The 72,089-nt window shown below is 42.1% G+C and overlaps 1 protein-coding gene across 2 annotated transcripts; it reads left to right on the forward strand.

Annotated features, from left to right (window-relative positions):
* The first annotated feature begins 31,876 nt into the window (after nt 1-31,876).
* On the forward strand, nt 31,877-40,348 carry pcdh18a (protocadherin 18a). Of its 2 annotated transcripts, none has more exons than XM_040187130.2 (4): nt 31,877-35,133; nt 35,735-35,790; nt 36,458-36,630; nt 38,698-40,348. In XM_040187130.2, exons 1-4 carry the CDS (start codon nt 32,659-32,661, stop codon nt 39,516-39,518), a joined length of 3,525 nt encoding a protein of 1,174 aa, XP_040043064.2. In that variant the 5' UTR covers nt 31,877-32,658; the 3' UTR covers nt 39,519-40,348. The 2 variants fall into 2 exon arrangements, with proteins under 2 accessions (XP_040043064.2, XP_040043063.2); XM_040187129.2 differs by having other exon boundaries at nt 32,116-35,133; nt 35,702-35,790.
* The last annotated feature ends 31,741 nt before the right edge of the window (nt 40,349-72,089 follow it).

Genomic DNA, 72,089 nt, shown 5'->3' on the forward strand with positions numbered 1-72,089 from the left:
CGTTTTCTTTTCACACAGAAGCAAGAAAGAGAAAACATTCAAAATCAAAACGTGCAATGGAGAGAGAAAATGTTTTATGCATTAACCTAGCTCTTTAACTTCAAACTGCAGTGCCCTCTGTCTAATTCACTTTCATGGCTTGAGAAGCAGACAAAAAACAGTGGACATACGCCACATTTGTGTTGATTTGAATGATATATTTGTCTGAGATATGAATGAGTTGAAACAGAAGTTGGGGTTTGAAGACAAATGGCTTCAATTTACAGTAGCAAATTAAAAGTCTTATCTTAAGCAGTCAGAGCGTATTTCCATTTCCCTTCACATTAAAGAATTCCCTGAGAAGTCTTCCTGGAAATCGGAGAAGGGAAACTTTGAAAAGTGCATGAATATCTAATGGATATTTGAATGATGCTGAGTTCTGTTGTGACTCTTTAATACAGCTGCACAGACGGGGTAGAGGGTTTTATCTAGAGGACGACTGTGTTTCTGTTAGAAAAAAGTACCATACCTCGTATCACTTCTCACTAAGAGAAGCTATAGTACAATTAAATCCCCACATGCACCTACACACCTGCGAACACAATTACACATCCTGACCCCTCTTTACTTGGCTAAATAATTGATGTCTCCAGTTAAGTGGGAGAACTGGAGCTGTAGCCAGCACTTATTTATATTCTTCCACATCATTAACAATGTCTCTCTTACCTCCTCTGTCTGTCTGAGCAAACAAGTGGATTTGCTTTCATAATAAAACATATAGATGTTTAACTTGAGCACACTGACACGGCTCTTCAGGGATCCGACAGTGACCTATCCTTTCACATGCCGTTCCGGAAAATTTACATTTATACAATGCAGGGAGCGAGAAGTCCTACCGAAAGAAATGTGCTTGTTTATTTATGATGATTTCTCTGGTTTTGTGTTTAGAGAAGGAAGCAGTTTATTAGTGTTTGATTAAAGCATATAGCTGACCATTCTGCAGAGAATACGTAGCGAGCATTTGAGGTATACGTCTGTAAAGAGACGCTGCAAAATACAATTCAATCAGCAGAGAATGTCTTAAGGGTAAAGAAAATTATTGATTGAATTTTAGTGCTGAATCTGGTTTCAGCAAAATAACCACCTCTTCTCCAACCCCTGTAAATTTAGGTTTAAGGCTTAATTTTTCTTCTGTAGATTTGGAAGTAGCATGCTAATGGTTCAGATAATTAGATTGATAAATCCCATGTGGGTGAGGTAGTGGAGTGAAACAGGAAGTTGACCTAAAATTGGAGTGTAAGCTATTATCATAATACAGCTGTTATAAATATATATATAAACTTTTTTGAAAAGTAATTGTATATGTGTGTTTATATATATGTATACACACGCATGTTGGAAGCATTCCAAAATTAGCACTTCTAAATGTCCCCAAAACTGTGAATGGGAACTTCAGACATAACTTAACTTTAACATTAACTTCCTTTAATTCGTTTAAGAGAAATGTGTGTCATTCCTTCAGTGAAGCTATCCATGAGAATGTTTACACGTACTTGTGCCGATTTCTCTAGAACCCCTAAAACCATTTTGACTCTCCGGTAAATGGTTTATCTCCTAAAGAGCTCCACTTTGACCTGCACATGGAAGCCTGGACTAAATGCCCTCAGTGTGTGTGTGTGTGTGTAGATGTGTGCATAATGTTTTTTATTGAACTACGGGGATAGATGGAGGGGGAGTTCAACAAAAAAAAAAGCAGAGCGCCACATTTTTTGAGCTTATTGAAAAAGTCGTTGATTATGGCCGGAGCCAGCGGCTTGAGAGTGTGTGTGTGTGTGTGTGTGTTTTCTGCCTGTAAGTTCAGCTGTCAGGTCTTTCTGCACAGAGCTTTGTGCCTGGGTAAAATCCAGCTGAACTGCGTGTTTAGCCAAGACATGCTTACATCGTGAAAGTGAATGAGAACAAGGCGTCTGTGTTTCCTATGCCTGCGCATTCACGAGAGTTAAAGTGCAAGATCCTCAGTCACATGCCAAACACAAACACACTTATGCCCCAGCCGTCAAGACTCCCTAGCTGCTAGGGTTTGTTTTTTTTGTTGAATGAATTGCTTGCAAGTTAGAACAGCAGTGAACAACTGGGCAGCAGCTGTGTGGAAAGAGAACCCTCTGTGAAAGAGTGTGAGAAATGCTGGAACAATAACGGTAGCAGAGGAAAAAAAAGCATAGAAAACACACAAGCTTTGTTTTAAGGTCAAGCATAATGCGATGCATAGCTAATCCGAGGCTTGTGCGCTTTCATCGACTTCTGCTGCTGTACTGACCTGCAAAACAAGAAAGGATCCTCTCCCTTGTATTAGGTCAGCAATTTGTGAGACTGCAGACACATTTCCGATATCCTTCATTCCAATCAGCCATCTTGATTGTCCTAGTTATTTCTTTTGACTCGGTGAGAGAAAGACGAGCGAGGGAATGAGAAGCAGAAGTCCTTCATTATGGGGGTAATCTTGGCCCCTGTTAGCTTCCCAATCAGCGTTTCTTCTAATAGTGCCCAGCCGAGCAGGAAGGAAGGGTCAGAGGTTTTGGGGGCGATTGTGGGGTCACATGTGTGTGTGCATGTGCCAGCAAAGTATAAAAAAAATGGTGTAGCTGTTGCAGGCAGAGAGTGATAACACCCAACAGAAACATGGAGGCAGGAGAAAAAGCTGCAAACATGCATATGGAGGACGTGTTGGTGTAAGGGGTGGTGTTGCAATTAAGCTGACAGAGGAGAAAAGACACGAGCGAATGAAAGCAGAACAAAACTATAAAGGAGCCGCAAAAGGCCTTCAACTCTGTGAGCGGTGTAGCGTGGATGTTCAGGGAAAGAGATTTGTAAGAGGGTGAAGGGAAGGAGGTGGCGGCAGTAGGATTCCGGGATGAGGATGAGAAAACCGAAGGAAGACGGATGTGGTGGTTTCAGAGGTGGAGGTTGCTGAGAACGATGAATAGGCCAAGAAGAGCGGCGGATGTTAGGAGATGCACGCAAGTCGGAAAACTGCTTCTGGTTCCCATGAACTCTAAATCCCGTGAGACCTCAAGCAAGTGGGTGAACTTGAGGCTGCGCTACTTCCTGTAGATCTTTAAATAGACGCCAACAGAAAAAAATCGCTCAGAGATCAACCAACCAAAGTTTTTGAGAAAGCCTCGACTGTGGTAATTCAAATAGCCACAAGCACAGCGGTCAAAAGAATCTTTCCGACCTTTTTGAGCATCACAATGAGCTGTATCTAGCTTCCTGACTTCACATGAGTTTCTCCCTTTTTTATCATAGGTCTAATTGAGTAAATTTGTTCCACTGAGGGAAGTGTTTCCTATCCAAAAAAAAGAGCACTGTTGGAAAATGTTGACTAATGCAATGAGCTGCTCTGCATTTCTCAAAATAAATACCAGAGGCTGCCAAAGTGTTGCTAATTAGTGCTAACTAACCCTGTGAGCATCTTCCTTTTAAATATTTCAGATTAATTGGCTACATGACACATATAGTAAATCTACAGTCTTTACTTTTAAATATATTCATGCCACATGAAACATTAAGTCTTAATGGCAGGAACTTTGGGAATAAGCTTGCTGTAATAACATTTGGTGATCTAAAATGCTTCCATAACACCATGCTTGATTCCCCCCCTCCTCGCAGTTTCTCATTTATTTCTTGAGGGCAAGAAATGATTCAGTAATACAAAAAGAGTGCACAGTTTTTCTTCCCACATCTGAGTAGGAAGTGATCGTCTTCCACAGTTATTATTCTTTCTTTACCTCGTTATGCTTGAAAATTAAAGTAAAAAAAAAAATAGGAGCCATGTATCCTTTTGGGCAGATTTGGTGTGTGTGTGTGTGAGTGAGAGAGGAGTTTGCACTACTGTGTGTTGTAGTAAAAGGGTCATGGGAATTGACACGGACACACACACACACACCGAATTGCTGTAGAAGTTTTAGACATTGTCATTGTTTCCCAATAACATTGCGTTCCCCGTGAGAGGTTGGATATTGGAACCAGCTGGAGGATGATATGAGGTAAGTTTGTTTCGATATATCTTGAACTCTATCAGATGTTGACGAGAAAGATGGGAGAGAAAGAAACCTAATATAAAAATGGTATTTGTTGGTTACAACATGAATTGCAAGCTTAAAAAACGATGCTTTCACAGGCTTGTGTTGAAATAATGAATTAAGTCAATTTGCTAAAAAAGGACTTTGTTTGCAAAGAGTTGATGAAGGACTTTTGACGGCCTTTCCCTTGACAGGAACAATTGTATCTCTAAAGCAGGGTTTTAAGAAGTAATCATCCAAATAAGAATTGGTTCAATCCTAGCAACTGAGAATACTCAATCTAGTCAATAATAAGTAGTAAATCACCGTCACAGCTCACGCCCCCCGAGCTCAATGAATCTCTAACAATAATAGTAAACCATGCAGTAAAACTCAATACCCTCCATTGATTGTAATAGGTTCATACACCTCTGAATAATTTCCTCTCATTTAACCCAAAATACATCAAAATAAAATCCTCCTCCTTCTATATCTGTCAATAAAACGCTCCAGTGCACTTCAATGTCCTCACAGCATCGGCCCATACGGCGACCAGATTTTGCGCCTCTAGGGCCTCTGGAAGACAAAAACGCGCCTGAATTCATTTGCATGCAATTGCTTCGGATGCAGACCTTCTCCCTCTGATTATATCTTCTCACAGAGAGGCCAAACGGAGTCGGCCCACAGCCATTGTGCCCCGTTTTTATCACCTCCGCTGCAGTGAAAGTTTATAAAGTAAAAGATGAGACATCAAGCTGCTCATCTAGCGATAAAGTGCCCCACCAACTTTTAAACCCTCGCTATCATCTGTTTGTAGTTCTTAAAGTGAATGAGTAGATCAGCAGTTAATCCTATGGGCTTGCGCTGTTAAGTAGCTCATCGCTGTCTGGATGCTAAAGAGGGCTTGAATGCTGATGTTGTCAGATGTGGACAAGGCAGGGGGAGTAGATAAGCTATTGTTTTCCCAGGGAACGCACAGAGGGTTCAATGTTGCGGCGCAACGCTGATGCAACCTTGCGAAAGAGTGGCTGCATTTGGAGTTCCGCTGGAATGGGAATTTCACCACACACACATTCACACACTGTACATTTACATGCACAAAAACAACCAGGGCATGCTGTAAAGCTCATGAATGCAAATGCAACTACAGGCAGTGCAACAGATTACACACACACTTCAACTGCTTGCCTCAGCTGAAGACGGTAACTAAGAGCGCTGTGTGTCAGAAGCGGGTGTCATAATCACAAAACATCAATAAACGGCGGGGTACAACAACCTCCGTCCTCCATAGTGGTTTTGATTTGCTTCAAACCAATTCTGCAATTATTTCTGATAAGTCATCTCCAAATGGGTTTGGCTTTCCCTTTTCTGAAGGGCTCCCTTTTTGCTCTTTCTTTCAGTCCTTGTTTTGGAGGATAACATAAATGCTTTTTGTCGGACTTTATTTTCAACGGCGTAACAGGCAAAAACATGTTTTTATCATATTCATGACTTATTTATTGTGTTCTGAATAAGATTAGCTACTCCAAAAGCAGTTCCCTTACTAAATAAAATAGTCTTTATTTTATGTGTGCTATTGGTTCAGTGGTTGTGCCGACAACGTCTTGAAAACACAAGCGTTGAAGTTCCCCAAAAATCCTCCGAAATGCTCCATTTCCTTTGAAGGATTAGCCATATCCTTGATGGATAAAGAAGCAACACTCATTTTCTGAGTAAGTAAATTGAGCTCATTATATCTGTATTTTTAATTAGTTAGTTCCAACTGCATTATAGGCAACCTTTCATGTCTGAAAATTCCTGGGATAGAAGTCTTATTGAAAGGAAGTCCATGAAAAAAAATATCCCTCCTTCTTACTTAGTTCATTGCCAGGGTAAACATTCTCAATTACACCATTCTTTTATCACTTGAGGTTGCGAGAAAACAAGGTGGCAAGGGCCAAAGCGACAAACTCAAGTCTGAAAACTGTAGTGGGCGTCTTTATTGTGAGTACTTCCACTTATTATAAAGAGTATAGGATTGTAGGTTGCAAAGATGGGATCAAGGCAAATTCAATTTACAAAGAACATTTCTGAAGATAGGACTCTATACGTATGAGTTCTAACAGCTCTTTTAAGATGGGACATAAAAACTATTCAATGGCAAATAACACATAGCATTTGTTGTTGTCTTTCTATAATAAGTATTCAGGCTGCTTCAAGAGCAAACAAAATCATCATGGAAGGCCACTCTGACATTAAAAAAAAAACGACTTTGAATTAACCCTCAATACATCAAGATGACCGGCTTGTGTGAGGCCATTCAGTGTTTTGTGGACAGGCAAACAAAAGCAAAAAATCAATTGTGTCATGCAGGCAGAGGCAGTGATCTGAGGACAGAAGGGATGTGCTTTTATTCCTTTTAGTTCCAAAACTAAGTTTTCTCACAGAAAAGCAATGGTATTTTCCAATTCCCCGGTTTAAATTGCCAAACAGACATGTACACACAGAAAGCAAAGAGCACGGACGCTTAGTAGTTTGGTTTATATACATGCACGGTGGATTGATACGCTACCACCCGTAGTGGGGTGGTTCCAATAAAAAGTGTGATAAGGTCCATGATGACACACATATTGCAGGGGACACAGGCTTCCTCCGCACAAAGCCAACACAAGCCATTTGATCATCACAGGCATGCAGAGTTGAACTTTACTTTGAAGCAGGGGCGCATCTATCCAGGTCTGCCTGATTTTGTAATTGATATTCTGTTTGGACAAAATTAATTCAGGGCTTTTCCTCTTGAAAAAACGATCCAGGTGTTTTGCCTGAACAACCTTCTGCACGATCACACTCGGCTCCCTCTGAGCGTCAGATCTATTTCTGCTTTCTACTGTCATTATTAATGGTAGCAGCCCAGATATACCTTCATTGATTTGAGCCAACTCCGTTCTATTACTTTCATAAACAACTGTTTTGCCAAAAGGATTGATGCTAATCCCATTTTTTTATTTTCGATATAAAGTTAGGATCGGGAGTTGGTTAGTTTTGAACGAAAGCCAACTTTTCAAATTAGCGCACTTGTGCACTTCCATGAATCTGTTATTGCTGATTGCCCACTTGTTGTCTGTTCAGGCATGGTGCCTCTCCTTTTCCCTTTTAACCCTACGCCCCCACCTGTTTCTTTTAATACTAAAGACTTTTTTCGAGAATAGCAAAACAGACACCAGCATACAAATCTATGTTGATGTTGAATTGAAAATTGAAAACCATCCTACAGATAATGTAAATGATCAGGGCTCCCTGCGAGCCTGTTGACCTGTGTGGTAGTTCGGCTAAAAGGTTTTGCTGCGGATAAAAAGATCATTCTATGCATGCATGAATAAAATTCTGCTTCTGTTGTTGTTATGCAAGGCCAAGGCTTTTGGAACCCGCACCCTGTTGCACTCCCGGCTTCTTTGCCCTTATGTTCATTGTGATACAACAAAGTGGGTCTGATTAAATGGTGATGGTTTCTACATGGATTAGCTGCTTCTTTATCAGCAGAGAATTGTTTTGGGGGAGGGAGGTTTTTATTATGGAACATTCCCGAATGGAAGCTGGCGGAGGCTTTCTAAAATACAAAAGCTATCATTTTTTAACCGCTCTGCTCCACAGACTATACCAGCATTACTGGTATAGTAAGGACTGCTCACATATTTTATGCCATTCAGTGTTGAGTGGATTTACTGCACTGTGTTGCCTCAGCTAAACAAAACTGTGACCATTTCTACATTCTTGTGATCATCTGCATGGCCCTTTTGGATTTAGGTCACCGCCCAGGGTGGCAGGGGGGCTTTAAAGACACTCTCTGCTGAGGCAAAGCCAGTCTGTCAGCCTCTGTGTCACCCCTCTCTGTCATCATCACCCATCAACTGCAAAATAAATTGTTTGTTTAAATGCCTGCATTATGAAGATCTCTTTGAATATCAATTAGTTCTCTCTTTTTTCTTTTTTGGTATGTTGCACCGCTGTTGCAAACCAAGCACCCTACACCGACCACCTCCCAATCTCTCTCGCTTTCTCTCTCCTTCCTCCCCCCTGAGTTGCGCTCACCAAGCAGAAAGAAAGCTTCAGTCTTACACAGGCAGCCCCCAAAACCTGGCTGCAGGCAGTGGAAGCATTTCTCCTGTTGCTGTGAAGAGACACATCTAGCCCTCCATTTGACACAATAACCGACTCGGAGGGGAAGGAGGAAGCGCAGATGCAATATTCAAATGAAAATTACAAGGCTGGCAGCAATGTAACATGGCACTGTGGCACTTAGGAATATGTTAGCATTTTGCATATTTAAGCACTCTGGTATTTTGTCTTAGGCATGCTTGTGAGTGCACTCACACAGTTTAAATGGGATATTCATACAGTCTACGTTGTTGGATTCAGTAAAAAGTCCAACATTTTCAAAAACAATGAGGTAACAATTTTTGCTATCTTGACTGAGGTGAAAAGGTTCACCTCTAAGCTGAGGCTGCGGACTCTATATTTTGCTGAGGAATGCAAGAATGTGAAAGTATTCGGCCCTATCTGCACAGGAGCATTATCAAGGGAACACTAGTAATTTGTGACATTTGCAGAGGTCGTCTTTTAATTTCTATCGCGTGCAGATTCATGCTGATAGTTTGTCAAGTAAAACTTCCATTGCAAATTAGAAAACAGAGGTATTGTGATAATATTAGTCCAGTGTTGAATGTTTTGGTGTTCTGCTACTCTACCAGTTATAGAGGCTGCGTTGATAATTGTGAAATAATTATGTGGCATATTTTGTGGGGGCAAAGTGAGGAGGCTCAACTTACTTGACGGCAACAGGTCTTTGTGAATATTATATAGGCTATTCCTAATATTGAATATGAATACCATATAGTAGAATATATTTAATATAAGCAGATGTTACACAGAGCCAAGACAATTTATCCAGGAAATAATATCCATGAACTCAAGTCAAATAACACGTTTGCTAATCCTGTGTGAATGTGCGAAAGAAAACAGTCACGGACGGTAATTTCTAAATCACATTAGGTATCCTGGAAATTGCAGTCCCTTTTGACCAGGGCTTTAGAATGATAGCCGTAGATCATCAATGATAGTATAAAATCCATAGAGGAAAAACCCCTTAACACTTGTTGTGTGTTAACAATACTTAGAGGTGAACTTATGGTGGTGGTTTTATTTTTCTTCAATTTGAAAGATACTGTGCTTTTTGTGACGTTTTGTTTAATTCTAGCACAGTGTGTATATATATATATGTGTATATATATATATATATGTGTGTGTATATTTATGTGTATATATGTATATGTGTGTATATATATATATATGTGTGTGTATATTTATGTGTATACATATATATATATGTGTGTGTGTGTATATGTGTGTGTATATTTATGTGTATATATATATATATATATATATATATATATATGTGTGTGTGTGTGTATATGTGTGTATATATATATGTGTATATATACATATACATTATATATATATATGATTGTATGGATACGTAAAAATGTATAAATCAATTATGTTTGAAATTCAGTTACTTCCTGCTGAGCACCTCAGAAGTCACATGCTGATCTGCACAATTCTGATCATTCATATAAAGGAGATGATTGAATTGCCTTGATTTTTGAAGATCAAAGGGGACAAGAGGCAATTAGAGAACCCCAGTAGGCATGCATGTAGTCGGTATTTGATTTACAAGTCTAAATGGGTGAAAAATGAAATGAAGAACTTGGTGAGATTAGTTCAAGAAGATAGTGGAGTGATAAATGGGAAAAGCCTAGAAAAACTGGTGCCTTTGAAGATGGAAGCTTTGAGTCCTCGAATTTGTTCAAAAGTGTAGACTTTGGAAAGTAAATACTAAAGCCACGTGGTTTTGCATCAAAAACAAGTTATTTCCACATAAATGTAAAAAATGTATATTGTATGTATGTACATTTTCATAATGCTTTGTCGTATGTACTTTCAATTCAACAATGTTTTGCCAATACCACACAAAAGGCCAGTTTTGTGACTTTGAGTCACATGAAAACTGCCCAGTGACTTCTCATTTGCTGTATGGACGCATTGGAATTGATTTTGTTCCTCCACTCATTTGTTCAGTTTGTTTCTATTACAAATGAAGTACGCATCTTTATCAAGGGAATACAATTTCTCCAGATCTGAAAGTAGAAGGCGATATATGTACGGTTATCACAAGAATGATAAAACATCTTTTATTGGGGGTGACAACAGTTCAACGGGATCAACAGTGGCAGGTCAGGGCGCGTCCAGTCAACTTACAGGGAAAACTCCCAAAGGCATCAGCCACCCTGATAGCCCAAAGTCCTGGCCACCACCTCTGCGCATCACAGGTCTTCATCTCTACTCACAGCTCCATGGTGACCTCGGGATTCACTTTCTTACCTGTTAAATGGGAAAGTAGGTCTCGGTGTCTCCAAGTCGAATCACTGGGGCTGAGATCTACGTTGAGTCCCACATTCATCATCTCTGAGGCGGTGCTCAGAGAATGTTCACGTGTGTGTCTCCCCATAGTGAATTTAGCCTTTCATGCAGCAGGACAACTTTGTAAAGAATAATCTAGACCTGTCAGCCCTCCCTGCATGCACATGCACATGCACGCGCACACACACTGGGGGTAAAGCTGGAGAGTCACCTCACTCCATCCATTACACCAGTTCAGTCTAGGATAAGAAGACACAAACTCAAGCTCAAACTTCACACAATACAGGCGTACGCACACACACTGAAAGGATGGATTCATAGGTCATGAGATTATTGATCGTCTTCAGCTAACAAAACGATCTAGTACAGTGTTTGGATCCGATACTGATCTAGAAATAGTCTTATGCAAAACCTATGAGGTTTATCCCTCATAGGTTCTGACAGTGCTGCCTTGGTAAAAGAAAGAGATTCATTAGAATGTATATTTACTGCATAGTTTGTTTTATTCAGGCTATATATGATAAATTATGAATGTTATTTAATATTCTGATTTCAAAACTACAATAGTAGCCCTCTCTTGCAGCCAGAACACTGTATGTAAGCATTAGCACTTCGTTCATTGTTATTTGTAGAAGGATACTGAAAGCCCAGCATTCATCCTCCCTCAATTTATGTGGCAGATATATAATCCAGTGCTTGACAAGGAAAGAGTCAGAATCTCAGCCTAAGCATTCAACAATTAGTTTTTACTCTTGCAAATTTGTGAGCAACCTTTATGGAATCCCAATACTATATGTAGACTTTAGAACATTATTTTGTTACCATTATGTTTTGGGACCGTATGGAAGGGATAAAAGGTCAAAAACCCTGGCATGGGAACAAGATGATCTACATGATTTATTGATTTAACTTTGACGTGTCAAAACTCCGGCCAAATCCCCAAAAGAGGCTGAATTCACCTTGTATTTAAAACAGCTAAATGCAACAGTCAGATAAAAAAAAAAAGCTACACACATTCAAATGTTTTTTGTGTGCTTTCAGTACCAAGTAAATCTACATCCTTTTGGGTAGCATTATTTTAAACCATTACCAAGTCTTTGAGTAGATTTCCTATGGTAAACTGACCTAATTCTGACAGTCTAAGGCCAGACCCACTGTCACAAAAAATGTGAAACAAATATTTTGTTACCTGCATACTTTCTCAAATTGTCTAGATCAGAGTGGGTATTTTTTTCAGCAGAGGAAAGAAACAGAGCACAAATAACATGGTCTTAGTGACGGAATCACTCCAAACATGGCTTTCTTTTCCTTTGCCTTTGCTACACAGAACATTGTGTAATGTTTTGGGTATTAATATCATCATTGCTTCCTAGTTGACGTATTACTGTACACTGCCAGACATAAAGCTACACACTCAATTAGTTGCCGAATGGGTTTCACACCCTTATGTACATCCTACTGAGTTTTTGTATGAAAGGGAGACGGAAAAGGGCTGCTGCCAGATCAGTGTGAGGTACGTTTTTATGTTCAGCTCGGCTCTGCTGAGAATTATATTGGAAAAACTCTTCTCTTCACCGCCCATTAATGCTGGGGAGTTTAGTATGACCCAAGGCTGAACTCGTATATTAATACATGATCTTTTACACACAAGGAACTAATTAAAAAATGAGAATGAGAAAAGCAGTGAGAGAGTGTGTGCGGTCCAACTGGAGAGAATACATATATTTCTTCATCCAGCTTGAATGTAAAAGCATAGGGTGGTATTTGCTGCCAAAAATGGAAGGGAGTTTTGGAGTCGTGCGCAAAAAAGTACTGGTTTGACAAGAAAAAAATAAGGGACACAATTGAAAAACCGCAGAGACAGTGATTTTGCCTTTCAGTGTTTTTAAAGATGAGCGTTACTGTTCTGTCGGCATGATCAAAGTTGGCCATTTTCACTGAAGGTCCTTTTCGTCAGCTTGTCATTTTTCTTCAGGAATCCTGACAAGAAAAGGTGTCACTTCTTTTAAATTGTAGGAATATAATCTTTTTAACAAAACTGTTACAAAAAAAACAAAATTAGATTGGCAGTGGAACAAAAAAAATGAGAAATTCAAATGGAGGGGAAAAGTAGGGATGAGGCAGAGATCGTTCAAATCTCCCTATCCTAAGTGCATTTGTTCTTTTTTTTTTTTTATACGTTGCCTTGACAACCAGAACAATGCTGAAAGGCTCTTTCGCTCTGATGCTGCCTTAAAATGATTTTCTCCATCATGGATTTAGCAAGCAATTAGTGGGACACACAAGGAATTTAACTTTAACCCAGTGTACCATTCCTGCTTTTGGAAAATGGAGGTTGTAGTTGTGGGTGGAAGGGGGCTGGACTCGAGAGTGGAATTTGAATACGCTAAATAAAGCAGAGAGCGAAGACAAAAGGAAAATAGGAAGAATGAGTTCAAGGACAGAGAAAGAGATGTGCAAAAAATAAAATAGCGTTTTGGGCAATGCTTGTCTCTACCGCAGATATGTGAGTGAGTAAGCACCACGTGAGAATATTTAATCACACAGAGACGGGTATGTTTTTCCATCGCAGGGTCCAGAGTGGCTCTATGTCTTTGTTAAACTAGCGTGGAGGCATTACCACATCATATTTCTTTCATTACGCATCAGAAAACAACATTTTCTGTCAGACAATTAGGAGAGAAAAGAAAAGCATGACACGTTAAAAAAGATTCAGAAAATACATTCCTGTATTTAGAAGACAGATGTATGCTGGGATATCTGTCGTTTGGAATCATTTGTGATGTTTGGAGGATGGTTACGTCATGAAAACATTGTAATGTAAGACTGGCTCTCTCTGAGGAAATCAAAGCAGGGTCATTCTTCTGTGAACTCACAGGAAGGAAAGAAGAAAAGTTTGGCAAAAGTTTTTAGTAGCTTTTTTTGCATTCATGATCTAAAATTTGTTAACACTTTTCAGGTGCATATATTTCATTTTAAAAAATCATTTTTACATATGCAATTGTCTTATAATTGTCAATAATTTAACATATGACGTTTTCTGTGTCTCTTGTTTCCAGTACAATTGATCATTTCATGCCAACACCTTGCACGTCTCCTGCTTGTTCTCTCTCTCTCCTGCGAGAATTCTGTTGGGAAGTTTGCAGATGACATAAATATCATCGTTCGGATTATAAACGCCATGGCAGCAAAATATTGAGAGAAACTCAATCTCTGAGATTAACATTGTGCTAAAGTTTTACAGAGGAACAATAGAAAGCATCTTGACTGCAGACATTACAAAATGAAATCGGATGTGTATGGCCCACTAAGAGTTGCAAGGATATTAAAAGACAATAGTTACCTGTTCACCCTGCTGCCATCTGGAAAAATATACAGAAGTATCAACTGACTATTGGACTCCAAAACAGATTCTTTCCTCTGTCTGTAAGACACCTTAATTTCACCCTCAAACTTCAATATTGTTTTTTTTTTGTAGCGGTTTGTTTACTTTCATTGACTTATTCATAAAAAGAACACTGAAAAACTTTCATCCTTGTAAATGTTTTACTCTGACAAAAGAATGTAACAACTTTTTACTGAAAATCACTAATTTATTTTTAGATTTAACAGTTCATATGGTGTATTTGGGAAATCAACTAGTGTACCTTATATAAATTCACTGCAATTGCAGACAACCCTATATGAAATAGCTTCTGCACCCAAATTGGGGTTAGGTCAAGGGTTACAATTAGACCTGTAGCTTCAAAGTTTTGGTTAGGTTACCTAGGTTGCATCCTGACTGTGTATACAGCAGACAGACACACATATGGCCATATACAAATACCTTATACCTAAACAGTCAAGGACGATAAACCAGCTGTCTATTTAGCAATGTTGGGTTTTGTCCAATGTTAAAGAATGGATGGCTTTGGCCAGTGTGCAGGGAGGTGGGCAGTCGGAGTATTGTGTTCTGTTAATAATGGAGAGGAGGTTGCTGGCATTGAACCTTGTGGACCAGGGCCACAGAAACAGATGTGGCAGGAGGCAGCCATTGGTGGTGATATTTGTGGGCAGAAAGCTGGCACTAATAGTAATTTGGTAGCAAAGAATCACACAGAAGATAAGATAATTGAAAGTAATACGCTGAAAAATGGAAAGGTAATGTAGGGCAAGGAAGGGGAAATAACTCTCACCCCGGACACGAACTCTTTGAGACCTCCCGCCACAGAAACAGTTTCTTCCCGTCAGCAGTTGATCTCATGAACCAGAAGTCAGTTGCCCATTCATTCAAATACTCCATCCCCAGAACATTTACACAGTGGTTCCTCACTAGGGCAACATACTTGTTTTAACCTAGTCATCTTATATTGCACCAATCATCAAGACAAATGGCTTCTGAATCTGATGATAGTCACGTCTGCTAAACAAACAAAACAAAAAAAAGTAGGATAACCAGCTAAGTTTGGAATACAAATAAACAGCCAGTATGTTACGTGTTTTAGAATAACACTGGCATCAATTCAGACGAAGCGAGAGGAAACCAGGCTCAAAAAGGGAAAGAGGAATCAAAGAGGGGCCGAGGCTGTGAACGTCAAAGGCCTCTTTGTTTCCCTCAGGGCTCTGTTATGACGCCAGAGCCCAATCTATTCATTTTAAATGGCAACGGCGACGAGCCACCAAACACACGCAACGTAGATGACAGAGCACAATCACACCTCGCTCCTATTCTCGCTGCTCTCGTCTTGCCCCCTTCCCCCCCTTGCCCTTTCCTCCTCACGTACACACACATAATCAGCACATAGTTCTCTATGCCTCCTCGTGGCCTCATCTATCTTATGCAATGCTGTGTAATAGTGTGACCGTTATGGAGCAACCGCGTTGATGGCTACACTGGGTTAGTGGGAGCAAAGCTGGCAGCAATCCCTTATGTCTCCATCACTTTGGCTTGGCCTATTTTCTCTAATTTTTACTCACAGTCCTCTAGCAACTTGCTGTCATTTAAGTCCGAGGCACTTACATGTTATGTGCTGTTATGAAGTCCAGAGGCTCTTTATCGGGTGGGGAGTTTTAGTTCGTTGCTCTCATTTACATAAGAGGCACTTTATAAGCAGCACTTTTATCGACACTTGCTTATCTGCATTATCAGCATAGCACTGGTGTGAGGCAAATTGTTGGATCAGAACTGTGCGGATTGTTGCTATGATTAATAATAGTACACTTGTATAATTTCATGCAAAGCTGGCGAGGATTTAAAACATTTAACACACACACGTTCAGAAGCAATAAAATAATAGTTGGTATTACTCTGACCTGCTACCTCACTGTGTGCTCCCTGCTTTGGCTGTCAGCTGTTGTTAATGAGAATCTGTCTACTCCCCCCCACCCACCCTGTCCTATGGAGAACAGCCTGCTGGGACACACAGACACACACACACACACACACACACTTGCATAGGAGCCAGAGAGCCCTTTCATCACACACAGAGAGACCTGCTGGCCTATTGTACATCCCTGTGTCACCTCATATCCCCTGCAAACATACAGCACGCAGCGGGCTACTCCAAAAACATGCATGCATGCAAAGCACACGTTTTGACTTATTTTATATGTGCTTTCTTCTCAGCTTTTCTTTCAATCACTGATCACACACCCCTAGACCCACAAATCTCTTCATTCTCTGAAACTCTCATAATCCCACCCCCAAACATTTAATATTGCTAATGCCCCCATCGTCCAAACACCAGCACCCCTCTTATTTCTGCCACTGAGCCCCCCCGACTCCCCTCTCTCCACGGCTTCTGCTCTCCATTCAGCCTTAGCTTGTCCCCATGTATTCATAGAGATCACTGATGGAGTGGGGAGTCTCTTTGTGAGCCTCCTATAACCCCCCCCCCCCCCACACACACACCTTCCACTCAAACATGCACACATTTGAGAACACACACACACACACTGAATCCTTCTCACTAGCCATATGGCATGGGCAATGAATGACTAACAAAAGAGCGCTAAAGAGGTGTCAAAGAGATTTGTGTGTGGGTGCGCCCTGCATCAAAAGGTGGCTGAGCAGACTGGGGAAGGGTCCAATAGATGAAATGGATTCCGGTTTAGTTTTTTTGGATGCCAAAAGGGAAAGGGAGGAGACTTTCCACCTTTTAGTCCTGCCGTCAAACTCATTGGCTCAATGAAGAGTAATGAGAGGAGGACCTAATTGGAGCACAATGAGTGCACACTTGATTGACTGTTTAGCAATGCAGATCTATCTTCATCCCACAAAAGTGGATTTGTTGTTGTCAGCATCGTCTTTGTCATCAATGTGATTTTTGCAATGTTGTGATTGACCCCATTTTCATCAGTAATATTCATTCTTATGATTTGGTAGAATGGCACATGTCTTCATAAGGCAATTGCCATCTGTCTCCAAAAAGAGTTTTATTTATCTTATCTTTGTATATTTAATTAATTTCCTGAGACCTGGGAATGTGTTTACAATGCATCAAAGTAAAACCCTAAACTGTAAATTATCAACAGAACTGATACTTCTTACTTCTGACTTTAGTTTTACCTCTAAAGAAAGTGGTCTAGGTAGTACCCAATAGGCCCAATAGTACAATAGCAATTGCTTGGTATGTCGCCTGCTTTAGAGGAAAGAAAATCACATCGGGTCACCGCACAAGCGCGGTCGATCGAAAAACTTGGTAGTGGTAATTAGCAATTTTTAATTTCATTCAAAAGCAACCCTGGCTGACTCCCAATAGGTCATCCGAGTACGGTAATGTTAAGGGAAAATGTTTCTTATTGTCCAACAGATATTCATGTTATAATCGGTTGTAGAGAAATTGGGTAAGTAGGAATATAAAAATATTAATATATCCCTGTAGATGAGTTCAAATTCAACAGAGGGAAGGGAGAAGCTAACAAACAGATATGGTGAGACGCCAACTAGGCAAGGTTGCCAAGATATGGAAAGACAGGAGTCATCGTGACACTGGGGATGGCAAAAGGGTTAGGACAAGATAGTGTAGGGACACCAGCTGTGGGACAACGGTCTCATGTTTTGTGTGTAGACGCGAGGAGACAGAACGGGAGGGCCAGGAAGATAGGGTCAGCCGACCAGACTGAGACAGTTAGTTTAGCATCAACAACCAGATAGAGGGGCAAGTGAAGGACAAGGAGAAGAACAGTGGGATGACAACAACAGGAGGAGAGATAAGTAGTTATGATTGAAGGGGAGGGCTTCACTCAATTCAATGGTCAAAGAAATGTATAAACTAATGTGTTGTATCATCACCTCGTTGGTGTCTTTCCGGAAAGAGCTTGGTTTATTTGAGTGTTGGTGCTCCAAGTTCATCCAGATCGCCGGTGTGTATTACTGAAAGTCCCTGGTCTGTGAGGATGTGTGGGTCCTCATCTCAAGTCAGATAGATGAAGTCAGTGAGTTAGAGAATACTCGGAAAATAGTTGAAACTATGAATAAATTAATTAATTAACAGTAATGACCAAGAATGTATGAAATGGTTGTGAAGGTTGGCTGGCTTCAGACAGATGAGAGGCTCGTTGTTTTTTATATTGGTTTGTGATTGGTTTGGTTTGGTTTTGGGAAATGCCAGCTTTCGCAACCGGACAATTAAGGTGGACGTCATGAGCTATGTGAATGAATGAGATGGTGCGGGATTTTGCAAGGAGACCCAATGCTGTTTACATCCACGTACAGGGACTATTTTTCTCTAGACTACTGAAAAGCGATACAAAACGTTCGTTGTTTCAGCAACTGTTACATTATTGGACGATAGAGTACGCCCTTTCGTACCTTATTGCTTAAATATGGTTACTTCTAAAATGCATGAAATGTGCCATCACCTTTTGAAAGTGTCTTCTAACCATTTTGAAAATGTGTTAGCACTTAAAGCGCTGCAAATATGTAGCCTGTATCAAGTATGAATGTGAAAACAGTTCAAGGATTTTGGTCCAAGCAGAATTTCGTTTCATGAACCTTCTTTTTGATTTCAATTTTGACTAATTGAAAAAAGACAAGCAAACATATCTAGTTTTTAAAATTATCATTTCGAGCATATTAAAAGGAGGAGGAATATCCACCTAAATCACTCCATCAAATTCTAATGTCTTACACAAAACTCATTGTTTCAGTGACAGTTTTAAAAACAATATAATGATAATAAACCAAGCTCATCTTACATCTGAAAAGACTACAAACTAGACATCCATAAATTTTAAATCTTTTTTTTTAATTTTTGTATTTTACTGCTTAAGTCAAGTAAACATCCCTGCATCCCACCTATTAGGAAAGGAAAGTGGGTGTCCACAGCGGGACAAGCCTCATGCCCTATTTCAGTCAGGCCCGATATGATCAGACGTCAGATCGTGAGCTCCTCGTCTCTCTCTAGCCCTTGGCATTTGTGCTCGGAGGTGAGAAAATGTCTAAACGCTGACATAGTGCAGCATTGCCTTTGATACCCAGAGAGCCAAAAAGATAAAGATCCACTGGAAACAAGCTTCAACAAATGTAGCATTTGAAACACAGACAACGGGTTATATTACAGTAAAAAGGGGAGGAATTCTGCTGCACAATGAAGAGAGGAACATCATGTGGGCTTTAATGGACTTGTTGTATGAAAATGCTCCAAAAGAGGTACATAAATACATCAAGAGGATGCTTTTGGGGATCACTTTGAGAGGAGTTCAGACAGGTTGTGACGCAAGTGAGAAACAGGATTATATTTAGAAAATTTCTTTTAAAAAGTTCAAATCATGAAAACGAATAAGGGTCTCTAAGGAATAAAATCACATTTACAAATGTTCTTTAAGCTGTAAATGAAATAATATGACCTTTGATTAAATGCATCAAAGCTGGTGTCAATATACAAATGTCTAACCCAATTCATATAAAAGCATTTCATGGATGAAAATTGATAGACCAGCTACTGTTTTTAATAAATTCTAATTTTGCATAGCCAATTCTGAGATATGAGTCAACTGTTGTACATGTTGAAAAACAATACAATTCCCTCTAATCAGACCCACCTCATGGGCTCTCATTTAGTAAGCTTACTTTACTTCCATGTTTTTATGCTAATGTTACTCACAAAAAAAAGAGCAAATCACTATACTGGTAATTAATGGCAGGACCAAACCTGGAAGTAAATAAAAACTTAAATGTATCATTTTAATCTCATGAAACTCATAAATGACTCAAGCCATTTAAAACTTTTTACGCCAAAAACTTACGCCAAAACTTTTTGTCCAAGCTTGACCAATTGATGTTTCATCGTGTCCACACAAGAGCTAAGCACATGATTTTCATTTTGCACACAGATGAGGCTGCTGGGATTCTTACAAACAGGATGTACAGTAAAAAGAATGACTCAGGGATTGAGGGCATTCCCGATCCTCTGACTGAAAGTACAATCCAAGGTATTCAGGGTTTCATTCCCGGCTCTGCAAGTCCACCTCAATATGTCCTCGGGCAAGTGATTTAAGCCCAAACCTGCTTTGTATGAGTGGGTAAATGATTGCATGCATATATATATATATATATATATATATATATATATATATATATATATATATAAAAAACATTACAATGGTGAGACTAGAAAGGAGTGGTCCAACATGCTTATTTTTTTTTTATCCCACCCTGGAGATCTTGGGATGGAAAGACTCCCTGCTTATCATTTGTTCACTTGTTGATGAGGACATCAGCTCCAGGTGTAACTCTTCCAACACCTGATCCCAATGATCTCCCCGTAAGTGGAGCCTTCTGGCTTGAATCTTGGAGCATCTAATTATCCTGCCCCTCAGCCCCCTCCAGTACCTTTACGGCATTTTATTTGATTGACTGGTGGTGATTCAAAGACAGGTTTTAAAACAGTGGCGTGACAGACGTGGTGAAAAGAAAGAAATTGAATATTGAATATTTATTCTAGAGGAAAGGTAGACTTCACATCAGTTCCAATCTCTCACATAACCACTCCAGGAAATTTTCCGGATGTGTTTTTCTACATTTCAAACCCATCATGATATTTAAATAAGACATTTGACATTGCATGTTTTTTAACTGTTACCTACATAAATTACTTAAATCCAAAGCACTGAAGTAAAAGGGATTTAACTTCTATTTTAAAAAAACAGGCATATAACTTTTAGCACTGACATAGACATGCTTCCTGCTTACTCATATTCCCCTTTCTCACACATTTTCTCATTGATCACCTCTTACTTAATTAAAACGGCACTCTCCAAAAGACAAATCCACTTCAGTTTTCACATAGGTGCAACATTCATCTAAAGTTTCAGACCATTTATGAGCAGTTTGTGCCATAACAGAGTGCATGATGTATAAAGATGGAGGTGCATACATGCGCTTGCTCACAAACCCACAAATCAGAGGTCTTATTAAGTTCCCTTTCTATGTTCTAATTAGAGCAGAGGCAGGCTAATCACCTCCTTAGTAGACAGCATCACTAATGAGAAGGAGAAGGAGGAGCTGAGATGGAGGGAGGAGAAAGAAATACGCATAATTTAGAAGAGCAAAGAATAAAGATGGTGGAGGGGAAAGTGAGGGAAGAAGAAGTAAGACATGAGAGGTTGTTAGGAATAAGTAGATTAAACTGAAGGATACAGGGCAGAGAGGGCGAGAGGGATGGATGTGTGATACGAAGAGAAAAGAGGAATCTCATTTGAAGAGAGAGAGAGAGAGAGAGAGAGAGAGAGAGAGAGAGAGAGAGAGAGATGTGGGTGGAAGAAATAAATAAATGAAGCTTGAGTTGACAACAAGCAGATTGACTCAAAGAGAAAGAGACGAGTCTGGAGAGACGCAGAGCGAGAGGAAGATGGACTTAGATGAAGCAAACACAAAATAAAAAAGCAAAGGAAACTTGTGGCCAGATAGTGAGAGAGAAGTAGAGGAACAATGAGAGTGCCATACCTCCCACAAAGCCAGCCGTGTCCGCCATAGCCCCTCCCTCTCTCCCCATCTGACTCTGTGGTTGTTCCTTTTATGCTGTCACCCATTGAGTGTGTGAATAGCCTTTTATTATTTAACAGTCTGGGCAGGTCACAGGGTCATTGGAAGGCCCACCATCCTGCTACCGGCAAACCGGCCAAACACTCTTCAATGTGACCCTGCACGCTCACAAAAGAAGAATGAAAACGGACGAACGCTCACACAAAACTGTGAAATGGAGGCTGGTAAGCACTTAAAGCTGTGCTACCTTCGTTTATGGCAAGCTGACAACCTGTGACAGTCCCTGATGCATTCATTATATCACTTGTCCCCTCCTTTGCCAGCCTATGATATCTATCTGTCCAATGCATCTGCAGCGCTGGGAGCTGTGGCTGCGTTGGTGCGTGAGTGAAGGTATATGTCTGTTTGTGTGTGACAGGAAGAAAACAGAGATAACAGTAGCCTGGTGGTATCAGCTCCATCTTATCGTCTACACAGCCAGAAGCAGGTATACAAGCTAATTGGAAAGTGCCAGACATACAGCAGACTGGTGGAACACACGCTCACCCTTCCAGCGCGCCAGGCAGACAAGAGAATTGGCAGCTGGAGAGAGAATAAGAGAAACCCGGTAGAAAAAAATGGATGGGAGAGGCCTAAATGATACAGCGAAAATGAGACAAAGGGGAGAAGAATTGGGAGGTAGGAATGACCGAACAAGAGGAAGAGATAGGCGTATAGATTGAGGGGAAATTGCATGGAAGACAGCAGAGCGCAGAGATTCAATATCAGCCAAGACAAATGGTAAACAAGGCACAGTTCACTTCTGAAATACCGCAGGTATTGTGCCTATTCTGTCTGTAACTGTATTGTCAGCAGTGAGAAAAGACAAAACAGAAAAGCAAACAGCTTCTCCTTCATTGCTTTATGGTGTACTGTTCTTTTCACTTCACTTGGTAATGAGTCACTCTATCAAATCCGCTCTCAAATGCCAGGCCAATGTGACATCTCGTCCTGTTCCCTTTCCTTGCAATCTGTTTGCAATGGATGTCAGAGTCTACCCAAAATCAATCCGCCCTGGCAATACAACAGTACAGTATTGGTTGACGTGGCTCGAGCTGCTGCCCAAACTTTCGATATAGAATCCCCTGGACCACATTTTTATCAGATAATTCTAAATTTTAAAGGAACATTCCAGTGTATTTCCAATATGGTCATTGTGACTCTATATGTGCTAACTTTGCACTGGCCACATCACTTGTTCCAGGTGAAACTGCTTTGCAAAAAAAGAACTGTAGTCCATTATATCTGCTTCCCTAATGTGGCGCTCAAAAAACATTCCTGTGGAGGATAAGCAGAAAGCTTGTATATCTAGAGCTGTTACTTTCCAGAAGTGCTTTATTTTTATTTTTCATAATAGCCTAATGTTGTGTTCACACCAAACACCCCCTCAAACGCCCTAAACACGGCGCGTACACTCGGATCATATCTGGTCAATTCGCATGAATCGCGTCATTCACGCTGAAAATAGTTCAACTTTCTGCCATCATTTTCTCTTACGCATCAACGATGAAAGATATAGCAACTCTTTACTTGAAGTCCTACTCAAGCCGGACCACCAAACAACGCAGCGTTTTTGTACAAAATAACATAAAACAACATAAGGCGCAGACTTCTACAGGAACTGGGTCTGGATGACCCTGCTGCTTTGAGCGGTACTTGATGCCAGCCGTCAGCCCAGTTTAATAGTGCAGCACGTGCAGCACCTCGTGACGAGGGGGACCATGTCAACGCTGATGGGCTATCGCGCTGCAGTGCTATGCAGTTTTGTCGGCAAAGTTGAAATATTTCGACTTTTGCGGTTGCTGCGAACGGGTGTTTGACGCAACTCCGACTGAAATTGCGTCGATTATGGTGCAAAGTTGAGGCGAGAAATGCTATCGCCGCTAGATTTGTGATGCTCCAGTTTGATCGGGTCTGTGTAGAGACTTTGTATGTCCACCTCTGGCGTGAAAACATTCGCATTGCGTTTGCATTCGCATTGCGTTTGGTGTGAACACAGCAATGCATTGTTAAAGTTATTATGTGTCATTTAGGTCAGATAAATTGCATGTTATTATTACACTACTAATATTTTGCCAACTCAAATGGAGTTAAGAGTTTTTGAAGTGTGAATGTTGATAGCCTATAACTCATTGATTGGAATGGCGGATCTTAGCTAGCAAGTTCATCACATTAACTACTTGCTATGCTAGTATGCTCAGCAAACGCTTCCATCTAATAACCACAATGTTGACATATTACTGTGGTTGCAGTCTCTCCCCATGCACTAAATCCCGGGTCCTACGAAGTGTTAAAGTCAGGGGTGGTGGAAAGCTCCCAGCCAAAGCAACAAGCCATCTTCAGCCCATTTTTCAAAGCTGTTAATGGTCCAGAGAGTTGCGTCACCTAATAAAGGAAATGTGCCATCCAGTTCCAAGCAGAGTTCCTGTAACGGGAACCTCCCACAACAAAATTGAAGCAACACTAAGGTTTTTCTATGTGTAATAAAAAAAAAAATTGGCATGCCAACACGAGGAGGAGAAACGGACACAATACAAAGTGTGTTCGTTTTTTTTTCGTTTTCTTTTTATAAATTGAGCTGCTTAGCTTCAAAGTGTCTGTGCACGTCCCTGCCACACATTATTCTGCAGAGCTGTATTTCCACTTGTCAGACTTTCCATCATCGGCAAGTCATTACGATGCATCCCCTCACAATAAATCATCAGACCCTGAAGAGGCATTGCACAAGACTAGAAGAAGGTAAGAAGTTGTGATAATGGTTATCGATTAGTGCACTGGCACACTGTGTGCCATCTCGTTTTCGTTCCAGATGAAATCCCCCGGGCCTCCAAAGCAACCTCATGTGCTCACTGAAGAGGAATGTGTAGGAGAAAGATGTTAAATTGTAAGCAGCTATTTCTATATATAACACTATTCTAACAGTAAGTACGATATGTGTTGATGATGTGGTGAAATTGAGAATATATGAAGTCAATGACGGATGCATGTGGCTGGGAAAAAGAAGAAAAAAAATGTGTGTAAACTAACTTTGTATCAGCATGTGTTTGTTTTGTGCTTGCACTCTCCCTCCTCTCCTCTACTTCCTTTGATGAGGCCCCTGGGAGTGATGGTTTGCATTCAACAACATGCTATTTTCCTGTAACCGAGTTTGTTAAAACCCAAACCATTCGAGATTTGCTTTTTCTTTTGCACAGGGAGAAACCTCTGATGTGAGTTAATTGCTTATTAGTTGAGAGCAGCTAATAATGCGAGCCTTGGAGTGATGCAGGCTTGACAAGACTTGTATGATGATTAACTACAGTACTACACATTTTGACAATTCGTGTGCTGCAGCTGATTTTATAAGGCAGCATACGCGCTACATCGCAAGTCACTTAAAATGAGAGTCTTTTAATATTTATTTGGTGTTTAGTTCTTTCGTCTTCATAAAACCATTGTGATCTCAAATAGATTAGAATTTTTTGAATAATTGCCCTGCAGGTTAATGAGTAGGGTTGATCATAACAGTTTAGTTAGTAAGGGTTTTCAAGGATAATCTATTGTCAAAGTCTTATTTATCTCCTGGAGTGATTGGCAGTAAACAGCAATGTAATGTTATGAGTTAGAGGGTGGATACCCGACCCGAGCCCGTCGGTACCCGTCGGGCCGGGTTCGGATAAACATTTAGAAAATATAGTCGGACTCGGGTCGGGCTCGGACACATCAGCGCGATAAGGCATTGAAGTCCACAACAACGTGGATGAAAAACCTCGAAGGTTGGACAATGTACATAGTTTTGTGTTGTGTGTATTCTATTTTTCCGCTTTTGCATTGTTTATAATTTATTTTCAACGTGCTTGTGCGTTTGAGCGAGTGTATTTATCTGTTGATGCCTGAGTTTAATAAAGGCAGGCTATTTATAAAAAGAAAACGTTTGTGAATGTGTCATTATTATGAACAGTTGAGGCATTGACTCCGTTAGGCTCGGGTCGGGTTCGGACAAAATAGTTTAAAAGCTGTCGGACTCGGGTCGGACTCGGGCCCAACTCCGACGGACGCGGGCCGGGTTCGGACAGAAAAAGTCGGCCTGATCCATGCTCTATAGAGTACACTCATGCGAAGCAATGAAGTCAACAAAGAATGTGCTTTAATTGTGAAGATATAATATATGAATGTATCAAATTTCATACACTATGTGAAATATTATTTCTCCATCTATTCTTTTGTTCCATCCACCCATCATCCACCTGTCAACCTTTTCCACCTTTTGTACATTTGGTAATTTCTTGTCATCCGTTGCGAGTGTTCCTCCCCTTCCCTCTCCCGCTGGAACTCGCTGCCTGCTGAGCTGATTGAACATTTGCTGTTTGCTGTTTGGAGTCAATCCCAAATCCCCTGCATGAACTTGAAACACTATGTTAAGTATTCCTCCTCAGAGTCCGACAGCTATGTGGCCATTTGTTCACATCTGCAACAACGTTCCCTCTCAGGAAATACATTATTGTGTGAATTCACTTTATCTCTCCACTTTGAATAACCTTTCCCAAGGTCTTTTTTTCTTTTCTTTTTACAAACCAAATAAAGAACCCATCTGCGCCTTGGCTGACGTTTAACCATCGGAAACTCCCAACCCTGAACCCTGAATGCAGCCACGCATACATGCAGGGAACGCATGACACAACTGGGCTGGAGGGGTTCACTGGTGAAGTCGCCAACTTTGTTTGCTCTCCGCTTCACTCGTACGCCTCTCCCTCTCTCCCTTCCCGTAATTTCTCTTCTCTCGATTCCGTCTTTGTCTCCCCTACAGTGCCACGCTTTCTTCCAACTTTTCCCCCTTCCCCTGCCTTTTAACACCACCCTAGCTTTGAGTAGTTATTTCTACACTTTCTGACACTTCCAGCACCCCCACCCCCATTCCACCTCGCTTCGTCTTCCTCACTCTGCCCGGGCTTTTATTGAGACCCAACATATTTCAACTTTTGCCTCCACCTTTCTGCACTCCCTGTCCTTCATCATCCCTCTCCTGTTGATTCCCTCGCGCCCTCAGCCCTTTCCACCCCACTCTATCATGCTGCCATCCGCTCCTCCACCCCCACCGGCCCCCCCACATCCATTTCCCATACCACAGCTGCCGGCTCTCCGAACCACAGGCACGGTAAATCTGGTGCAACCCCAAGAAGTGGGTCACAGGGGGACACTTGAACATGTAACACTCAAGTGGGGGCCTAACCCCTGCCAGAGAAATCGCCTCATGTGTGCATGAACACATGCACACTTCCCTAAGAAAACACACGCACACACAGCTTTTTGAATGTCTGGGCTTTGAACAGAACAGTCTTAGTATGGATATGTGTTCTTGCAGCTCGTGGTCTCACTCAAACAAAGTGGTTCTGTGTGAAGGGGGAAACAACGAGGTCTTTGTGTCACCCTAACCGGGCAGCACTTTCTCTGGTCCTGATTGCCTCCTTTATGAATCTACACCTTTTAGAGTTTGGTGTGGAAGCAAGTCTCTGGAGGAGCTAGTTATGTTGTGTTTACACGTTTGTGTGTGTGTGTGTGTGTCAGTCAAAGGATTTATGTTTGAGTTCGAGTTTCTCCACCGTGGCTGATACTGCTTCTTGTTCTGCTTCTTTAACACCACTTACGAGCCAACATTTCCTAACTCAAACATGATGGGAAAACTAGCAAAACCCTTCGATTTCCTTTTGAGTCTGCTCTGGCTGCACGCACATGACCTCGACCTCATTACAAGTTCTTACACAGAACCACTCCGCTGGTAAAAGTAAAAAGGCGTCTGTCTTTGCATCAATCAAAAGTTCCCGCAGTCTTAGGTAGTGCAAAGGGAAATGTTCCGTTTTGCACACACCAGTTCAGTGACATGTTTTAAAAGCAGCTGTCACTGAGTGTTCAATACGTATATCTTGGGGATGATGGTCACCCTCCTGTGTAAAAGCTCGCCCTGTCATTACCAGACAGAAGAAAGAAATTGCACCAAAAGGGACCAAAACGGTTTGGATATGGCGCATCGCTAAGAGAGTTGCTTTTCTAAAACACTAATCTCTGGACCACAAATTAGCTGTCAGTCATCAGCTGGAGACCGACATTGGATCAGGGAAAAGGCAGTTCACAACAAATCAACGACACGTCAATCAAAGATACAAGTACATGCTTGGCTATTGACAAGAAAGCACACATTCATGCCAACACACACACAACTGTACTAGTCTATTACATGTGATAGCATTCAGAGTAAGAGACCCTCACCCGGTTTTCGAGATGATTCCTGCAAAAATAATATGGAGATCAGTAGTCTCAAGATCCCTCCAAATAAATATTAATCTGTTTCCCCCTGAAGTCAAAACCAAGTTAACATCTGAGATCTAAATGAAGGTTGAGTATACCCAGAAATCATATTATGACCCTTCAGGATCTAATGCATATAATTTAAGTACTTTGTAGGCCTACAAAAAATGGTTTCATTTTTGTATATTTTATATATTTTTTTCTTGTACATTTGTTGGTTTATCTCATGGATGTCGTACCAAAGTGTAAACACACTTTTTTTTAAGCCTGCCTGGATGACTGGAGCAAAACACATATTAATTTAAAGTCAGATTACACAATGAGAGATCTAAACAATTATTATAAATGCGTTTACCATATTATTGGCCGTAGTGGAGTGAAAATACAGATTTCCTGTGCACAATGTGTTCATTAGTGCCATTTCCCCCAAAAAACATGTTGCTTGCCTCACCTGTCTTGTAGCGATGTCACTGTGTCTCCATATGACAGAAATTATTCAACAAGCAAAATGGATTATCGTCACCATTAAAATAAACCCTAAATGCAATAAAATAGAATTATCCTTTCCGATTTCACAGAAAGAATATGAATATAAGGAATTGAGATACTGATATTGTGATGCTCAGCCATACTTACGGGGTGAGCGAGATCCGTCCTGAGTGCTGTACTGCTTATTGTGTGTGAGGCCCTGGGGTTTCTCTGTGCCATGTCTTGGTGGGGCAAGGCACGTTGCTGTCAGTGCCATTCCGTCATATCGTGTGTGTGTGTGTGTGTGTGTGTGCGAACACATGAAGTCAGCTAGGTATGAATCAGAGTGAAAACGAGGCCAAGGAAGGAATGAGTGGATGATTAGACACCCAAACATCCACGTCATGCAAACAAATCCTCTCAAACACTACAATAGAAACGAAAAGGAGATTGTTCCTTTTAATCTGACAGTTCTCCTGGCGAAATGTAACAGCTAAAACTCCTGGCAGTTCACAAACGCCCTGTCACCACGGTCCTCAAGAGTATAATGGAACAGAATAAATGCATTGGTCAACCAGACACTATATCCATGCCAGAGTTAAAATGACACTTTGTACTGGTGCTGCAGAGGAAAGGAATGAATATTTTATACACCTCTCCTAGCACATAAGTCACTAAAGCCTGTAAAAAGAACGAAGCAATAACAGCCTTTTCTTGTCGTATGGTGCTGGGCTGCGACACGGCCAGAGCAGTGGCGTAATGTGCACACATTAAAGGTGACCAGACCCATTCTTTCTTTGCCCCATAGTTCTGCCCGGGCTATAAATTTGTCGCCCAACTGTTGACATCGCCTGCAATATGCTGCGCTCAGTGTGATCACCGCATGCACCACGAGCAAGGACAAGGCAGTGCATCTCTTTTGTTGTCTGCTCGCACAGATACACACAGCGCACACAATGGTGACCAACGAGTCATAAAGTAATAAAGCTCCATGGACCCCCGATGAAAGCAAAGGAGTGGGGGGGAGAGAGAAGAAAAGACTCGGATGAATGACAATCATTGCTGGGTTGGGAGCGGTTGTGTGTGTGTTTGTTTGTGTGTGTGTGTGTGTGTGTGTGTGTGTGTGTGTGTGTGTGTGTGTGTGTGTCTGTCTGTGTGTAGGGGGAGGTGTCAACTTCTCCCTCCAGCAGCAGTGAAAGCAAACTCCCATTCGCTCTCTGCGCTCCTACTCCTCCCCCTCCGGAATGGAAGCCACCAAAACGCTGCTAATTGAATAAGTGACAATACACGAGCAGACGAGGCGACAGATGCTCGCGTGCCTTTACAACCAAACCAGCAGCCTTATCACGCCGCGTTCGTGCACTCGCACACAGCCACATTCCTCTTGATTCCAATTTGAACCGGGGGTCCAGATCCGCAAATTCTATGACCGCTCCACCTGCTGCTCCTATTGAGTGGAGGGGAGGGAGGTGTGTGTGTGTGTGTGTGTGTGTGTGTGTGTGTGTGTGTCCGGGCGCTGTTGGGATACACACAGGGATATTTTTCAATGATTGCCATGAATGTTCACAGCGCCTAATTCACACTAAAACTTTACGGCTACAGGGCCCGGACACACCGAGGCAATAACGAGAAGAGCTGCGCCCAGGCCTTCAGGCGGTTTGTTTGTTTGTTTGTGCTGATTGTGGGCATTCGCAGAAACACCGATGGGGTTCAGAGCGCAGAAGATCAATAAAATGATCTGAGCAGCTTAAAGTAGCATAAGTTAAACAAAACGTTAATCCAAGAGACACGGGGTGTTTGCACCTGCTGTAGAGGATGCATATTTTGATTTGATTATGGAAATCAGCCCTAAAAAACGATATTTGTTCGGCTCCTCTGGTTATGTAGCGTGCCTAAATACGTTAAGGCTCCATCTGCTTTTTACTTAGATTATACCCCCTCTATACATTAATTGTTTTATTCTGCGCAGTGTTTAAGACCCAAGCGCGCCCCCACCAACTCTGTTCCTTTCTTTTGCTCCCTTCTTCCATAAACTCCACAGCAGACTTTGTTCTCCAAATGTGATTAGCTTTCCTGGGACGCAGGGAGTAATTGCATTACTGCATTGTGCGCATTTGGAGCTATGGAAATGTTGGGCGCCCGTATCAAACCTGTTTAAATACCAAGCACACTATGGTAAAATATGTGCAAAGGAGGAGTAAGTACAAACATTTTGCAGACACGGCTCAGGCGATGAATAGACACTAGGGAGTGGGAATAAAGCTTTTCCTGCCAAAAAAAAGCTTCTGGTTGGTGTCAGTGCACGTTTGGAATATTTAATAAGATATTGTTTTCAGACAAATGCGCAGAAAACTTTAGATCGGCCCACACTGAATAGCTTGATTCAAATTCAATTTCTCATATATTGCATTTGGTTTGCAGTTGGAGGTAAATTATTTGTGTTGCAGATTCTATATTTAACTATTTCTTAAGGTTAATCATGATTTTTCGAAAACCATTCTCAAAGTGTTTCCTGGGAATTGCGCTCAGTGAGGATGAGTCGGACAGTTATAGGAGTTTAGCTTCTTCAGGGGAAGCATGTGTCTTGCAGTTCTGCTCCAGATGGTCACACTCATCTGCAGCTCTGAATGAGCCAGAGGTTTAAGCAACCTGTTATTGCAATAACTGAAGTCCCTATTAGTTGGGAGCATTTCCTTCCTCCCCTCTCTCTTTCAGACGCACAAGCACAAACACATGACAACCTTGTGCCGCGCGCAAATAAAATGTGTGAATGGATGTGGGAAAGCCGCTTGATACTCTAAAATCCCCCATGACAACTCATTTCCACACAGTTATGTCGGGTTCACGGCTCTGCTGGAGTCTCGTTTGGTCGGCTGGTAATCATCAGGTCCTGGTGCCAAACAAACCGCGCCAGATGGTCTCCAGAATGCTCGGTCCCAGTTGTGCGCATTCGTTAAACCTTAGATCTCACTCTCTCTTCGCCCTTCTTCCTCCGCCTGCCTCGCTTCATTCATTAATGTTTCTCTGTCTGCTCCCCATCGCGTGTGCGTACGCACTAACATGACTGACAATCTTTTCCTAAACACTTGCCCGAGCTGGTGTTGCTCTTAATGCTGCATGGGCTTGTTATCAAAAATCCCATCCTGCGGGGAGTTTTGAAGCGATGTTGAACAGATTTTTCGCACGAGGACGAGGCTGTTCCCCGGCGTGACCAACTCTTTAAAGGCATTCATTAGAGTCCGGCTCTCTTTCAACGCGATTCGCCACACAGCTTAACCGGCTTATACACTCACCCACGGACAGACACAGATGAGACGCATGTGAATTTTTCCAATTTTTTTTTTAACATCTACAACAAAGTGCCTGTGCATGAAGACGAGGGTAGTCAGCTGCCACTTGAACGACCCACATGGAAGACTACATTCAGTGTAAGCTCATGTCATGCTTACGCGCTAATGCCAACCAAGGCGTCACTTTGTCAGTGAGTGGCGGCACTGGGTTATATTTAATATATCAAAAGTATTCCTATCAGGGCTGGTAAGCTGGAAGCTGACATTGCTGGTGGTGGTGATTGAGGCTCCAATGTTTGTCTTTGTCCAGTGAGAACGTAAACTATGTGTCTCCACGCTGTCTGGGGTGAACAGACCTGAAGCGAGAAACTCGTAAACCTTCCTGTGGTTTGATAGCAGTGAAACAAAAACACCCGGCAAGTTAGCTTTTTTTGAATGAATGTTTTCTTTTAGGATATAGTTTCTCCCCTGTTCATTGTAGGCGCATGGCTGTTACACTGAAAAGTGGGGAGAGTGAACCCCGGAGGGCGGTTTAACCCCCTTCCTACTCCCTCAATAGCGCACACTTTCTCTCTCTTCCCCCCTCTCTCTCTAACGCCTCCTTCTTCTCCTCTGGAGTTTGAGTGGCCACCAGCCAGCTTTTAATTCAAGAAGCATTTGTCTTCTTCCCCGGGATGTGAAAAAAAGGGGGCTGTGGCTATTGTACAACTAGTGGGTTTGAGGCGGATTTTTTTTTTTGGGCAAGTCTGTGTGCAGAGGCACCTCAAACGCAGAGAGGCGGCTGAGCAGAGCGCACGGCGCGCAGACCAGACGCAGGGAAGAGAACCGCGGAACGGCGCGCAGATTCTAGTGGCATTCAGCTGCTTGTCCAGCATTCTTACAGAGGTGTAAGGCAAGAAAAACAAGATAGCTACAATTGTGGATTTTTTTTTGCAAACTAGAACAATTTGAGTCTGCTGTGTTTTAAAAATTAGATTATTTTCCTCTTTGCGGAGAGAGAGTGAGAGAGACATGCAGCTGCTGATTGAGGGAGCACAGCATTTAGTAAATTAACACTTTGGTTTGACCAGTTCCTTGGAGCTTTTTCTTTGTGATCTGTTGGGAGACGCCAGCAAAAATGAAAGGACTGTTTCTGACAGAAATGTGGATATGTCTGGCTGTCTTGGCGCTGGCAACGCCACACGTCGCCGGTAAGACGCTGACATACCAGGTCCACGAGGAGCAGAAGGTCGGCACGGTTATTGCCCGTTTGAGGGACGACGTGGCGGATGTTCTTGCGAAACTTCCGAGCTCGGTGCCGCTGCGCTTCAGAGCCATGCAAAGAGGCGGCTCGTCGTATCTGGCGGTGCGAGAGCAGGATGGAGAAATCAGCGTCAGGACAAAAATCGACCGCGAGAAACTCTGCGAAAAGAATCTCAACTGTTCTATCCAATTCGACGTGCTGACGCTCCCCACGGAGCATCTGCAGCTGTTTCACGTTGAGGTGGAGGTGTTGGACATCAACGACAACGCACCCCAGTTCGCCCGCGCCGTCATCCCCATAGAGATCTCCGAGAGCGCGGCCGTGGGAGCGCGCATTCCTCTGGACAGCGCCACGGACCCTGACGTCGGGGAGAACTCGCTCTACACGTATGCATTAGAACCCAACAACTTCTTCAAGATCGACATCCAGTCCAGGACTGACGGGGCCAAATATGCAGAGCTGGTGGTGCTCAGGGAGCTGGACCGGGAGGTGCGCTCCGGTTACGAACTTCAATACACAGCTTCTGATAGGGGCGTTCCCTCGAGAACGGGTTCGACTTTACTCAAGATCAGTGTCGCTGACTCGAATGACAACAGTCCAATATTTGACAAATCATCATATGTCATTAATCTCCCAGAAAGTTCACCTGTTGGCACTCTGATCATTGACTTAAACGCCACGGACGCGGACGACGGCACCAACGCGAAAATAATCTACTCATTCAGCAGTCATGTGTCGCCCAAAATAATGGAGATGTTCAAGATTAACCCCGACAGCGGTCGTCTCACACTCATCAGGCGCATGGACTATGAGGCCGCTAACTCGTACGACATTGATGTTCAAGCGCAGGACATGGGTCCAAACTCAATGCCAGCTCACTGTAAGATCCTGGTCAAGGTGGTAGACGTGAACGATAACAAGCCAGACATCAGCATCAATCTCATGTCCTCTCAGGGGAATGGGGATGCGGCTTACATATCTGAGGCTTCTCCTTTGGACACGTTTGTAGCGCTGGTGAGGGTGGAGGACTTGGACTCTGGGTTAAATGGAGAGGTAGAATGTAAACTTCATGGTCAAGGATATTTCAAACTGCAGAAGTCCTACGAGAACAACTACATGGTTTTGACCAATGTGTCTCTAGACCGAGAGAAGAGGTCCGAGTTCAGTCTGACAGTGGTGGCAGAGGACAGAGGGACCCCCAGTCTCTCCACTGTCAAACATTTCACTGTGCATGTGACTGATGAAAATGACAACCCACCATGTTTTGAGAAAGGGCAATACGAGATCTTCAAATCAGAGAACAATGCTCCTGGCGCTTATCTGACCTCCATCATGGCCACTGACCCTGATCTGGACGCCAATGGACAGGTTAGCTACTCCATCTTGGAAAACTCTGTTCACGGTAGCTCTATCTCCACCTACGTCACCATTGACCCCTCAAATGGTGCCATATATGCACTGCGTACATTTGATCGTGAGGATGTTAGTCGCATTACCTTTGTTGTGCAAGCCAAAGACGCAGGGAAGCCACTGCTGCTCAGCAATGCCACAGTTGTTCTGAATATTCTGGATGAGAATGACAACCCACCAGTCATCGTGGTCCCCCAGCTGTGGAACTTCACTGCTGATGTGCCCGCGTCAAAGTTCACAGAGGCTGGACAGCTAGTAACCGTAGTTAGAGCTACAGATCGCGACACAGGAGTCAACGCTGAGCTCATTTGCTCTATCGTCAGTGGCAACGAAGAGGGCTTCTTCATTATTGATCCAAGGAGTTGTGAAATTCACGCCAACGCCAGCCTAGAGACCTTCCCCCATGAGCACGCTGAGTTAACGGTCGTGGTTAGAGATCATGGAAGGGAGAGCCTCAGTGCTAAGGCGGCAATAAAAATCACCCTCTATGTGAATATGGAGAACCATGTCCAGGTGATGGACCAGGGAGAATCTTCTCTTGATGCATCCCTCATTATCATCATCTCCCTGGGGGCCATATGCACCGTGCTCCTGGTCATAATGGTGGTGTTCGCCGCTCGCTGTAACCGGGAGAAGAAGGACACAAGGCATTCCTACAACTGTCGGGTAGCAGAATCGACCCATCAGCACCATCCCAAGAAGCCCTCACGCCAAATTCACAAAGGTGACATAACCCTGGTTCCCACGGTGAACGGCACCCTGCCAATCAGAGCGCACCACCACTCGCCTTCGGCCACACCCCCCATGGACCGAGCCCAGATGGGTAGCCGGCAGAATCACCACAGCCGCCAATCGCTGAACAGCCTGGTCACCATCTCGTCCAATCACATTCCAGAGAGCTTTGCACTGGAACTGGCGCACGCAACTCCACCAGTGGAGGTGAGCACACACACACACACACACACATACAGAAGTAAATTATTCACAGATCCTTCAATTGTGGTCCCTTAGCCCCTCATCCCCTTTTCAAATTTTCTCCCTGAGTTTCTCTCATTCACACACACGCTTCTTCAAACAGACCGACTATCTCATCCTCACACATCCTTCTATATTTGAGCAAATTAAGTCATCTCCATGTGCGACAGTGACTTCAACTATGCCCAGTAGTTTACTCTGACTCTCATCGAAAACATTGATGATTAGAGATGTGTCTTTGTCTTTACCTTTGTTTGTACCTTGTCACCATTACCTCTCTCATAACCACAACTGGTCCCTCAGTCATATGTTTCCATGTTCAACTAGCCCCTACCCAACATCATCCATTTTGTCTGATCCATGTTTAGCAGCCTCTCCATCATCCATTTTGTGTTTACTCATCCATTATTTTGTCTTTGTGTTGTCTCTTTTTTTTTCCTCCTCAATTTCCCATCTGTTATTCATTCCCCCCTTTTCTGTTTCTTTTTGTATGTTTTTTTTTGTTTGTTTGTTTTGCTATTTTTGGATGTAGCAAGTCTCACAGCTTCTGTCCATGCTCCATCAGGGACAGTACCAGCCCCGACCCAGTTTCCGTGGCAACAAATACTCCCGCAGCTACAGGTAATTGCCCCCCCCCAAAAAAAAAATCAACAACAAAAAGATTACTATTGGTTCACTTTACAAACCACTTGTTTTTCATTATGTATTACCTGTTCCAACAACCTCTTGTGAAGTTTTGTCAGTTGGTCAATTACATGTAGATCATGGTGTTATTGTTTGTAAATGTATTTTTTTTAAATCATATTCAAAATGTTATCATGCCAATATCATTTAGGTTATAAGTATGCAACCCATTTTCCAAAGGTCACCACAATTTTCTTGGTACTCTTCTTAAAAAACTTGGGCTCAAGTTGCAACGTGTGCATCCATCATTAATTTCATCAGAATATATCACCTTATGATGTCTGGAGGGTAGATTTATTGATGCCCCCAGTGGCTGTTGTGATAGATTTATTGATGGGATCTACCTGCAGGTAGGATTTATGGGCCGTGGCTTGCATAGAGATTTGACAAATGCCAGAGGCGGCTTTAAGTTTTATATAATGGATTTATTTGTCATCAGTCCACTCTGAGGACAGATTTATTCTATCAGCCCTGCAGAACGCAATGCGGTCTGGTTTGTGTTTGATTGCAAAAGGTGAACTTGCCACATTGTTTGATTGTTTTGACGGATTAGTACACTAATGTGTTTTTCATCATTTTTTCATTTTGTTCTTAACCCCCTCAGGTATGCATTACAAGACATGGACAAGTTCAGCCTGAAGGACAGTGGCCGTGGGGACAGCGAGGCAGGAGACAGTGACTGTGACATGGGTCGGGAGTCTCCCGTCGACAGACTGTTGCTGGGGGAGGGCTTTTCTGACTTGATCCACCTCGAAATGCACCATCGACTCCACCCAGGTAATCATCCCATCCTGACACAACCCCTCCACCCCCTCGACACCCCCCCCCCCCCCCCCCCCTTACCCCTCCTATGTTTTGCAGCTGCCCTATCAAGACCGCCATATTGGCTCGATTCAGCTGAGTCGCAAACCTAACACCTTCTACAGCAGCTCCTTACACAAATCTATCACCTCAACCTCAGAGCAGTCACACCTCAGCCATATTGTATCTTGCAAAAGAAATCTGTGAAGTCGTATATTCTGACAGATTTTTCAAGGGTTGATATAGAGGTGGACTAGATATATACAATAGTTTTGAGAAGAAAAAAAGGGAAGCCATTTTATCGGCCAATGAAGAGCTGATGTGCATAATATATTTGAGGGAAAGAAATTGAGAACTTTAATAGGAAGAAATACACTGGAAACAGATTCATTATTCAGCTTGCTGTAAATACAGATCATATCCATGCCATTTCTTATGGTATTAAATATTAGACTGGCCAGAGATAATCACATGCATGCATAGTTTTTCTGTGGACGTCATTTTGTTTATGGAGGATCCATACTAACGCTAGCGGTTGCACAGCCGTCGGCCACTACTGGAGCCCAGTTCTTCCGATAATGTAATGTAATGATGGTTTGCATAGAGTCCTATCTATAGAAATCACTTTTGACCTTGAGTTTGATGAACTGGTTCTTAATCCTGATCTTAAATTAAGATTCTGGGATGAAAAAATGACATGAACTGGCAGTGCATTAACCCGAGCCATCTTCCATCTTCCGGACCACACAGACCTCTAATATACCTTCTGCCTGACACATTCCTGCACCATAAAAACCAGGCCCAAGAACATTATTTGTCTGTACACCTGTCTATACAGCCACTCAATTCACCCTGTTGCCAACACAATCCCCATTGTACAATCCCCATTGTGTGCCCCATTCTTCCACACAGCCCTCATTTCCACGCTTGTTATCACACTGAGAGAGGTTACAGTGTGTCTGGCTGTTTGTGTTATTGCGTGCGTGTATGTGTGTGTGTGTGTGCCAGTGTGCGTTATCTGCCCCTAAGTTGGAGTTGTGTCTGTAAAATCCTCCCCGGAGCGGAGATGAGTCGCCTGTCACTCATCGGTTTGCGTCTCAGTGTTCAGTTTTTGTTTTTTTGTCCTTCTTTCTTTTTCTTTTCTTTTCTCCCTGGTGAGTGACAGTGCTGCACTTTCATGTCTGAACTGAGGAGAATTCATTGCAATTGCTTTTAGAATGATGTTATTCTCTCTCTGTCCCTCTCTCACTCGGTCCTACATGCATGGGAGCTAAGCATCTCTCGCTCCTCTGTTCTTGTTAATGTATTCTCTATCTTTATTGAGATGGATAAAGGGAAGGGTGGTGGACATGGGTAGTCTTTCTCTATCTCTCTTTTTTTAATCTCTTTGAGAAACACTTGGAGGTGTATTACATACCCTTCCCTTCCTCTATCCTTCATGTTAATATGCAAAAGAGGGTGGGAAGGAGATAATGGGCAGAAAAGGAGGATTATCCCTGTTCTCTTCAACAGATTTAATTTGTTTAGATTTTTCTATTTAGATAGGTAAATGTGGCTATTCATGTTAGATATGACAAAGGCACTAAACAAGCAAATCTCCCCACCTCTGCTGAGTAGTTGAGTGATGCAGGCATGACGGCATGCTTGGCAGAGCAGCCCAATATTACATTAACATCTACCTGTAATGCAATTAATCTGGCATCCTTAAGTATTTAACAAATTCTCCTCATTATTTCCATACTTGGCACTACCTGGTTATTTGTGCTGTGAACTGTAAATATCACCAATCTGGTCCTCTAAGCAGGAATAGATAAGGAGACTAAATACTGTGAGAACTGCTTTATGAAATATTGAACTGAACTAATATTTTTAATAAACTCTGGGGTTTTCAACATTGGATTTATTCAAGTTGCTTGTTTACAGTCGGTCCGTTTTTCCTTGGTTGTTCAGCTAAATGTTCAATGTACGCCATAAGAAGTATATTAAAGGTGTTCTGCTGTTGGATCTACTTTAAACCTTTTTTTTTTTTCTTCCTTGGTTTAGCCATGAGATTGTGCACTGAAGAATGTCGCGTCCTGGGACACTCTGACCAGTGCTGGATGCCCCCCCTCTCCTCCCCGGCTTCCTCTGACTACCGCAACAACATGTATATCCCCGGAGAGGAGTCCGCACAGCAGCCTCCGCTTGACGATGACCAGTCCTCCCTTGACTCGGAGCGAGGCAAAAGCTTTTCCACTTTTGGCAAGGAGTCTGGGAACGAAGAGGAGGGGCCCGGGGGCGGCGCCGTCGCCGGAGGAGGAAGTGATGCTTGCGCGGGTGCAGGAGGGGCCGGCTCCCTTCTCACAGAGATGAACTCCGTATTCCAGCGGCTCCTTCCCCCCAATATGGACTCGTACACCGAGTGTACTGAAACAAGCCCCCCCTCGTCCTCGTCAAACACCGATAGAGGAAGTGGGCGCGGGGGAAACATTGCTGGTAACCATAGCAACAATGCTGTCCCTCAAGACAACCGGAGAGGATTGTTGCCAGGTGGGAAAGGTCCAGCTTACCCCCCTGGTGTGGCCGCATGGGCAGCCAATACCCACTATCTAAATCCTGGAAGCGGATCAGCGGGAACCAATCATGTCACCTCTCCTTCCTCATCATCCTCTAACTGCACTTCCACCTCAACCAACGGACAGCCGTCACACCTCAAATGGCTACCAGCCATGGAGGAAATCCCAGAGAATTACGAGGAAGATGACTTTGATGGCGCCTTCCATCAGGGCGGCAAGCGCAGTGAGAGCCGGCATGAGGGCGGTATGGACGCCAGCGAGCTGGTCCATGAGATCAACAAGCTGCTGCAGGACGTCAGACAGAACTAGAGAGGAAAAAGGCATAGCGTGATTTCACATTTCACCTCATTCTGGCAAATGCTTGTTCTTTGTCTCAACGTGTATAAACTTTACGATGACGGTTTCCTTGTTCACTATAATGCTTGTCATGTTTGTTTTTTTACGAAATATTCTCTTAGCAATTGCGTGCTGAAAGACTCGCAGAGAAAAGTAAAATACAGCACTGAAGTTGTGACTGAGGCTACTTGAAGGCGTCAGACCGAGCGCTCAAAGAACAGATCGTTCAATTGTTATCACACTCTCCCCAAGAGTGGCTTGAATGAGTGATTTCAAAAAAGACCCAACCAACATAAACTGTACCCTTTTTTTCATTTGTAGTGTTTATTGCTGCGTGAACACAGTCCGCATGGAGGTACCAACATTTGTGTGATCTAATTTTTGCTTTAACAATGTACGATATTGTACAGTGTCTGTTAAAAAAGGCAAATTCACTTGAATATTGTGCTATGTCTCCTGTTTTGTTATTATTGACTGTAACCGTATAATTTGACTTTTGCATTTGAAAAACTTTTTTTTTACTTCTATATATTTATATGTGTCCATGTATGTTTGTACAGAAAAAGAAAAGAAATGTATATTTTTTATATTTGTCACTGCATGTCTTAATATCACTTTCAATGTGTCTCTTTTCCCCTGCCCTGTTTATTTCATGAAGCAAATTGTATTTAATTTTGGTAATGAATGTGTGTGTGTGTGCGCATTGAAAATAATCACATTCCAATGCAGTTCCATGTTGGAAATTCGTTTTGTATGGTAACATTGTGACCATTGGGTGATAAATAAAGCAGAGGGATTCATAACAGTGTCTGAGGAGTGTCATTGGTATTTCCCACTCGTGTTTTACACAAAGTGCGTTGATTTTTGTCCTATGTGTCCAAGCACCCCACTACGTCCAGCTTCAGAGCAACAGCACCCTCTGTATGCACAGCAAAAATCTGCTTTGTGCTTTCCCTTCCCCAAGCCTCATTATACCACAATTGTCATGCATGATTCTGCTAATAAACACGTCATTATCTGTGAATTGATTCCCAGACGAGCTCTAAAACACATTTAGTTGTTAATTTGGTTTCAGAGTAAGGATTCACTATTTCAACGTCTTCTTTTCTCAATGACAGCATCCCGCTTATGGTAAATATGCTTAGCAAATAAAGGGTATCAGATAATTGCTGCACGTGATGAGAAATCAAAAGCATGACAGTGTACATTGTGGCCATATGTGCTGGTGGGACAATTAGGCGGAACGTAGTTGATACTCCCCCTCCGACCCTCACTGACACTGCTGATGAGCGTTAGTGCTTAATTTGGCAATAATACACTCATGATCCACACGTTTTCTGGCCTACAGTCAGGAAAAAATACAATATTGAGTTAGTTGTTGAAATTACCCCCTTTGAAACCTAAGACTAAATGAAGCAATTGACCTCATGAGACGGATCTTTCACAAGGTAAAGGTTAGTATTTGCATACACACATACAGCCGCAAAGCCGACACAAACATTCGCCTCACCCCCTAAAATAACTTCACAGCAGAATGCAGAGCTGCCGATGCGTGAGAAATCTCGCAGACAATTAAAATCACTTGCACATGCAAACACTTAATAATTACCTTTTTTATCTTCTTCATTAAAGAGGCCGAGCCTCAATAGACAACAAGCACTGGCCGTGTGTGCGTGAAGAGGGAAACTAAGGTATGCTAGGCATGGATGTAGTAGGAGAACTGGGTACAGTGTTGGAGGTGGGGCCCTGTTCTTTCCTTAAATATTTACTTGGTGGTTTGTAAAGCAAAAAAGAATAAGGGTTCATATTACCTGGATATTCTGCACTCTTTTCCACATCGACAAAGCACACTCGGGTTTCCATCAACTCCCTCTCCCAGTCCTCGATCTCTGGCTCATTCACATTAACAAGAGATGTGCATTTAACATTTAGTACCTAGAGATGTATATGAGACCTATCCAAGAGTTACCACTGGGGAGTTGATTTATGTTGAAAAAATCTCTTCCCTAATGTAAGTATACTTAGGAAAAGTCTTACGGCACCAAGTGATGTATGCGGATGTTGGAATTGGATGATTCGGATGGATGATTTTTGACTAAATTGGCATAGTTTCCTGTAAGCCAAATTACGGAGTATGTAACGGTGCTTTAAATAAGTAGTTCTACATATTTGGAAACATGCTTAAAGCTAGATAACACAATTGATACCAGTATAATCTGTACACAGCCACACCACACTACAGCCTTAGCTTAGCATTAAGAAGGTTTCATAGACCCAGATATGCCCAGCAGCTCCACCAGAGCAATACGGGCTTTTCCCATTTGGGAAAAACTGTCTCTCTTTTTCACTAAGCTATGTGTTTCCCAAAAACACCACTCTTGTTGTTCTGCTCAATCATTCATTTCAGTCCTATACTTCTGTGGATTTGACACATTATTGATTATGGTGTACAAATCACAGTTTTTTTGGATTTGGAAGGTTTCCCGCTGTGATTCTGCCTGGCATATGGTATCGGCTGCTTAGCAGCAAAGTCAAGGGAAGTGCCAACAGGTTTTCCCATTAGGTCCTCTTAGCACCGCAGAGATAGCAGTGTGAAGATGTAAGTATGTGAAACAATATTAAATTAAATAGTATATTCTGACGTAAAGCTCTACAAGACAGCGTATTTCCCCATATTTTTGCTTTATGGAATACGGTAACGCAGTGTACACATCATTTTAAAATTTGATTTTCAACGCATGATGGATGGTCTTTAGCTACAAGACATTTTTAGTATGAGGTAATGAGGTGTGAAAATGAAAAAAAACATACAGAATAAAAGATATGCTAGTGCATTAGTCAGGTAATTAATTTCACACAAATATAACCGTGGCACCAATATAATGGTGAAATATGAACTCCAGCTTATTATTGACTTTGCATAACCACCATTAAATTGTTTGTTAACCCTGCTAGCCTTTTGTTCATTCTTGAAGCATGCTCAGTTCCTCCTCCTTCCTCCTGTATAACTTAATACATAATATCTCATCTTATGGCTATGTTTCATCTATCAACTTTAGACACACTTGTACGCACACCTATACATATTTTCTTTCCTTCACACAAACACACACTCACAGCTAAAGCCCAGCAGCACTCACATCACAGTATTGTATCCACAGAGACATTATAATTTATAATGCTGCTTTCTGCCTCATCTCAACTAATCGTGTCACTGTCTTATTTCTCACCAATGGCTCATTTATTTTTGTATTAATATCACTTTGAAACACTTCACTCTTATTCTAGTGTTCTTTCTTGAGCCTCATTCAGACAAACACTGAATAACCTCTGACTCTGAACTGCCTCCTCCTTTGCATCCAAAACGGGTTGATTGTCATTATGACCGGAGATTGACAAAGCCAAGGCTTACGTTATGTTGGGTTATTGGGTCTGCTGAAATGAAGTCGGCTCTCATATGAAGTGGAACACAACACGCTGACCCTCAGTGCACACTCGTGTCGGGGAAACAGGAAATTGGCAGGCCTGTAATATAAACAGATCTCAGGTGTTGTGTCCACCACAAAGAGCCACTGAATAAACTACCAGGATGGATTGCCTCATAAATCTCATACCTTATTGCTTAAGAAATTTCATATCATTGGCTTCTGTTATTATTGGGTGTCATACTGTTTTTATTTCTCAATAGCAGTCATACAGTATGTTGGAGGGCTCAAACTGGGGACATTTATATGCAGCTCGATAGGCAAGTAAAGCCTAAGAAAGAGCTTGACCTCAATACCTGACATATATCTAAATATGTATATATATATATATATAGAAAGAATTAGAGATGAAAGGAGGAAAAATAACATCAGAGGTAGAAGCATCAGGCCGAAAATGATTCAGTCATCATTCCCAAACACCGGATTGGGATCCAGAGGTGGCAGGAACGTTTTTCAGGGATAGCTAAATCGATTTGCAGATTATTTTCTCTATTTTGTATCAGTCTACTTATATTGATATAAGTAGAATGGGTATCATGCAGAAATCCACATGAGTGAGCGTTAATATTTGGCTTGTTCTGCCTATCTATGACATTGAATCTATTTTGAAAAGCTAAGGTAAATTCTGGTAGTTAAACTGATGGGAGGAAATTAATGGACAGCCAGTTAACTCTGCATTTATGCATTTGTTTGGTCACATTTGTAAAAAAGGCAATATTTCATATGCTATAAAAAAGGTTTATTTACCAATTTAAGATGGTGGTACAGTATATACAGTAAATATGCATCATGTCTAATGGCCCATAATATTAAACACACCGAGTGTGTTTTTTGGTATGTTTCTAGTTACATTCTTGTGTTTCCCTATAGGATCCTAAGGCTGTTTCAAAGCCTTCTCTACATTGACATGAAAACATATTTAAGTATTAAAAGAAATCTGTAATTTACTGAATTTGCAATGTAAAATGTTTTGTTGTTTAAGTGTCCTGTTCCTTTATCATTATAGTGAGTTCTGTTAATGGCATTAACAAGGGCTGCAATGCAGTAATTAATACTAAGCCAAAATGTTGTGACTGACACTGTCTGCTTTTTAAAAACGCAACGTGTCTGATTCATTTTAGAGCCACAATTTTCCCCTTGTGTTGTGTGAAACTTAGAAACTGTTTGAACTCCAGGGGCAAGTTTGGTTCTCAGGCACATTGTGCAGTGTACTTACACTTACACCAAGATACTGTCAAAATGTTATCAACCATTTTGCAATGCATACACAAGTTAATCATTTGTCATGAAGCGATTAGAAAAATAATCTGTCCAGCAGATGGCACTGTGGGACCTGAATTTCAGCAAAATGGGGTAGGCTTTCTCAACAACACTTAAACCTCAAAATAACTTTCACGCCATCAACAATGGCTGCTGAAGAGTTTTACAAAGAGAGGAGAATAATATGCTATAGCTGAGTAATTTTGTCATTCTAATTGCATCTTGGTTTATGCGATTTACAGGTTTTGTCCCCTTTGATTTCATGCTGCTGGGACCGGTGACATTATTTCCGTGAGCGTGCATTTGCGCTGTCTTTTGGCTCAAATAAGTGGATGTGCGTGAATGACCGCTTGTTTTAGGGGCCTGTGTGAAACTTGTGGGCGTGCAGGTCTCTCCATATCTGTGTGTGTGTTTGCATTTGTGTATGGGGGTGGTGGTTATGTGTGTTTGCTGGATACTCTCCTCTAATAGATGCCCCCGTCCAATTTACCATTTAAAATTGGAGAGCAGCCAGTTGTACAATGAGCCCCCCCCACCGTCCACCCCCTCCCTCTCTCTCTCCCTCCCTCTCTCTCTCCCTCCCTCTCCCCCTCTCTCTCTGTTTGTACAATTGGATTAGTGGAGAGTGATAGAGAATGCGGACAGAATCTCACTACTGCAGCCAGTCGCTTGGCCTTATGCCATGTCATAGAGATACACACACGCAGAAATGTCACAGGCACACACACTCACACACACGCGCCACTGTTGCCATTCCGCCCTGAGGCTAAGTTAGCTAGCTTGATATCCAGACGGCTTAATTACTGCATGCTTACAGACAGTCACAGTTGTCCATGCGTGCATGTGTCAGTTGACATTGGAGGAGACACGTTTGATGTGTGTTGCAACTTCATATTGGGCCCAATGTAAATTCTGAAAGATAATTAAATTTATAGCAAGTCGAGATAGTGGAGAGAAAGAGAGGAGAGGAAAGAGCAGAGAGGCACTCGCGTCATCCGTCCCGGTAGAGAGATGAAGTTCTCACACTAGCTGCTTACCTTCAGTAAGTCAATGCAATCTTTCATTGAGCGGTTCTTTCATTTGCAAAAGTGACACGTTACTGGGGTTTACCACCCATATTTCAAGACCAATCAATATCTTTCGCCGCTCCCGCTATTAGAATTGTAAACCTTTGTGATTAATTTGGTAACATTAAAAAAGATATATATATATATATAGCTCCCATGAACATTTCCAGGCGTGTGAAATACAAATACAAAATAAAATACATAACCGGACCAGAATGATATACTTAACTAATGGTAAAACATTTGTTTTGTTGTTTATTAAAAACATTGTTATTCTATTTATTCTGTTCAGTTGTGCCCTTTCAAAGCATTGGAATAGTCGTGATAACCACTGATATAACGCCCCTTCCGTCAGCTGATAATATTCTGAATAAGCTTGTGATATTTTTCAATATATATATAACTCTATATGTAAATCTTTTTTTAGTAGTTAAACAAACTTAACCAATTATGAATGTTAAGGTTACACTCAACAGGGTTTTCTCATCACTTGAATGGAAATTGGAAATGCCGGTTTTACGTAAACCTTCTCTACAAATTGAATGACAAAATGTATATTCACTGTTAGGGACCTAATGGGAAAAGACTGGATCTTCATATGAAATTGGATAAAACTATGCATTTTAGACAATAAAGGAATTAGGAGGATGAGAGGGGAGAAGGAAAAGACAGCGATCCTGAGATGGGGATACAGAAAGAGAAGGTAGTGCAACTGCAGTGTTATTTCCCTGATGACCTGTCTCCCCCCATGTGACCTACTTCCACTATGGGTTACGTCAGATCTCATCCACTCAGTAATTCATCTCCCTTTGGTGCGTGAGTGTGTGTGTGCAGGAAGGACCATGCATTTGTATGTATGCCTTGTACTTTAGAAAACAACGTTCATGGCAGTATGGAGTGTATTTGGTATTTATTGAACGTGATCATGTGTGTGATCATGTGTTCGTGTCACTACATTTAGACCAGTAAAGTGATACTAGTGGCCAGTTACCCAGCGATCATAACAACGTTGAGGTGTACTGGCATATTCTCACCAGGAAATCCATCGAAAGGGCTCACTGTTTGTGTGTGTGTGTGCGTGTGTGTGTGTTTAGGTGTGTATTTTTGATATCAAATGATCAAGCAACCTACAACGACAACGCTTTTTCTCTTGTTTAGTCGAGGATCCTTCATGTTCAGCTGCAGCCTGAGCGTGGTGTTGTTTATTCACTAAGTAAACGCGTAATGCTATTTTGGACATGTTTTTGAGTTGCAGAAAGAGATGTTTCAGCCGCTGTAGATAAAAAGCTGTATCTTATTTCAAACACAAATGGTAAAACTGTGCAAAAGTGAGTTTTCGAAGTATCAGCAGTGAGCTACAAACACATTTGTAGAGCGGAGGTTGGAAATTATACCTCACACAGCAGCTGCATTATTCCATATCAAGGGCACACTGTCTTGTCAGCAATAATGTGTTCATGTCTGTGAGTAGCTGAACATAACACTGGGTAACAACTCTGGTCTCGAAAGGCTAAAACTAGATGAGAGTGTTTACATTTCTTTGATGTAATAGAGCATCTTTTTATCAACAGCAGATCAACCATAAAACTGTATATATATTTAAAATATGAATCTGGATGGTTTACAATGGCTTAACAACCCTTTCTTCTGTATGATTTTCCTTTATAACATCAGGTGGCTTGATTTTCATTTGTTTAAAATCTAATCAATTTGTTTGACTTCCCTTGACAGGCCATACAGTTGATTAAAGCCATATGCTTCACAATCTTAAAAAAAAAAACTATTTTTAGATTTGTGCGTACAACCATACTTTTTGACTTATTATGAATAGCTTATTGCACTTATGTCGTGATGATGCATCTCCCCCCAAATTAATCTGAAACGCTGTTGGATAAGACAGACAGGTTACATGTTCCTTTTTTACATGCACAGATCAACTTGCTTGAAACAAATAAGTGGCAAAGCTGATGACTTACTCTCCCCTAGTCTTGCCCAAAAAAAGCATTCTTTTTCATACAATCCTTCTACTTCTCTCTCCTTCTTCCTCTTTGCCGGTTCCTTGCTGTCAGAAGTCTTTCTTAAAAGAACATGTCAATAATGGAGAGAGGAGATGAAGAGGTGGTAATAGTGGCAGGTGGTATGTTTGAGGATGTGTGTGCGTGCATGTGCCTGTCAGTTTGGTACAGGTGCTCTTGCAGTGCCAGAGAAAACTACATGCTCAATCTGGGGTTGGCTGATTGGCCAATTAGGGACTGTTTCCATGTGACATGCGGCAGTCAATTTACTTTCCCTTTTCACTGTCTGTCTGTCTCTCTCTCTTCCTCCCTTATCCTTAAGTGCCTCCGTCTTTACCACTATCCTATCTGTCTCTTCCAGTATCTCTTCCTCTTTTTCTATCTCTCATTCAATTTGTCCTCTTCCCCTCACTCACCTAGTCGACCATGCTTCCTCCCCTCTCAGCTGCTCAGTTTCATATGTCCCCTCTAACTCTGTGTTGCTCTTTTGCTACGTCTCCATTGTCTCTCACTGCTTCTAAAATCACCTCCATGCCACACAAACACATGCTATACAATACAGTCAGAGGGCTATACAATCCTACCAGAGGACTAGAAATATCTCCTTATGGGGTTCGTTAGGTTTACTCGAGCAGTCAACAACATTTCTAATGGATAAAAATCTTACAGCAATGTATGACCACACGCTAAGGCATCAGCATGGGAAGAGAGTTATGGCTTGTGATCTGAATTTTATTTCTTTGGCAAGTAAAAATGCTTAACCAAATACAATAATGAATGTTTCCATTAATGTCAAAGAACAACCACATTTATTTCTGATTATTCATATGTCATCAGCAATTAACCCTTAAGATCAAGGGTTAGGGCTGTACATAGATACAAATTGTATTTCAGTTTATTAATCTGTACTTCTAAAATGGTTCTAGTGGTATACCACCGTTTTCATGACAGCAAAGCTTCACTTAAATAATATAAATACCTTTCGAGAGGATATATAGAGAGTAATAGTATCTGTACTTGTCTGCATTACACATGAGAGAGAGAGAGAGAGAGAGAGAGAGCAGGTGTTTTGGTCATCCAGGTCCTGATCCTCCAGTCAATTTAGCTATTTACAGAGAGGTGAAGCATTTCATCCATGTTGGGGCAGGAAGCTGTGTGAGAGATTAAAACAGAGAGGGGGGATTATAGCGCTCACCTTTACATTCTTCAGCAATCTGATTATTTGCCAGTTAAGCCTTTCCCTTGTGCAATGGAAAATGTCCCTTTATTAATGTGGAATATTGTAACTTCCTTTTTTGAATCTGCAAATTGACAGAAAGTTAATTCTGTGTTTAAAATAGAGTACTTATAGGGATACTATCTCAATTTGTAATACCTGAATGCTTTTCCTTATAACCCCTAAAGCAATACAATTGCACCAGAGCTCAATATCTGCAAAGTCAATACATAATATGCAATCTAATAAATTCAAAGATAACCCCAGATATTGTTGAAGCTTCAACGCTTTCAACCATCTCCATCAATAGAACAAATCATCTTTAAAACCGCCAGAAATGCCAAACTTGTGAAAAACATTCCCTTGTTGTTGAGTGGGAACCTTCTTATCCGAACCATTTAACATCCTCATATCCAACCAAACATTTTGTTAGCGGGACCCGTTAGACTTGGCTTTGGTTGGGATCTTGGCCGACTGCCACTTGTGAGCCGCAAAAACACTTTGTTTTCCAGCATCTCCGCTTTTGACCATCTGTGTTGGTAGCCTCGCTTTCTGATGCTCGGACAAGTCGGGCTGCCAAGGGCTTGTCTGCACACTGAAGAGAGAGGAGAGCAGTGATGTGTTCGCTCTGTCAGCACTCCAGAATTTTACACAACCACACACACGCAGGAGCATTTGCATACACAGTGTACACACACACACACACACACACAACTGTGGAATCAAAGAGACACAATCATTTAACATGCACAGGCATGTATATGAATGCTTGCTTAAAGTACACGCGCATATGTCTGCGTCTTTGTTTCCATTCCAGCTCTCCAGCTCTTTTTGTCTCCTCTTGTTCCCCTTGTTGAGAGTTTTGATATTGTTTCCAAGCCTGGTTTCCTCTGACACGCTTTCATTCTCTCTCTCTCTCTCAACGTCAAAGTGGAGATTCAGCGTTCTTAATCTCCGTCTTTCTCCTGGATGGTCTTGTTTTTGTGCATTTTCTTTGAACTTACGACCGTCCTGTTGTTCCGAGGCCAGGTACAGGGTCCCGGGGTGCAAACCCCCTCAGTGGCCCGGGCAAATTTCCTCCAACGCCAAAAGACAGCTCGGGATCATTTCATTGATGCATTGCTCTGCAGAACTGTAATCTAAAATGTTACTAATTCACGAGTCATTTAAATGTCACTAATGTTGCCGGTTCCTGATAATTTGAGGGTTTTGGTCTAAAGAATTTGAAGAGATGTTTTCTTTCCTTTTTTAGATAATGTATGAATTAATTATCTGAAAAATAAAATGTAATCTCAATTTGTGGACTAAACTAAAAAAACTAAATTGGATTTGAGGTTCTATTCTTAAAGCCTACAGAGCAGATTGTCCAATGTTGAATGGAGAATAAAAGATCTCCTCGCAGTGGTTCATAACAGTTATGGCCTTAAATCCCTTGAAATGAAGCGATATACTTATACAGGGAGGAAACCAAAGTCCTATAGCATTGCAGATAAGATATATTAGACATGAGTACATAGGCCATACTTTTTAAATAAAATGTTGGTCGATAGAACAAAAAATAAAGAATCTGTTATGCCTCATTCTCTTCATATGACTCTTTGCTGCATCTGTCTGTTTAATAACACTTTACCCTAAACCCTAACCCGACATCAGATATTCATTTACCTCACAAAAACCTTTCAGTGTCACAAATGGCAATATTGTGATATAAGAAATGGTGTAGAACTACAGACAAGATGGAATCCATTGTGGTAGATATTTTAAATGTCCCATCAAGCCAGATTTCTATTCTATTTCATGATTCTGTAATAAAACTTCACTGTCTCTTATGTCTTATTTCCTTTATTAACGCATACTCCTCTATCTACAGGGAACTACAGTGTTAGGTTTTCGATGACAATGTGCAGCTGAACGAGAATTAAATTGTTTTTAGAGGTTTAAAGGAAGAATCAATTCAAAGGAGAAGAAAAAACGGACTAATTGCATAGTGAAATTGTTCTGCGTTCCTGTGTGTTGTCACTTTGTGTCCGTGTTGCCCTTGGGCATGTTTGTGTCTATTATGCGCAGGCTTGCACTGGGTCATCAGACATAGATCATTTGGGTTCAGTCTTTCCCCATTACCCCGTAGACTGACGAGGTGTGAAAGCAAGCCACACAGACAGAGGTCACAATGTAATTCTCCAAGATTATTACGCCGGTCACCAGATGATTACATTATTATACTGGAGCGGGCAGGTAATGCAGCCAAAATGAGCAGGGTGCCCTTTTATGTGGCGGCCGTGTGGCGATGGTGGAGGGGGTTAAGGGGGAGATCTTCTGGAAACTCTACTGTCATGTAATAGCATGTACTTATTAGCAAATGACAGTGCCACTTTGCTGGGGTTCTTGACAGCCGGGGATTGGACCGTTCTGTTAAAAAATAAATCATTGGCTTTGAACTTGACTCTTTTATTCGGACCACTACGTTACGACAAAGCTTTTGCATCACCGTCGTTGGTGATTGTGTAAATGCATCAGCAATTTTTATGGATAATTTATTTAGGTTAATTATTAGGTTAATTATTCAGATATGCGGAATCCTAATGCAAACTCTTTGGGTTACTCTAGTACCAATTGTTAATGTGCGCCACTGTACGACAGGCAGGGACACATTTTGCTATAACGTCACTCTAGTTCTTCACATAGTTGAACGTCCTCTGTTTTGATGGAAGCTAGTTAGTTCGTAAATAATTTGTTCTGGAAGGACGCACATCCCCAGGTTATTATGAAACACACACACGTTTCCTAGTGTCATCCAGCAGACACACACACACACACACACACGGTGCTTTCAGCCATTATAACTGAGTGGAGGTCTTGGGCCTCTTTATGAAAAGAATCTGGCCGCAGGATTGGATATGTCTGCTCCAATCAGATGGTGGCTTTTTTGAGAATGATTACAAAGAGCCACAATAGTCTTAATTGTGGCCTCGAGCTCCAGAAATCGTAATGACTTTGGTATGTACCAGGGGCTGAGTGTTGTGCATGGGATTGTCACATAAATGTGCAAAATGCATTCAAATGACACTTTTAATATTCTGAGCAGGAATTATGTGTCTATGTGGGTTTAAGATTATTTTTAAGCATAATTTTTCAGTATATTTGTGTCATACCATACTATTCATTAATGCTTCTGCAGTTATCATTTTATTGCTGCATTTGTTTGTTTTTGCCTGGCTGTTATACACACAGAGTGACAGAAGTGTAATTAGTGAGGCACCTCAAGCCCCATACCTAAGTATCTATAAGATATAAGATCTAATGTAAGATATACCTTTTAATGGAGTAAATGTCTACCCGAGCAAATGAAGTGCCCTAAAGGGAACCTTCTGTGTTCTGGGGCGCCACCTCATGCAGTTGGTGCTCTTATTATATTTCTTTGCCCCTGTGCTTCACACAGTCCACTGTTGCCTCGGAGTCTGTTGGAATCCTGGCTCCTCTGTGCTTTGTCAACGCGCTGGGCAGGCCGTTCCTTCCTGTTAGAGCACACTGACTAGGTGATCAACGGCGCTTTGCACTGTGCTCATACGGCAGTTGCCATTGATGTCCGTGTGGACAAGGAAGTGTGACACCCACACTGCGGCTCCCCTTCACGTGAATCCTGTTGGCTCTGTTGGCACGGTTGCTGCGGTTTGCACTGTTGGTGCTGTTCATTATTCTTAGTTGGAGCTTTGTGCAAGCTGTCACTCAATCGTACATGAGCTGAATTTCATTTTCAAAGTTATACATTAATTCCTATGTCAGGCAGATGTTTTTGCTTGAACTTTGCCCGTTTTCCCAGATTCAGCTGACAGGACATTTATTTAGCTTTAGCTAGTAAAATGGGGGGATTTAGACAGGTGGAAATGTTGCTAGTAAGAGAAAGCAGCGCAGAGACTATTCTCTTTCCACACGGATATTCTGAAATAGACCAGCAGGGGTAACTTGTAGTGGTATAATCGACATAAACTCATGTTCAGTCTCGTACCCATCACACTGGCAAGACTTTTTGAATATCCCCATGTATTTCTTCCACTCTGAAAAAAAAAATTGTGCAAGCAAAACAAGCTGAATGTCATTTTGATTGGAACTTCACTTCGGGGCCACCTGAGGGTTATGATACTTTCATTATTCTTTGGGTCTCTCCTCTGGGTCTCCTTCCTGCCAGCCTTTCTTGCTTCATGTCTATTGAAAGACACCTGAGTAGCATGTTTTCTCTCTCTCTCTCTCTCTGCCGAGGAGCAGCTCAACTTGCAGATCCTCCTGTATATCTCAGGGTCTCTGCCTCTCACAGAGATTGTGTCAGCAACCTGCGGAGGGGCCCTGCTATGACAGCTTGTGTCTTTTTTCTCATTCTTTGAGTCACTATTGACCCGTAAGTGAGGTTTGACAGGGAGACCTAACACTGAGGATATTTATGGAGAGCTCAATGGATCAGCTCTTTATTTACCTGCGCAAGGCCGATACAGGACTGGCGTTACTGGAGTCTTTACACCTTACCAGCAGTCGATCATAACAGCCCTTTTACACTCATGTCACATGAATGGGCTGCTGGGCTGACGGGACACAGCATCCTGGATAGGAGAGTATGCTGCTGCATTGAAATGGAGCATTTTAATTAACAGCCTGACATGACTTTTAATACAATTAAAGATGAGGTACAGTAGTAATAGAAAAAGGTGCATCTTGCTCATTCATGCTTTTAGTGCTTTACTACTAAACGTACTACTCTGTGTGCTTACAAAGTCATTTTAGAAGTTCTGCCGTATGACCGTCAGGCAGTGTTGGATTTTAGCAGCCTTTCCAAGCTAATTACTAACTGGAACACCAAATGCTATGTTCTTGAAATCTATGTGACACTGATAGGATGTGTGCCACCAATTTCAAGAGCCGTTCCAGGACAGATATCGTGTGGATAAGGATGCAAATTGCAAGGTTAGGGAGGGAAAGCTCTATTATCTATCTATCTGTTCTTTTAGATAAGTGAGAGTGAGAGTGAGAGGAAGAGAGAGAAACAGAAACTAAGAAAATTACAAACAACCTGGCTGTAAAGAACAGCGTTGCTGGTAATCGAGGGAGCGGGAAGGAAATAACCGCCTACAACAATCTGGAAATAAGCAATGAACTGGGAGAGAGGTGGTGTGGTCAAAGGGTGCCAATAATGAACACCAAATGGGACAGGATCAATAAACAGTTGCGCATTTGTTACGCTTTGACACCGTGTGCTTTTGTGCATTTTTATGAGTGTCTTTTTTTCTGCATGTATGTGTTCATCTGGTACGGATGCACATTTTAGAAGAGAGGCCATCAAAGATTTTACATAGCTCACTGTACTTCATTTTTCTCAAACAAAACCAAATTAAAAATTGATTTTTTTTCATGCTGTATATGCAATCATATTGTGTGTGTGTGTGTGTGTGTGTGTGTGTGTGTTAGTCAACCTGCTAATAGTTTTCAAAGGACAAATAGCCTTAAAGCATGCGGAAACATCTTTTCTTCAATAATACCCATTTATATTATAGCAACAGCAACAGCCTGGTGCATATTGCACGTGGTGTCCATGCCTTGTGATAGGTCAATACATATCCCATTTGTATTTGATTATATGAAAGCAATATGATGTATTCCAAGTGACTGATTCTTTGTACCACCAGAAGATGGCAGTAAAGCCTTTTCTCACAGAGCAATCGGCGCTGCTCTTGTTTCATTGCGGACAGGGTACGTGGCCTAAAAAGAGAGGGCTCCTTAATAACATTGCCACCTAGCAGAATTTGTGACCCTGAAATGTATTTTTTTTTCCTTTTCGGTTTGGGAGTTCAGTGTCCAGCCAAGGTACCTTTTGACAGACAGACGTTGGGATCACACCGTCGACCTCATGGTTGACCCACTCAAACTGAGCTACAAGAACCCTGGAGCAGAGGATTTCTTTGTCGCTCTCCGCCATCTGATCAAACTAATTCTAATTAATACCAATAACATTTATGTCATATAGTAAGGTTAGCGTGATCTATCTGACGAGGGTGCAGCATTAATTCTTCTAAATCACTGAATCAGAAAATGTAAAAACATGAATACGTCAGCTTTTTTCTTTTACATCTAGCTCTAGATGATTTATTTGATATAGTCCAAATTGTCATTTTCATGGCTATTTTATGATTTGCGTAAAATGCTTAACATGCGCTTGTTTCATTTCACAGCCAAATCTCTCTCTTTTGGACATTAGGGTTGTGCAAATGTAATTCTGGAGGTAGACAAATAACACGTGTTTAATACTATCACCATAGCAACAGCTCACAGTAGGGTAGAGCAATCACTCACTAAAAATACTCCCACTCACAAAAACAAACACTCCTTGAAAAAAACAACAAACAGTATATTTCAGATGTAGTGTAACAGCCATTAGGGAGCTCTAGTAGATTGGTTAATTGGATGCAATTGATGTTTTGTTGATGTTTTCTAAGTAGTGAGGTGTTCTAATAGTCTCGATATGTGTTTATGTGCACTTGCAGGGACGTGGCCCCACAGTGCAGGTTAGCTCAACGGATATGTTTGAGCATTTGATTCATTAGCACTAACAGGGAAACCACAGATACTGCGCTTACTGCTTTAACAGGCGCTATCACCACATGCCCGGTTATAACCTTTATGTGAAACTATGATTACAGCAGCGCCAAGTGCGGCGGGGTGGTGTATTGTTGAGGCAGGTGTATTAAATTACAAAAAACAATGTTGCTGTATGTTTATATTTGTAGTCTCCATGTCCGACCATGGAGGTCTTTTAGTGCATGTTTGTGCGTGTGATCATGCTCTACTGGTGCCCATACAATTACTCATCAGGTAACACTGTCAGCTTTAATTGCCGTAGTTTGTACTTTTATTGCTGTAAGCACACAGCTGAAACATGTTAAAAGCCTTTTAGAGGCAGTTAGATCATTCTCAATCTATGATGTTTCACTCGAAAGCATGACTGTATGAGTTTTGTCAATAAACCAACAGCCACAATTTGCTTTTATTTTAAATTTCTGTGTTTTTTTTGCATCTGACCCCTGAGAATGAAATCCTTGTCATTTGTCCTGATTTCCTGTCTTTCTGTCTTTTAAAATTATTAGAAATGCTGATGTGAGCCATCATCACATAAACCTCTCTTCTAAAGCTGCTTTATATATATAACCTGTGTGCAGCTGGAGAAGCCAAAGAAGTGCTATTGAACAGTTAATCCCATAAAACCAACAGATTACAGAATATTCTTTGCCAGTCAAGGCACTAGGCCATTAGCCCAAAGTGCCCTCTTAGGCTCTCTTCATGTGCCAATAACACTCGTCCTTTTAAACCCCTCTCATTCTTTGAATATCTTTCAGTATTTCTTCCTATTTTTAATTTTGAGTACTTTTTTATTATGAAGTGATAAATCACTCAATCATTGCTATCACCATTATTACTTTTCTTATGATTCTCATCCTTATTTTCTCAGTCCATTACAATGGTCTTGTACTTTAGCAAACATGCTCAACAGGTGTAGACCAAACAACTTTGGAAGCCAATCTCTTTCCTTCTATCTATCATAAGTCTACTGTCATCCACCATTAAGCAGTATTTTGGAAAATAGTCAATTTCAGCCGTCACCTTTAGAAGAAACATGGTTTCTGGTAAACAAGATCTTCATTAGCCAAGGAAGATAAATGGACAAAGGGGGAGAAACAAGGGAGAAAGATTTAAAGAGGAGTTGAATACAGATAGACCAACTCGTTGCTATTGAACTAAATGGAAATCAGAGAAATTGAGTATTTGTCACTCTAAGCCTCTTGGAAAGCCTCTGGTCCTTCAGGAGACTATAACGTCATTGGCTTGTCTGCAAGCACATTTGATTCTGTATTATATTGTACACAAATTCTTCACCAAATGTTATTGTAACGATGTTATCTGGCAGCCCCACACACGTAATGTTGTGTTAATCCAGTTCATCACAGACATGCTGAAAGCCCTGCTGGTTCCGATGGAGACATGTCATCATCTGTATATACTTGAGTGTGTGTTTTGGTATTTTGTTTGTGTATTGGCTTGTGCTTATTTTGTAGCGCTACGTGAGAGTCCTAGATAAACAGAAGCAGGTATTTTATTGTGACTTTCTCATTTCTATACGAGCTAAAAATCACACTTTATAAACTCAGCTGTTCCCATCCCTTCCACTCAGAATAAAGGGGGAACTTTGGAATGACCAACAGAGAGAAGAGAAGAAGAGGGTGGACGGCCAGCTTTGCTGATGGCGGAGGCAGATATGTCTTGGGTTATCTACCATTCCTGCCTCTGGCAGAGAACTGAAGTACACATTTACAATAACACACACACACTGGAGGGGACTAGGTGGTAGCCACTGATGCCTGGCTGTATCGATTAAAAGAATAACACAGTTATTTCTGCAGGTGTGTCTCCAGCAGCTAGTCCCCCTGTGGCTGTAGGGGAGATGACGAGGGGGGCAGGAAATAGGGAGGAGACCAAGAAATGCAAAGATGGACGGAGGATGTGAAAAGCAGGATGGATGGATCGATGTATGGTAAGAGTAAGAGAGGCAAGGGGGAAACCATGAGGTGGAGGTAAACAAGGGTTAAAAGAGAGAACAAGAGCAGACAAGGAGGCATGAGGTGAAACAAAGATGGGGGTTAAATTGTGGAAGGCGGTGCAGGACAAAAAAAGAGAAGAGAAAGAAACCACCAAAGATTTATCCGCCAACACATTTCCACATTTATGGATTGAATGCAACTTTTTTTAGATGCTTCTGATCAGTGCGGGTGAGGAAACAGTAACTCAACCGCTGTGTGTGTGTGTGTGTGTGTGTGTGTGTGACTGATTGAATTGGAGTGAGTTATGGATTTGTGTTTTGCGTAGTAAATGTGCTACTACGAGCGTGTGGTGTGTTTGTGTGTGTGTGGATGGGGCATGTGTGTCCAGGGTATCTTTCAGTATATCTGTGTGTGTGCAGGGTAGCTTTCGGTGTGCATGGAAGTGTATGTGTGTGTACTTCCAAAATTTTCCAGGGGTAATAGTCAACTGCCAGAGTCGAGCGCTACTGAGAGAATTATATTGACGTGAGACAAAATTTACAACTGCTCTCACCCTCCCCCTCCCTTTTCCCTCACCCTTCTCCATTCCAGCCACCCTGATGGGCCAAGGTCGGCCAATTACCCTTCACTGACCAGCACAGACACACACAAACACACGCACACACAAGAGCATGTCCCGTCGGCTTGTGTGTGTTTGAGTGTAGTGTCGGGGACAGCGGCTTGGCATGCTAGATTCATGGAAAATATGTCAGCCATCAGCCTGGGCATTTCAAACAATGCCTCACAATGTGCTTGACAGCCCTGAAAAACAGCCTGGTGCTTGGAAACTGCCAGCCCATCATCTCAACTCCCTCATCTGGGCCCTCTGTGGATCCTCAGTCTCTCTCTCACACTGTTTGTGTGCATCTCCCAGCATCTCTCTCAATATCTCATTTTCTCCCCTAATTCACCCTCCAAGCTCTCATTTTCTGTCACACACACTCTCCCTCGAATCCTTCCTCAATTCTTTCGTATTATCAATCCTCCACCCTCAGACACATCCCCAATTTTACATTTTTCTTCTCCCCCGTTCCACAAAAGCACCTTTTATTCACAGCTTTTTCCCTTTTCCATTCCTCCTCCGCTCCTCCATCTTGTAAAACAGCACCAGATGCCCCTTATTAGGAGCTGAGCGGTAGGTCACCTGGTAGTTAAGTACATAACACACACTTGTGCTGAAAGCCAGCACACACACACACACACACACACAGGGTAGTTATGTACATGATGGTATTATCTGGCCGGGCGGTTATATATCTTGGTGAGACACAAGCCCATAAAGCTGCAGGGACATGCAGTCCCCGTCTCTGCTTTTCTCCACCCTCCCTCCCCTCTGGTCACACGCAGTAACAGGCAGCCGTGATTCACAGCATTCAATTTACACGGGCTCGTAACAGGAGGTGATGGGCTCTTGGAGGTTTTGAGGCGGGCTATTGGTTCGTTGGTGGGGAGGGGGCAACAGGGAACATGTGTTTGAGTGAGGAAGGGAAATTAAATAGCGAGTTCTCAGCAAGAGCGATGCTGTAACTGATTAGAATCATGAAGAATTCAGACACATGCATTTCGATTTAATGGAAATTGACATTTACGTAACTCTGTTGATCAAAATGCAACCGCAGTGATGCTCAGAAGTGTGCGTGTGTGTGTTTGTGCTGACCCTCTTGTGTCTTGTTTGTGCATCTTTCCAAGTCTGCACACAAGTGCCAACGAGAGCAATGAGAACAATCCATAACAGGCCGACCCCAATCCCATTCCCCGTATGAATATGTATCATTTGCAAAAACCCTGATCCGTATCTGTTTGCTTTAATTCTGTAAAAGGCAGACCCCCCCCCCCCCCCCCCAGGCCAATTTCCTTTCATGCATGCATATATAAACTCATAAGACTGTTGTGGTTCAACAGCACATCTGCTGCTGAGAATTTATTTGGGAAAATATTTTTGGGCACGGTTCTGCTGAAAGGTCTTTTCAGGTTTTACGTGATATTTTGTTTATACCACTCAGAGAAAATGATACTTGTTTCTCTTAGAAGAAAATAATAATATTAACAATTTACTGTTTTAAAGCCTCCTTAACTCCGTAGAAAGTAATAATGCACATTTATCATTGAACCCAATGTCACATGTAGCCAGCCAGTGATTTCCCTGATAAGAAGAATAGAAGTATGACAATAATATGTAAATGTGGTTATCCATTCATCACTGTATTGATTTAACTGCATTCAGCATTTGCATGAATGCTAAGTGTGTCTGCAGGATGTAGCCACATTATGGAGGCTCAGTGTGGTAGATTGGCTCCATCACAGTCTCGGGACATTTGTTATGTGATATTGCTCCCCTGCCTATGGGCATTAAAGTGATGTGCATGGTGAGAGGTAGTAAACAAATAGCTTGGCATCCAACACGAAAGCCCAAGGGATTGTCAAATCATCTACTTGTATTTGTGTATACATATAATTATGAATGATGTGAGCCATTTAAACACAGTGCATGCCTGAATGTATCCAACGCCATTTTGTTATGTGTAAATATAATGAAGTCATGTGTTTATTATCAGCTGGAGGGATAAATATACAGCACACCTGGTCTAGAGAGATATGCCAGTCAGTGCTGTGTGTACACCTGTCCCACATTTTTATGTTATTTGGATAATTGATTGCATGTGTAAATGTCAAGAGCTTTCCACACATATCACTCAGAGGCACATGGTCTGCTGAAACGGGCCTGATCTTTTGACATATTAGCGTATGAGAATGATGGATACACTTGTGGGCCCGATAGTTGACATTCATGCTCAGCTGATAATTGACGAGCTTCATTGTGCATGAATCTCCCATTTTCCCAGAGACCGACAGAGCACTGGAGCACTGGGAAACACAGAGGAGATATTTAACATTCAAACTTTAGCATGTGTGTGTGTTTTAAATGCTCAGTGACATCGACTGCGAATTATTCATATTCAGTGTACGTCTGTGCCATGCAGGTAATGGTTTCTGATGCGCAGCGGTTCATTGAGATTCATCGTGCGCATGGTCCTGTAGCCGCGGATCTGTCAATAGACGGTTGGGGGTGGAAGTGAGGGACGCGGGACGGAGGGAGCGAGAGGGACTGGGGAGCGATTCGGCGGCCGTCTCTGTCATTTCTTACGTGGAGAAGGGAGAGCATGGGGACCCCCCTTCAGTAGTCGATGGACAGAGCACACACAGAGGCACACAAGGTAGTGGGGACAGTGTCAGTGGCAAACCATTGAGACAGAGTCCGTATGAAGGATACGGGCCCATCAGGAATCGCTTAGAACAAATACATGTGAGTCACCTCACAATTTTTGCCCTCTAACCATTCACAGTCACATTAGCAGCGAGAGAAGACGGAGAATGAGGGTCGGATTAGAAAGGGTGGTGACACCAAACAGAAGAGGAATGTATATGGGGAAAAATATAAAGATCGACTCTGGAATTGAAAGAGACATGAAGCATTCAGCTGTAGGTTGAAACACAATAAATACCCCCCGCCCCCCCCCCCAAGCCCCTCAAGTTTCTTGCACCCATACAATCTTATATCCTATGCCTCATTGTCTTTATTCTGATGTCAGCACCCTTCTCTACAATATTTCAATGCTTCAGAGATTTGACGACTAAAGCAGCCTTCTAGACGCATCCACAAACACACGCGGCAGAAGTAGATTGCAGATATAGAACATCAGCTTTCTTATGAGGTTATTGTTTTAGAGCTACTCATCCCAGAAAGCCATACTGGGCAGCATCAATGTTTATATTCTCTTAAAAAGAAGATTTTGGAGTGCATCATATTTATGAACATCTCAGTGGACCCCTTATATTAGAGGCTGCTTCAGGTTACAGATGAGTGATCACAAGTGGAATAGAACTGAACAAGACACGGTCAACAGGTGTGAAGTTAGAATCTTTCTTTCTCTTATTTCTGCCTACAATTTACCAGAGTAACAATGGATCAAATGATCATGAGTAATGTGAGAGAGTGGTGACAAACAGAGAGAATTATTAACCATTTTCTCTTAAATCAAGGGAGGGTTTTAGAATCATTAGGCTCATTGTTTCAGTTTCACAGCTCATCGTTTTCCCATTTTGAGTGAGTTCCACCGCTCTTCAACTGAATTTTCAGAAACAGCAGGCAGCTGAAACTCCTTTATGTCACAGTGTAATAATACTGTGAATAAAATCAGCTCTAGGAAACTACTGAAGCATGAGTATCAAATAAAGACTTTAAATGCAGGAATCATTCAATAGAAATATAATATTGAGTATATTAACGCAACCATTAGCTTACTATGTTGATTACTTATGTCTATAATATGTATGCTCTATCATTAACTATAATACTACTAACTATCTATTTAAGCACACATTTTGTAGCTTATTATTGAATAATGGTAACCATGATAACAATAATCAGAATAAAACACTTTTTTTAAAAATCATCCAAACAGACCATTGGAAACACATTTTTCACAAACTGATCCTTCTGACATGCATTCAGCACCCTGTATGACTCACAAGTAGCACAACACATTCATTTTCAAATAAACTTAAAGGTTAACTCAAATTCATTGCGCAACATTATTCGGCAGTGAACTTTTTTTCAATGCCAAGAATAATTCAAGTCAGGATAAATAACATTTTTCAAGATCTAAAAGTGAAACACTTTCAGTACTCTGAATTTCACTGAAGCCCAATAGTTCATTAGCAGCAGGTACAGATTGAACTTGTGAAATATTTATTTGTCGACATTAGGCAAAGTTAATGGTTGCACGGGTTAAATATACTTTTCTGTGTTTAAGATTTCGGGGGAATAACTGCCCTTCAAGCCAGTAGAGAGGTGTTTAATAATACACTTCACTTCCCCTTTCTATAGTGAAGGTTCACAGCATGTTGTACTTCAAAATCCAATATTTTACAGATATAGGAAAGGAACAGAAATTACATTACATGTCATTTAGCTGACGCTTTTATCCAAAGCGACTTACATTACATTTTTAATCCGTGGCTTTTTACATTTTTGCCGGGGGAGCAATTAGGGGTTAGTTGTCTTGCTCAGGGACACTTCGACATGGAACATGGGGCAGCCAGGACTCGAACCACCAACCTTGTGCTTCCCCAGCACACCCTCTCTACCCCCTGCGCCACGACGACCCCCAGAAATGGAGGCTGCATGTCTAAAAACATTGTGAAAGTATTTTGATGGAAACTCCATGTTAAATCCAGACAGCGCCTAATTCATTCATTCATTTAGTTGGCCACAAAGACCCCTCATTAAAAGGCATGCCAGGGTCTCTTACGTGCCTCCCCTCTGTAGCACTGCCAAGCAGTGACACTGTTCGTCCTTGTGTTGAGCTGTTACTTAATTTGTCTTGAACTAGATTAATAAAATGACTGTGTTGGCCATTCAAATCACCGGCGTTTGCCAAGACACGCTTCTGTTGATGGAGGTTGAAAAGGTGAAAATACTTCTAACTACTAATTTAATTCAAACAATTTAACTCTTCAGTTGATGCATTTTAAATGCTTGCTTTTCTCTTCCCATACAAACTTTTAAAAATGATCATGAATTAGAAAATAGCCCAACTACCCCTGAGCCAATCGGAAATCTCCATCCATTCTTATGAATATGGGTTCAAATTGACATGTATGAATCAAAATGCCTATACTATACGATTATACATTTTGTACTCTACTTTCTGGATGATGAAGAAACAACATAATCTTGTGTAGAGCTCATCATCTTTGGAGCTCTAAACAGACAAATGCTGTGAGTTATTTCTGTCACGGTGTGGTTCACTTCATGTTATATTTTGTAGTTTTCTGCCACTCGTGTCCCCGGGTAACTTCACTTCCTGCCTTGTCCCGTCATCCCCTGTGATCGTCTTAATTGTTTCCACCTGTGTCCAATCACCTGCACCTCCCCTAGTGTATTTAAACCATGTGTGTCTGTTGTCACTTGTCGCGTCATTGTCTATCGCCACGCTTGTTCTTGTCTATCGTCATGGATGTCTGCAGTTTCTTGCCTGTGAGTTTTTCCTGTAGTTTTTGGCCTTTTGACTAATAAAGTCTTTTGTTTTTCGGAGAAGTCTGCATTTGAGTCCTGCCTTCCACCCGCACCCTTGACAATTTCAGTCTTTTACATGGATCAGTTTAAGGTTATCTGAAGTTTGGTCAAAATATGTTGACATATTTCACAACGTAACTGCACATCTGAACTGCTAGAACAAAAAGCTTGGCGGATTTATAAAGAATAAAACTCCATTAACCTAGGAACAGTATATAGGAGGGCGGTTATCATTTATTCCAGTAGTAAGGAATGTTTAACTCTGGCACAAATCTAGCTTCTACCTCCAGAACGCATGTTTTCCAGACTGGGAAGGCCTGTGCAGAGGAAGGCCGAAAACCACACCTGGTTCTAGGTACGACAGCTAGTGTGCTGCTTTAGTGAGCAGTGTACTATTGTGTAACAGTCAGTCAGGTTGTTAATGGATAATTAACAATAAGCTGCTGCTGGCGGACTGCAATGCCAGTGTGTGACTGGCAGATGCCTGTTCCGAGTGAGTGCTGCACGCTCACAGATTTGGATGAAAATGGGGCAAAAGTAGAAGGGAAGGTCGCCAGCAGATGTTTTGTAAGCGATTCAATGTTGCTTATAGAACAAGTTGCTGTCGTCCTCGATGCAGCTGGTTTAACTCTACTCATTAAAATCATGTTTCGAGGCACACACGCTACAGTGGCCTGCGTAGAATGCTTCCTCCAGATATTTATCATTGGCATGAGCGTGAGCGTGAGTCTTGCCACACTACGGACCTCTGTGTTTTTAATCTGCAATTAAACAATGGAAGTGTTTTTTCCATATGTCTTGACTCCATTTATCTGAAGGCTAACTTGTGTGTGCGTATCGCTTAAGTTTACATTGCAGCAAAACCTTAATCCTTTCTTGCATTTAAATATATTTGTTTTTGTATTTGAATTTTGTGTTCAGTCAGATTTAATTTCATTCATATTATCGAAGAAATGCTTCATGTGAGTAGAACACGTCTTAAAGAGAAGCTGTTTAGTGGCTTTGTTGTAGCTTAAACAGGGTAATTTGACTCATCAGACAATTAAATCCAGCCGCTTCATTAGCATGAGCATTTTGTCTGAAAGACAAAGAGAATGTGGATACATTTAACGTTTTGATAAATGTTATCCAAGCACTGAGCGCTGGCAGATCTGCCCTTCGGTTAATCATTTTTAAGTATAATTTCTTTAAATACTAGCTTTTGAGGACAGGTTTACCTTTTCTGATTTATACATGTGTATTTACAGAAAACGATAAAGACGGAAAGTGATAAAGAGGTTGTGTGTGTGTGTATATATAGACATACTGTATATATATATATATGTATATATATATATAGACATACTGTGTATTTATATATAGACATACTGTATATATATATATATATATATATATATATATATATATATATATATGCTTGTATCTACCCAAACTCCAGTTAAATGTTACTCTCAATATACAGGATGACCTTCTCCCTTACAGTCAAAAGTGCCACCCCACAGCCACTTGAATTTATGCCTTTGTAAAAAGAGATACGTAAAGTCAATGCCATAGATGTTCTCCAAAAGACACTGATATCGGTAATTTAAGTGTACGAGTGAGCGAGATCTCTGGTTGAAGGTCGCCTGTCTTTCACTGCTCTGAGCGCTCATTGCTCTCAGATTTCGACCTCATACTGCTGTACATTTACTGATGGCTATTTCCTTTTCGTCTGTTCTCTTTCCACATTTAAATCTTTCATCACATCTTTTTCCTTTTTTAGTCCTTTATGGGAATTGGGCCTTGCTCTGCTTCTCTGCCTCACTTAGACACACCCTGACCATTTCACCTGATGCCTTCGGCACCATTTTCTCTTAATCTTTCCCTCACGGCTAAACATTACTGATCATCCTCTCTGTACCCTTTCTTCTCTAGCAGATTTTCTCTTCAACCTGCAAGCTAATTTCTTTTTCTTTTACAAAAAGTAGTTAGATTTGAATGCAAAACAGTGAGGGCTACAATCTTCACTTCTTGCTGCTGGTCCGCCTCCCTTTCTCTCTCCCTGGGCTTGCGGCGGGTACGTTGACATAATTTAATATTCGTGGTGTCATAGTAAAGAGAGAGAAGGCTGAGGTTGTCAGCGCAGAGCGAGGGACCACATTGATTTAGCACTGGCTTCACAGAGGGCGCATCTCTTTATTTTATTACCAGACTGCGGTCAATCTGATGCAGTGACAGGGAGGTGGGGCAATGCAGCTCAAATAAAACGTCTGGAAGGGAAAAGTGGATGTAGTAGCGTGTAGCACGTTTACAGTATGTTCACGGTATTTATGGGATTGTGAGGAAGTTAGTGCGTGTTGTGCTGTAATTAACAGAGAAGACTTCAGTGTCTGCCAAGCAATTAGTAATATATTTGTTAGGCAACAGTTGGGTGCTGTAGTTAGGGCCTGAATGATATGGTACGGTAGGTGTTTGTGGTTAAGTTAGAGTGGGTTTGGTTTAAAATATAAACTAACACACAATCTCGCCTCTGGCCTACCGTAACACTTTGTTTTTAAATCAATACTTTCGATTGCTAAGTAAACCTGTCCCCAATAAGACCTTTAGGGCTCTGATCTTCAGTAAGAAATATGAAATAAAAGACATTTTTAAGCTTTGATGGAGGGTTATGCAGGACAATAATTGGCTAAAGAAGCTCTCACACATCACACAGCCAAATGGGCCAAAGTGCATACATATATACTGCTGTGTCATATAAACATACATCTCACTAGTGAGATGCTCTTACGTTCACTAGAAAATTACGCTCACTCGTGAGATGCTCTTACGCTCACTAGTGAGAAGGTCTTACGCTCACTAGTGAGATGCTCTTACGTTCACTAGTGGGATGCGCTTACGCTCACTAGTGAGATGCTCTTACGCTCACTCGTGAGATGCTCTTACGCTCACTAGTGAGATGCTCTTACGTTCACTAGTGGGATGCGCTTACGTTCACTAGTGAGATGTTCTTACTCTCACTAGTGAGATGCTCTTACGTTCACTAGTTGGTTCCGCTTACGTTCACTAGTGGGTTCCGCTTACGTTCACTAGTGAGATGCTCTTACGCTCACTATTTAGATGTAAGGATCGTAAGGGCAAGTTCACTAGTAAGATGCTCTTACGCTCACTAGAAACTTATACTCACTAGAAAATTACGTTCACTGGTGTGATACTCTTACGCTCACTAGTGAGATGCTCTTGTCTGAGCAGGTTGTTGTCTCCTGATGTTCTGGTGTTCTCCACTCTGTGTCAGAGCGTGGGAGAGCGCTGACACACCCTCTACACGCATTCCTATAGCTAGAAAACTAGAAAATTACGTTCACTAGTGGGATGCGCTTACGTTCATTAGTGAGATGCGCTTACGTTCACTAGTGAGATGCTCTTACGCTCACTCGTGAGATGCTCTAACGCTGACTAGTGAGATGTGCTTACGTTCACTAGTGGGATGCGCTTACGTTCACTAGTGAGATGCTCTTACGCTCACTAGTGAGATGCTCTTACGTTCACTAGTGGGTTCCGCTTACGTTCACTAATGAGATGCTCTTACGCTCACTAGTGAGATGCTCTTACGCTCACTCGTGAGATGCTCTTACGCTCACTCGTGAGATGCTCTTACTCTTACTAGTGAGATGCTCTTACGTTCACCAGTGGGTTCCGCTTACGCTCACTATTTAGATGCCCGTAAGGATCGTAAGGGCAAGTTCACTAGTAAGATGCTCTTACGCTCACTAGAAACTTATACTCACTAGAAAATTACGTTTACTGGTGTGATGCTCTTACGCTCACTAGTGAGATGCTTTTGTCTGAGCAGGTTGTTGTCTCCTGATGTTCTGGTGTTCTCCACTCTGTCAGAGCGTGGGAGAGCGCTGACACACACCCTCTACACACATTCCTATAGCTCAAGCGTCTTTGAGATTTAACCTTTGCAAGACAAATAGTGGGACATGAATGTTTCAATATATTGTTGTCCATTGTGTGAGAAAATGTGGAGGCTGGTGGAAGGGTTTCAAGGATACAACAGGTGATGGAATATGTCACTGGCCCTTTGATTCCATGTGTATTTGTGTCAAATGGTTGTGTAGGGATCGATCGGCCCAGCAAAATGATGTATGCGTTTATTGTGTGATAAGGTGCAAGGCCAAGGTTTAAGGCTGCCAGCTCTGTAATTCATTACAGCTATGTGAGCCTTTGTGCGAAGGTGTGTGTAAGACTGTTTGTTTGATTCATAAGATGAAACCCGCCTGGCTATGAGGGAACTCATTAGACTCCTGTCGTCTCGCCCGTCCCAGTAGGAAACATACCTGGCATCTGGGAGTTTATATTCCCTCGTCTTTACAACTCTCTTGCTCTTTATTGCTTCTACACTCAGTGCCACAAAATCCAAGCGCAATCACCGATCAATCTTGGACACTTACCAAGCCCTCTTTTTCTGCCGCTAACCACCACCTGCCTACTGTTTTCCTGCTGCACGCTCTGCCTCCTATTGAGTCCCATTCAAATACATTCTCTTCTCCTGCTTTTGTATTGCGTCCCATTTAAGGCTCATCGGGCTCATGGTCTTATCCTTCTGAAATCATGTAATCCGTGCATTCTTCCAATCCTCCCTACTTTGGCCGACTCATCTTTCACTGCTCTCCCTGGTCTCCTCCACATTACACATTTTTGCTTTTTTTTAACTCCCGAGTGATTGCTTGACACTGCTGATTGTGACGGCTGTGGCACATTCTTCCTCCTCATTCTCCTAACCTTGTACCTATATCAGCAATTTTTTGCCACATCGATCCAGTCTGATTGTTCAAGTCAAGTTGCCCATGTAGCGCAGGCATATGAAACTAAGCGCTTGTTCATGACAATTGATGTCAGACTAGAATGCAAGCAAAAGAAACAACAAAAAAGGACAACTAGAAAAGCTAATTTGGGGAATTTTTGCGCTAATCTTGGCTGTCTCAAAAAAAAAAAATTCTTTTTTTTTTTATCTTAGAGCCCGCAATTTTCATTTTTTTTAATTCCTTGTTTAACCTGACCAATAGTCCTGCTGCAATCCAGATTAATGGTGGCTGTAGTCTGTAACATGGCTTGTTTTATTTGCATGTTTTTATAACCTACAATTGTACCAGGCGTATATTAGCCACTATTTCAGGCGGTGGTGTCCATGAAGGTTGGAAGAGCCCAGGACAGACGGCTGGCTTTTTACCTGATGTCAATATAATTGCAGTTATTTTATAGTATTATAGGTTTTGGCTTATTAATAAAAGCATTGTTTATCTTCTAAATTATGTCTTGCTGCTCTCCTCCCAACACAAAAGATCCTGTTCCAAGATGGCGCCCTTGATGGCTGCCACGGTGCTTCGGTGCGCTTCGTTTTTTGTTGTTTTTGTTGTTAATTAAGTTTCCTGCTGCGATTCCCGGAGCTCTTTCACCAGAGATGAGCTCTTGAACATCCGTGGAACAACTCCAGCGGAGTTACTTGCAACTTTCCTGCTATCTTCCGTGGAATGACTGGACATTATAGTCAAAGGTGCGCTCACCTTTCATCACATGGTGAGACGCCGTAGGAGAGGAAAACGGGCCAGCTCGCTGGTGACACTCCGCAAGCGTGGTTCTCGCACTCCACTGCCAGGCATCTTTCTCTCCAACGTGCGCTCACTGTGCAACAAACTGGACGAAATTCAGCTGCAGGTGAGGAGAGACAGACTTCTCTACATCCTCCGTTTTGTGATTCACGGAGACGTGGCTCTAACCCACGGAGACGTGGCTCTGAGGATCGATACCGGATTCCCCGTGAGTTCGCTTCATTCATCCTGGTCGGTGTTTACATGCCGCCGGCGGGCAACGTGCACGAGGCACAGCGGACACTTGCCGACCAGATACGGCATGTGGAGCGGACCAACCCGGACTCTTTACCTTTGTTAAAGTCCCCGAGGACAATAACTAATCTCACCCATGAACTACCTAAATACAGACAGTTTATTAAATGCCCCACCAGAGAGGAGAACACGCTGGATCACTGTTACACCACAGTAAGCAGGACTTATCACGCCGTCCCTCGTGCTGCACTGGGACACTCTGACCACGTCATGGTCCATCTGATTCCTGCATACAAGCAGAAACTAAAGCAAACCTGTGGTGAGGGAATTCAAGAAGTGGACAGTGAGGCGCTGGAGGATCTTCGGGCGTGCTTTGACTGCACAGACTGGGATGTTTTCAGGACTGCTACTGACAGTCTGGATGAGTTCACAGAGGCTGTAACTTCCTACATCGGCTTCTGTGGGGACAGCTGTGTACCATCATGCACCAGGGTGAGTTACAACAACGACAAACCCTGGTTCACAGCGGAACTCGGAACACTACGTCTGCGGAAGGATCAGGCATTTAGGAGTGGGGACAAAGATCGGTGAGAGATGCTAAATGACTGTACTCTGAGAAACAGTTCTCAGCAAGTGACTCTGCTTTGGTTTGGAAAGGCCTCAAACACCTCACTAACAACAAGCCAAAAAAACCCCACTGCATGAATGACCTCCGCCTGGCAGACGAGCTGAATGAGTTCTACTGCAGATTCGAAAGAGAATGTCCTGATCCCATTCCCCACAGCTCCACCAACCTGCTGCAGTCCCGCACCCCTCCCTCCCCCAGCCCATCAGGTGCTCAAGCCTCTACATCTATATGACCTTCCCCTCCCCCACCAGCAACGACCCTCTCTATTCTGGAGAGAGACGTTAATCTGCTCTTTAAAAGACAAAATCCCCGTAAGGCAGCCGGTCCGGACTCGGTTTCCCCCCATACCCTGAAGCATTGTGCTGACCAGATGTCTCCGGTGTTCACTGACATCTTCAACACCTCCCTGGAGACCTGCCACGTACCAGCCTGCTTCAAGGCCTCCACCATCATCGCTGTTCCCAAGAAGCCCAGGATCACAGGACTCAATCACTACATGAAGTCTTTTGAACGGCTAGTCCTGACCCACCTGAAGTCCCTCACTGACCCCCTCGTGGACCCCCTGCAGTTCGCCTACAGAGCCAACAGGTCTGTGGACGATGCTGTCAACATGGCCCTCCACTACATCCTCCAGCATCTGGACTCCCCGGGAACCTACGCCAGGATCCTGTTTGTGGACTTCAGCTCTGCCTTCAACACCGTCATCCCGTCCCTGCTGCAGGACAAACTCTCCCAGCTGCACGTGCCCAACTCCACCTGCAAGTGAATCACAGACTTCCTGTCTGACAGGAAACAGCACGTGGAGCTGGGGAAACATGTCTCAGCCTCTCGGACCATCAGCACCGGCTCCCCCCAAGGCTGTGTTCTTTCCCCTCTGCTCTTCTCCCTGTACACCAACAGCTGCACCTCCAGTCACGAGTCCATCAAGCTCCTGAGGTTTGCGGATGACACCACCCTCATTGGACTGATCTCTGGTGGGGATGAGTCCGCCTACAGGTGGCAGTCTGACCATCTGGTGTCGTGGTGCAGCCAGAACAACCTGGAGCTCAATGCTCTAAAGACAGTGGAGATGGTTGTGGATTTCTGGAGGAACAGAGCCCCACCTTCCCCCATTACCCTGTGTGACTCCCCCGTCACTATTGTGGATTCCTTACGTTTCCTGGGCTCCATCATCACCCAGGACCTCAAGTGGGAGCTGAACATCAGCTCCATCACAAAGAAGGCTCAGCAGAGGTTGTTCTTCCTGAGGCAGCTAAAGAAATTCAACCTGCCAAAGACGATGATGGTCCACTTCTACACGGCCATCATCGAGTCCATCCTCTGCTCCTCCATCAACGTCTGGTACGCTGCAGCCACAGCCAAGGACAAGGGCAGGCTGCAGCGTGTCATCCGCTCTGCAGAGAGGGTGATCGGCTGCAATCTGCAGTCCCTGCAGGACTTGTTTGCTTCCAGGTCTCTGAAGCGAGCTAAAAACATCGTAGCCAACCCCTCTCACCCCAGACAAAAACTGTTTGTGCCGCTTCCATCTGGCAGGAGTCTGATGTCCATCAGGACTAAGACCTCCCGCCACACGAACAGTTTCTTCCCGTCGGCAGTCGGGCTCATCAACAGAGCCCGGTCCCCCACTGAATGACTATAACATTCCACCGGTCACTCCCCTTCATACAGCACATGTCACTTTAACTGTAACTTTTCACTTTGTCGTCACTCGTGAGTCGTCACTCGTCACTTGTTCGCTAGTGCACTTTATGCTTGATATTTTTTTACTTTTTTTAATATTTTAAATTCTTAACTTTAACTTCATTCTCTTTTCTAGCATTTCATTTTACTTCATTTTATTACTTGTGCACTGCTGTCTTATTGTCTATTGTTACACTGTCTACTGTCACGCACCAACCGCCAAGACAAATTCCTTGTATGTTTGACATATTTTGGCAATAAATGTTTCCTGATTAAGGAGACCTGGACTCCCCAAACTAGGGGCCGTTGTTTCATTATCGGAGCTGGTTCGAAAGGCTTTTTCCTTTTTTTGCTGTTGTCAAAAACAATAATTTAAATTCTAAATTTTATCCTGTTTCATAATCATCCATAATGTTTTTTAATTCATGAAGATGAATGTATATGAAATTAAAATATTAGCTCTTTAAATAAGGAACATTACATTTCTTTTTAAACTAAATATTATCAAAAATATTGAGTTATTTAGATCATTGTCAGGATAACAACTTCTTTTGCTATTAGAATTGTTACAAAGTGTTTTCATATTTGCATGCCTATTCTTGATACAGTGTAGGATGTACAAACAAACACTGTTTACGCTGGCTAAAATGAATAGTACATGAAGCAAAACAACT

The sequence above is a fragment of the Gasterosteus aculeatus genome, chromosome 9, assembly GCF_964276395.1.
Source record: "Gasterosteus aculeatus chromosome 9, fGasAcu3.hap1.1, whole genome shotgun sequence".
Classification (NCBI taxonomy): Eukaryota; Metazoa; Chordata; class Actinopteri; order Perciformes; family Gasterosteidae; genus Gasterosteus; species Gasterosteus aculeatus.

Coding starts and splice junctions, on each gene's coding strand:
- pcdh18a (XM_040187129.2), top strand. CDS start 32,659: ATGAAAGGACTGTTTCTGACAGAAATGTGGATATGTCTGGCTGTCTTG. Junction 35,134..35,701: donor ACGCAACTCCACCAGTGGAG/GTGAGCACACAC, acceptor TTTTGGATGTAG/CAAGTCTCACAGCTTCTGTC. Junction 36,631..38,697: donor GCACCATCGACTCCACCCAG/GTAATCATCCCA, acceptor TCCTTGGTTTAG/CCATGAGATTGTGCACTGAA.